Below are 70526 nucleotides of genomic sequence, written 5' to 3'. Positions count from 1 at the left end.
ACGGCGCTGCTGTGCTACATACCGAGCTTAAGAAATGCAGTAATTAATGTTCATTTGTGACTTTTAAGTGCCAAAAACCAGCGTAAGATGGAAACAAAAAGACAGGGAGAGACGCGGCTAACACATTTCACACACAGAGGTTTTGCTGGATACCTGCTAGATGACAGTCACAGCGCTGCTGGGTCGGTTATCAAGACTAGCAGTGACCATACGTCAGTTTTATTGTATATTTACTGGATGTGTTTTTCTGAGTTTTTCCATTGATTGCATGATTTTTGGACCTTGTGCGTGCACGTTCCCCTTCATTTCGTAAATCTCACCAATTCACACCCCCCCCCCTTCCCCAATTGCTATAAAACTAGCTGTAATTCTGAAAATATACAACAGAAATAAAAGTACTTTATAGCAAAGACATTTCATCATGAATTAAATTTAGTCAGGTTCCTGAAAATTGAACGGGATTACATGGTTAAAGTTGGAAAAGCTGATGAAGATGTGACCTCTTTTGAATAAAGGGCTAACAACAATTAAAAGGCAGAGCTCATTTTCCTGACCGGCGACTCACAGATTAAAGGTTTCAGTCGATTTGTACCTGAAGAGGAAGATGTAGAGGACGGACAGGTTGAGCGGCAGCCCCACCACGAACTGACAAATCATCAGCCCAGAAAGCGTCTTGTATGTGACCTCGTTGGGCGTGTTGCAGTTGTCGATTGATGAATTCACTTGAGACATGGTTTTTTGACTGCTGGTATCCGTGCTGGAAGTTCTAAACCTTCTGGCAGTCAGAGTTCCTTTAATTCCTTAAAGTCTGAGCTGGTTGCAGTTTCCTGTTGTTCAGTCTCTTTTCTCAGACACGATGGGATCTGTCAAATTCCACAGTTCTGGTCTGGCAGGTTCCCAGCGATCCTGCAGCTCAGTGAAAACCGCGGCAGTAAAGACACACTGCAGAGTAACCCGCGGAACAAAACGCTTCACAGCCTGCAGACTGAACACGTCCTGCCTTGTTTGGGTTCTCAGTCCTCGTGGTGTGAAAGTGGGACTGATCTTTGAGAGAGGAATCACTTATCGAGCAGCCGGAGGTGGAGTTTAAACAGAAGGATGTATCTCACGGGGCAGGATGCCACTTCACTTTTTCTGAGAGTGTTTCTGTGCGGCCGCGAGATGAATCAATTAAGCAGAAGATGCTGTGATGGGAAGTGCTGACACATCCTGTGCAGTCAGAAAACTGCTACATGGAAAATCAGGGTGTTTACCAGGTGACGAAATTCCTCAGGTTCCTGCCTGTGGGACGACACTGTTGTGTCTGAACTTGTCCAGGATCACGAGTGGTTGGTTGGTAATGATGGCAGGGCGCTGCCGAGATCAACAACACGACTGTACGTTTGTGATTATCACTGGATCCTGATCACGTCTTAAATGTCCATCACAAAGCCTGAAACAATGGACAACACAACGAGAGGTCACACTGTCTCTATCGCCACCTAGTGGGTGTTTTCTGTAAAAAAAAAAAAAAAAAAATTCTCTGGAATCTTCATGGCAGCTGATAAGGCAGAAAAAAATGAGATAAAAGCAAATAATAAAGCCTTGTTCTCACTTTCATAAGGAAGGTGACGGTTTGAAACCTTGCCAATGCCTCAGTCAGAGTCATTGTACCGTAGTTTTGTTTCAACCATGATGGGATTTTCAAGATATTCAAACGTTGACATACTTTGGTAATCTCTTGCATTTCCGTGGAGACTGTAGCGCCATCATCTATACTGAGGCATCGCTGGCAGGTTTTCTGGAAGCATCAAGGTTGTGCTAAGGTTTTACCCCAAGTGTGGTCAGGATGTTTTATTTTTCATGTCTTCTAGATCAAATTAACAGGCACCATTGTAAACCAGGACCATTCGGGATGCATATCCATGAAAGCAAGAATGGGATTAATGCTAATGCTACTAGCTTCTGTTACTAACGGTTTACAACAGAGCTTGGAATTTACTAAAAACCCTTTGAGTTGCTCTGAAAATTTTGTTTGTTCTGGTATTTTGTATGAACTAGCACATTGTTGTGGAATTCCTTGATCTGGAGGTGGTCCCTGGTTTCAGTGGCTACATTCTGAGCTATTAGCACCACATTTACACATCACATGATGTGCCTGGAGTGTTGTGCAAAACCATGTGGTTCATATGACACACTGTGATAGCAGTGAGTGAACCATTTGTCTCATTTATTTGCAGTTTTCTTTACCCACTGCAACAAATGCAAAAAGATGGATCTCTGTAGCTTTTGCGTGGGGCTAGAGACAGGCTGCCCGAGTCTCTTCGCTTTCTTATTTGTAGAGTAGAAGTTGGAGTTGCTGATACGGCTAACCTGTTGGAGGATATCGCCCCCTCTGGATCGAGTATACCATAGTCATAATCTTCATCAAATCAAATTGGGGTAATGTTGGGTGATTTCTCCTCCATTTCAAATTGTAACGCAGCATCTTAACAGAAACATAAAGTTGAATTATAAAAGAGCAGCAGCCTTATTTTTCTCGACTTAAGCATTTTGGAACATGTAACATATTTTCCGACGTATAATTTCCACCAAAGTATAAATCGCACCTTTTTTCTTTGTATTATCAGATCCTTAATTTGGGATTATTGTTGTGTGGGCCGCTGAAGAGGAGGTACTGCTGGCCCACTACCACCAGATGGCGCCCTGCTTGGAGTGTGGGCTTCAAGCACGAGAGGGCGTCGGAGCCGCTGGGAGTGACAGCTGTCACTTATCAGCACCAGCTGTCACTTGTTCAACTCATCACCATATAAGCCGGACTGCAACTCCACCTCCTCGCTGAGAAATCAGCTACCGTTCCAGGTAATCTTTCTCTGCTGTGATTTTCTGAGTGTTTGAACATTGTTCTGTGTGCAGCCGTGTATCCTGTGGACTCAGTCTGTAACTGGATTGGCGGATATTGTGACTTGCGACGTCTTCGCCTCACACTCCTTCCAGGGAGAGTGACTGACAGGAGCTGCACGGATGATTCTGTGTCTGGAGGTGGAGGTTCTCCCTCCCGGAGGAACTAAGCTTTACACGATTGCTGGGTGTGTATTCACACACCCACCGTTAACTGTTTCTGTTTTCTGCCAGCAGTACCGGGTCTGACTGCTGAAGACAGTGGCCACCTGGGGCGCAGGGCTTGGCGGCTCCGGTGTTCTTCAGATCCGTTGGTAGTGGAAGCTGTGTGGGATCCGGCTCTTCTCTCGCCAGACGTCTTCTATCTTCAAGCCTGCCCACACGTCACCTTGTGTATAATTGACAATCCACATTATTGTTATTGTCTGTATGTCGTTGTGCGATTCACAACATTAAATTGTTACTTTTGGCTTATCCATTGTCCGTTCATTAACGCCCCCTGTTGTGGGTCCGTGTCACGACACCTTCCCAACAATTATTGAGCATTGGGGTAGTTTACTTTTATTATTGGGGCTTATTTTGTTGAGTGTTATAGTTACTATTAATGTTAATTCTAATAACAAAAGCAAGATTTCCAGTCTTTCACAGAGGAGAAGCTCATTGTTTCCTTATATCATAAAATTAGTAAGTTTATTGATATGTAAATTCTGCCTTCCGTTCCATTTCAAGAACATGGTCTGTGACCCTATCGTACCAAGTAGGCTGCTTAGATGGTCGTGGCCCATTGTGTTGCGGGTGTAAGACTTAAGACTTTTTAAACAGAAGAAGCTCATTTCTACACCCGCAGATGTAGCTCCAATAATTGGAGTAAATTGTTGCCACTAACAATAGCGGTGTGTACAGCTAAGGCATTGCACTGTCCAACATCTTGTCTTTTAGGAAAACACAGCTTTCTCCTGTTAGTCCTGATTTCAATACAGGACTTGATGTTCAAACCTCAGTCAGCCTGAATCACAGTATTGGCCATAAGTTTTCAGAACACTCTGGAATGCCTCCTGTGGAAACACTTCTCTCATGTCATCAATCTTCCCTGGATTGGCTGATTGTAAGAAGTTCAAACTTTCCAAATGTGAAAACGCTGAGGAATCTGCTCCATGAGATTATCAAGGATAGAATAGAATAGAAAAGAATAGAATAGAGCCCTTATTGTCATTGTACATATACATACATACATACAACGAAATATGTCCTCTGCATTTAACCTATCCTAATTACAGTTAGACACAATCCAACCACAAAGAACAGTGGGCAGCCACAGTCTGATGCCTGGGAAAACAGCTTATATCAATCAATTTCAATCAATTTTATTTATATAGCGCCAAATCACAACAAACAGTTGCCCCAAGGCGCTTTATATTGTAAGACAAGGCCATACAATAATTACGTAAAAACCCCAACGGTCAAAACAACCCCCTGTGAGCAAGCACTTGGCGACAGTGGGAAGGAAAAACTCCCTTTTAACAGGAAGAAACCTCCAGCAGAACCAGGCTCAGGGAGGGGCAGTCTTCTGCTGGGACTGGTTGGGGCTGAGGGAGAGAACCAGGAAAAAGACATGCTGTGGAGGGGAGCAGAGATCAATCACTAATGATTAAATGCAGAGTGGTGCATACAGAGCAAAAGGAGAAAGAAACACTCAGTGCATCATGGGAACCCCCCAGCAGTCTAAGTATAGCAGCATAACTAAGGGATGGTTCAGGGTCACCTGATCCAGCCCTAACTATAAGCTTTAGCAAAAAGCAAAGTTTTAAGCCTAATCTTAAAAGTAGAGAGGGTGTCTGTCTCCCTGATCTGAATTGGGAGCTGGTTCCACAGGAGAGGAGCCTGAAAGCTGAAGGCTCTGCCTCCCATTCTACTCTTACAAACCCTAGGAACTACAAGTAAGCCTGCAGTCTGAGAGCGAAGCGCTCTATTGTCTGCCATGACTCCTCTGCACTGTAGCATTGGCACTGTGTCATAAGAGATCTGTAGGCCTTCCCCCGTAGGGAGCCGGGCTGAGTCGGGGCCGCCCCTGTGGAGGAGGATGGGTAAGCTGCTTGGGTCTGGATGGCCATGCACAGATTTCTGTAGCACTCACGGGGATCCTGGTATTGGGCTCATCTCGTGGGTTGGATGTCAATCCTGCTGCTTTGGCATAAACAGCCTGGAAAGCCTCCTCTGACCACCTCTCTTTGATAAAAGCAAGAAGAGCCTCAATTCTTTTTTGCAGTAGAGAACATCCATGGCCCTCTGCTGGACGATATCAAAGACCCCATCAGTCTCTGAGAGGATTTGTTCATATGTGTACAACATGAACACAAACTCGAAATGCTCCAGTTTCATTACAAAACCTTTGGGACAGCCCAGTGCCATCATAGTCGTTTCACCACTCAGATGATGACGTAAAAACAACCTTTCCTGATTTTCCTGCGTGCCGCTGAGTTCGGCTCCTTCCCACATCCTATTAACATCAACGTGTTGACTTTCAGACATCAACAAACGCACCTACGTGTTGATCTGAATCGTTGACCGGAATGAAGTGAAACGACCTGAACTCAGGAAATGTTAACGTCACGTTTCCGCTAAGCATTGGCAAGTAGATGGGAACGACATAACGTTTGTGCTAATTGAATATTTTAGAATAAAAGCCGTTAAAAAACATGAACATGTTTAGACATCAGATTAACATTTTTTAAACCATCTCCTTCGGTTCAAAATGACAAACCCGCCTGCTCATTTAAAACTTTCTGCGCGTCAGTGCTTCGCTGCAGCTCCGCATTCCACTGGTGATGGTGTTCAGACATGCTCTCTGTTGCACCCACGACCACAACTGTGCAACACGCGGACAAATTTTAACTTGCCCGTTGCAACACTGTTTTCCTGCTGCAGTTTGAAGGAACAAAATGCAGCAATAAGTCACCAAAGTGGTCACTGGTAATGCGTTAGTGTCACATTGACATAGTTCATCCATTTCCTTCATACAAATCTGCATCAACAACTTTGAAGGCTTCACTTATTATTAATTCTGCTTTGTGTTGCAAAAGGAATCATGCTATCAAATATCTCCATCATCCATGCTTTATAAAATTTTACTTAGTAGAATGAAAGGCATCAGAGGGCTGATGTACATTCTACTACACACCACAATATAAATGTACAACTAAATATACATCTGTCTGTAAAGGTGTTTTTGACTGTGTGTGACTTCATCCATACCAATCGATCATCATTATTTTGCTTCTCAATATATGCTTTAGATCTTCAATTTTGATTTCCTGGTTGTTGAGATATTCCAAAAAACAAGTTTACAGACTATGTTTTTCTTCTCCTTGACCAAACTACTCAAAACATGTAATCACCACTACAAAATCTATCCAAGTAATATTTACACGGAGTTTGAAGGAAATCTGTCCAGCTGTTTTTGAGTTATCTTACACACACACACACACACGTAACTGAAAACAATAGCTTGTTCACTGCTTTGCTGTGTTGCACAGTGTAATTATCAATCAATCAATCAATTTTTTTATATAGCGCCAAATCACAACAAACAGTTGCCCCAAGGCGCTTTATATTGTAAGGCAAAGCCATACAATAATTATGTAAAACCCCAACGGTCAAAACGACCCCCTGTGAGCAAGCACTTGGCTACAGTGGGAAGGAAAATTATGACAATAAATGATGAAAATGAAAACTTTAAAATTTATGATTATTTAATACATTAGTGAATCTAATTATATCTAATAATTTAATTATATTCAATTATTCTTAAAGCTTGATTTAAATATATAAATAGTGTTAATATAACATTGATGGATGCCATATTTGTGTGTCAAATGTTTGTACACACAGTTTGAGCACAGATGTATGAATCGGTGTGTGTGTGTCTAAGCGGTGTGTTTGTGCGTTGTGAACTCACTAATGTAAGGTCTGTCCGAGTGTTGCCTCTGTTAAATACACAACAAACTGCGTTGGACTTCAGAGCAGCTTTTTAGTGTTCTGTAGCAAAAACGCTTTAGGAATCTGCCTGCGCTGTGCCTCATTATAGCCCAAGAGAGCAGAGACATCTGCTGTTGTCTTCTGTATGTAGAAGATGAGGTGTACTGGACAGCTTAGGATGTCTACAATATAAATTAATATCGTAATGCCCCATGCCTGGAAATCCTTCACGTTCTAGAAAACCTTCAGCACTGTGGAGACCCAACCAACCAACCTGAGAGTAAAACCCTCAAACTCGTCCACAGGATCACAAAAAAAAAAAAAAAACCACTTGTGCAGATCTCAGATCATCTGGCTTATCAAAGATGACAGACGACCAGATCTGCAGCTTCAGTGGCTGTGATTGGATGACCATCAAATGAATGGTCGAAAGAACACAAGCAAAATCTAAGCCGCTGATTTTCTTGAGTCTTCTTCTGGTTCTTTTTGACCTTTTTGGCTTTTAAAAGGTGTGGCAATACCGTAATGCCGCCTGACTAGATGAGCACTGATTAAAACCCACAGTACCCACAATGCATCATGGCAGTGAGGTTTTATTGCAACATTGACATCTCTTCTGGCTTCTGTCTACAGTGATGAAGATGATCACAAACAGGTGCCCATCTGTTCATTTTTAATGTCTATGTGCGAAAGTGTGAGTTAGCGGTTTCTGAGTAGCGGGCTGGATGCTGCTTGTGTTTGTGTGATTTCACAATCTGATCTGCTTCTCCCTCGCACATCTCGCCCTCACTCTGGTTTGATTCTGTCTCTGCACTGTTTCTGCACACACACTGTGGAAACAGTAATCTGATCACACAGGCACACACAGGCACACATTCAAACATTCTGGATGATTTGGTTTGAGATGTGATTCTTGGCAATCTGTGCTGACCTGAGAAAACGGGATGTTTTTCCAGCAGAAACTATTCACAGCGCTTCACTTTGTCTACATTTTATGTTACACCTTTATTTGAAAATGGAGTCAATTCAGTTTTCTTTCAAAATTCAACTCACAACACCCCATAATGACAAAATGAAAGGTGTTTTGGATTTTTTTTTTGCAAATTTATTAAAACTAAAAACTAAGTAATCACATGTTCATAAGTATCCACAACTTTTGTTCAATACTTACCTTTGGCAGCAATTCCATCCTCAAGTCTTCTTGAATATGATGCCACAACCTTGGTGCACCTATCTTTGGGCAGTTTGGTCCATTCCTCTTTGCAGCACCTCTCAAGCTCCATCAGGTTGGATGGGGAGCGTCAGTGCACAGACATTTTCAGATCTCTTTGGAGATGTTCAGTCAGATTCAGGTCTGGGCTCTGGCTGGACCACTCAAGGACCTTCAGAGAGTTGTCCTGAAGCCACTCCTTTGATATCTTGGCTGTGTGCTTAGGGTCATTGTCCTGCTGAAAGATGAACTGTCACCCCAGTCTGAAGTCAAGAGCGCTCTGGAGCAGGTTTTCATCCAGGATGTCTCTGTACATTGCCGCATTCATCTTTCCCTCAATCCTGACTAGTCTCCCAGTTCCTGCTGCTGAAAAACATCCCCACAGCATGATGCTGCCACCACCATGCTTCACTGTAGGGATTGTGCCTGGTTTTCTCCAAACATGATGCCAAAGAATTCAATCTTTGTCTCATCAGACCAGAGAATTTTGTTTCTCCTGGTTTGAGAGTCCTTCAGGTGCCTTTTGTCAAACTCCAGGTGGGCTGCCATGTGCCTTTTACTAAGGAGTGGCTTCCGCCTGGACACTCTACCATACAGGCCTGATTGGTGGATTGCTGCAGAGATGGTTGCCCTTCTGGAAGGTTCTCCTCTCTCCACAGAGGAATACTGGATCTCAATCCTGTCTCAGAGGTCTACAGACAGTTCCTTTGACGTCATGCTTGGTTTGTGCTCTGACTGTCAACTGTGGGACCTTATATGTGTGTCTTTCCAAATCTTGTCCAGTCAACTGAATTTACCCCAGGTGGACTCCAGTTAAGCTGTAGAAACATCTCAAGGATGATCAGTGGAAGCAAGAGACACCACATGAAGCTCAATTTTGAGCTTCATGGCAAAGGCTGTGAATACTTATTTACATGTGATTTCTTTTAGTTTTAATAAATTTGCAAAAATCTAAAAAAAAAAAAAAAACTTTTTTCACATTGTCATTATGGGATATTGTGTGTGTATAATTTTAAATGGTAAATGGGCTGCATTTATATAGCACTTTTCCATCTGCATCAGAGGCTCAAAGTGCTTTACAATAATGCCTCACATTCACCCCAGTGTGAGAGTGTGCCCATACAAGGCGCTCACTACACACCGGGAGCAATAGGGGATTAAAGACCTTGCTAAGGGCTCTTAGTGATTTTCCGGTCAGGCTGGGATTTGAACTGAGGATCCTCTGGTCTCAAGCCCAACACTTAACCACTGGACCATCACCTCCTCAAATTTTGAGCAAAAAATCAATTTCATCCCTTTTGGAATAAGGATGCAACATAACAAAATGTGGAAAAAGTAAAGGATGTAACATAACAAAATGTGGAAAAAGTGAAGTGCTGTGAAAACTTTCTGGATGTTCTGTAAAATGTAAACGTGACAAGCAAATGTTTGGGATCAGTTACAGTAGTTATTGTAGTTATTAATCCTAAACTTCAGGGGTCAGCGTGTGTCTCCATAAAGTACAAGAGCAAAACATATACAGAAAATCCCCCCAAAACTAGTTACATCAATAAAACTTCCCCACACTAAAATCAACAGGTCATATCTTTTTTCTTTTTTTTTTTTTGAATGCCTGACGTACGTATTTACTAACTTCTCAGATAACGTGTCCTGCAGGCATCAACATGAGAATAGTTTTCTGGTTATCATCCAAATCAGAAAAGTTCAGTGTCAGTGTTTATAAAATAACCAAACAGAACTTTCGTTTCCCCGTCAGACTCTTTGCACGCGGGAATAAAATGAACTTCATCTTCAACCACGTGACAAAACGTTCACACACGATCCCAGACGTCGGGTTTTGGGCGACTACCTCCTCATCTCAACACAGTGCATGACTGCTAGTTAATTTAGTAAGTGCTCATCTACGAGCGCTATTATGGACATCGTTTAAATATGGTTCATAAGTTGCACGATGTTTTAGTTGTGAACACCGCATGAGATCACTAATTTTAACAAACCAATAAATGCTGAAAAGGTCCTTGTATATTTCATGTGGGGTACTTATATTCTGTAACTGAGCTGGCAACCGCTCTGAGACACGCCCACCACTGGATCACAGCTGGCGTTGACAAGCGCTGTCATTTAACACCATAAAGCAAATTATTTTCATGACAGTTTGTCAAATGATTTTGATATTTAAAGACCAGTTTCATTGACGGAGTCCATAAGGGGTAAAGCCCCGGTTCCCCACGTGTGGCTACCAGAGGGGACTATCTACAGCTGTGGTTGGAGGTTTACACACATTCATCATGTCCATGAATGTCAGGGTAATAATTTGTGCTTTTAATGTTCTTTTGTCAGGGTGGAATGACATCATTAATGACTAAAAACAAGAATGAGGTGCAGACGATTGAATTTATTTAGGATCTTCTCTAAACCACACAGGGACAAAATAACACAAGCTCAAATATATACATACACCCCCAACTAATATTTGGTTAAATGTCCCTTACCAAGCTACACCACGACCAGACGCTTTTGGTCCAGGTGCAGCCGTCCCAGATTATGAATCTCTTTCCTGTTGTCGTGGCAAAAGCCTGCCTGCCTCCTCTGTCTTCTCTAATAACTACCATCAGACATCACTCGCTCATCTCTGGCTTTATTCCTTCATCCTTCACATCAGCTGCAATTACTGTAATACTTAAGAAACCTGGTACACGTCCCAACAGTTTCAAATACATATTTCCTATCGCTAACCTAACTTTTCTATTTAAAATCCTCAAAACAACAACAACAAAAAAACAACCAAAAACAGTTACATCTCAGGTTCATGTTCACCTGTCTGACAAAAACCTGTTTGAACACTTCTACTCCGGTTACCACCCTGTGCGTAGGACAGAAACAGCTTTGGTAAGAAATCACTCATGACGTCCTTATGGCAGCTGACGTTGGACTTGTTGTGTGGGCCGCCAGAAGAGGAGGTACTGCTGGCCCACCACCAGAGGGCGCCCTGCCTGAAGTGCGGGCTTCAGGCACGAGAGGGCGCTGCCGCCATGGACACAGCCGGGGTTGACAGCTGTCACTCATCAACTCATGACAGCTGTCACCCATCTCCACTTCATCAATCCACTCCATAAAAGCCGGACGTCATCTCCACCTTGCTGCCGAGATATCATCTACCTGTGAAGGTAATTTCTCTTCTGACTTAAACTTAAATAATAGTCTGAACTCTTTTGCAGCCGTTTTCCTGTGGTGTGCCTTATCTGCTGGATTGGCGTTTGGTGTGAACAGCGACGGCTACGCTTCACACCCAAACCAGATAAGTGGTTTAACAGGAGCTGCACGAGTGTGTGATTAGAGGTGGAGGTGACTTTCCACCTTCTGACTGTTTTTGTTACTGGGTGTGCACACACCCACATCTCACTGTTTGTGCTCCTCGCCAGCAGTACCAGATCCGACAGTCGGGGACGGTGATCACCTGGGAATTCAGGACTTGGCGGCTCCAGTATTCACCAGGTTCTGTGGCGGTGGAAATCGTGTGGTTCCGGCTCTTCTCAGGACAGACTTCTTCTATCCTCGAGCCTGCCCACACGTCACCTTTGTGTATTGACTGCTATCAGATTCTGGGATTGTCTGTATAATCGTTGTGCACATTCACAACATTAAATTGTTACCTTTTGGCTCATCTATTGACCGTTCATTTGCACCCCCTGTTGTGGGTCCGTGTCACTACACTTTCCCCAACAGGACTGTTATGAAGAACATCACTTTTGACACTGAGTTTCTATTTGAATCACTGACACACCCTTGCATTGCTTTAAGTCCTGTCTTTTCAACCGCACTCAGTTCATCCAACTTAAACTTTAAAATCTCAGCCATTTCCACTCACAACACGGTGTTCCCCAGGGTTCTGTCCTAAGCCCCCTTTGGTTTATCACTTATCTACTTCTTCTTAACAATATCTTATGTAAATTTAACATCCTTTTCCATTGCTTTGCGGATGACACTCTGCTCTACCTGTCCACCATAAGTAACTCCACCTTACTGTCCACCTCCCTCTCTGATTGCCTTCAGTAAATCAAATCCCAGTTCTTCGGCAACTTTCTCAAACTAAACTATGATAAACTGAGATTCTCCATATTTGCACCAAATCCACCTTGACAAACATGACAGTGAAACACATCGATAAGTCTTCAGTTTCTGCCTCCCCTTAGGTCAACAGTCTGGGTGTCATCCTCGATACCACATCTTTGTTCCAAGCTCACATCAATTCATTTTATTTATATAGTGCCAAATCACAACAAAGCTGCCTCAAGGCACTTACAGAGCAGCTCAGATCAATAATGTCATCCAGTCTGCTCCTCATCTTTTAAGGTCATGCATAACCTCACTCTTTCATACCTTTCTGAACTCTGGCACCAAAAACACACCCTCTTGTGCTCTCAGGTCTTCCAGAAACCTCAGTCACCTCCGTCCACCTGACCACCATGATGTTGAGATCCTTCAGCCACTCTGTGTCCCCTCCCACCTGTCATTCGTAACATCGACTGTCTCTCCATCGTCAAACCACGTCTCAGAACACGTCTCCTTAAACAAGCATATTCAGTTTGTTTTCCATCTCTGTTCATACTGATTTTATACACTGTAAACTTATGTCAGTTTTATTGATCTGGTTTTGTTAATTTTATTGATCTGTTGTTGTGACTTTGTGTGCTTCTGCACCTATAAATAAAATGTATTGTTATTGATTATTAGCTGCTGTAGTCGCCATGTAGTTGTTTTAGTCCCTGTAGTCTGTAGTTAATGTTGTAGCAGTACTTTCTGTAGTTGCTGTAGTTAGCGTGGTTACAATATTAATTATATTTATTTGCCATGGTTGCGTAATTTCAGGGTGACTCTGTCGGTCTGAGTGCGTTCAGACCGGTTCAGCTGCAGAGAATTCACCGTGAAGGGATTTGCTGTGAAAGCTTTTCTGCTCTTCTGAAATCTTGTTTGCTTTCTTTCGGTTTGTTTAAAGTTTAATCCAAACTGTGAGCAAAGATTCACACCTCCGTGATTCTTATTGCTCGAAGGCATCTGATTGTGCCAGATTGTGTCTTTCCCAATAGGACGAAGGCCAACTGGGGAAGACATCAGCATCTTATCTAATGACAAAGATAGAATTTTTCTGGTAGTACAACACAAGGAAACTACAGCAGGCCACAGAGCAGGTGATTAGAGAGCCTTTGAGGCTGACCTTTCACCCACCGGGGCACTTGTTATTCATCTGTAGGTCATAATCACAAAAACCTAGTGACCATTAACTCTTTGCATAGCGATGTCAGTGGTCAAAGTGCATATGCAATGCTTGAAGTATATATATATAAAAAAATCTTAACAGTTTCTCTTCTGGTACATGCACCTTGGCACTCACAATTATTGCCTGTGGTTCATAAATAATATATTTTTGGAGCATGGTTTAGATGCATTCAACTTATGTGAAAAATGGCTAAAGCCAAAGTACATCTGCCTTTAAATGAAGCTTGTCCACCTGCATGCTCATGTTACCTGTTATATTAAACACGGTGGAGGTGCTTCTTTAATATTTAAATCTGTTATGAATTTAGTAGCCCATGGAGCTACCAATTATAGATTTTTTAACATTTATTTCTCTGCCTCTCACAGGCTGTTAAGAGTAGTTATAATCAAACTGATAGACATCCATCTAGCTTCCTCATTGTATTATATAGGCCCTTTTGCCCATATTCAAAATTTTTAGATGAATTTAGAAATTTCATTTCTGATTTGGTGATCTGTGCTAATGGGACTTTACCATCCCATGGTAATAAGGTCTCATAGCTCCTCAGTAAATCATTTTTGGATGTTTAGAAATGTTTGAATTTACTCATTTTTCACAGGGACCAACTCACTGCAGTGGTACTACCGTATTTTCCAGAGTATAGTCATGTTTTGTTTTGTTTTTTTTACTAATTTGGAAGGTCCTGCGACTCCCACTCCAGTGTGACTTATATACAGAAAAATCACACTTTCCTCATTAACATGAGCAAAGCGACGGTGCTGAACGCGCCAGCGCAAGCTAGCTCATGGTACAGAGAGGCCCAACAGGAAATGCCAAATTTTGAGTCCACAGTGAAACAGGAAATGTCAAATATTGAACACATCCTGGAAAAAAACAGTACCGGAGATTAACCTGTTTTTCATTACATTGTTTTTGCTGGGATATGTTCATCCTCTCTAAGGTTTTTGTGTAACTTTTTGTTGTCTTAATAAAACAATAAATAAAATCAAAGACAAAGAGGAGATCTTGCATGAATAGAGGAGATCTTGAAGATCATGAAGGGTTTGAGCCATGCTAATGCTCCCCAGAAGCATTTACTTTATTATTATAATTATTTGGAAAAAAAAGTCTGAAGGACCTAAATGATATGGTGAGTTACTGAAGAGCTTCACTCGTTCATGTCAGTGACATATACATATTACTCAAGAAAATATGGTATTTCAAGCACTGGCACATTTCCTAATGTTTCAAAATACCCATTTGCATGGTTTTAAGGCACACGTCTGCTTGCAAATTGACACCAGGGGGAGCCCTAGCATCATTTTAAAACTGCTCAGCTTTAGATCAGGTTTTATTTGTTTATGGTGCAGTTGTGTTCGAGATGAGGGGCCGACGGCGCCCCGTGCCCTTTAGGAGATATGGCCCCTCGATACATCTTGAAGATGGACACCAATTCACCCCAGACAGATTAAATCCAGCACAGATCGCTGTGTGTAGATGATAAACAACATCAACTTGTTACTGATGAAGTCAAAGTGAATCACTGTCTTTATATCCAGTTTAAGTCATGTTTTCATGTTTTTTTCAAAGGTATGCCTCATAAATTATGTCTGATTATTTTGTTCCTGATGATGATGATTCAAGTGGAATTTTTCAGATTCATGATCAGCTGTTTATAGCAGAATGATGAACTTTTTAAATTCTCTTTCATCATCCTTGTCTGAAAAAGACATGTTCTAGCTTTCATACAATATAATATTTGAACTTATGCACATTTGAAAGAGCCTTTATATAAATTTATGCAGAGTAGTCTTTACTGCCAAAATATGCTGCACTTTTGGTGTAAAATTTCACAGAAAATTTAACAACACAAAAACTGGAGCATGTTTCTAAAAAAAATAAACCTTTGTGATATCAGTTTTCATTTGGGGTATTACATTCATTTTATACGACAGAGTTTTAGGGCCACATTGAATTTCTTTTTTTTTTTTTTGGACTTCGAGAAAGAAGTCGTAATATTAGGAGAATAAAGTAATATTACGAGAAAAATGTCATAATTTTACGAGAATAAAGTTGTAATATTACGAGAAAAAAGTCGAAATATTATATTATGACTTTATTCTTGTAATATTACGACTTTATTCTCGTAAAATTACGACTTTATGCTCGAAGTCGTAAAATAACTTTATTCGCATAATATTCCGACTTTATTCTCGTAATATTCTGACTTTATTCTCGTATTATTACGACTTTTTTCTCGTAAAATTACAACTTTATTCTCGGTCTTAAAATTACAACTTTATTCTCATAATATTACGACTTTATTCCCGTAATATTACTTTATTCTCGAAGTCTAAAAAAAAAAAATTCTATGTGCCCCTAAAACGCCGTCGTAATTTTATGATGATTTTGATGCTCCATGATTTTTTTAATCAAGTGATAAATTGGTCACAGACTATTGTGGGATTAATTTAAGGCATATTTGTTCACATGTGTATTTTCAGAGTTTGAACACGCTTCATAATTGTCCTCTTATGCGTTTAAATACCAACCTGGTCTCATTCCATAGGAAATTCATTTTTGGAAACTCTCGCTCCACCATAATACCATAAACAAAACTTGCAAGTGCACAAATAAAGTCAGATGACCTGAAATCCAGAAATACTCTGAACTTGAAACCACTCCAGATGTTTAAGACTTGAACATACAGTTGCAATAATTATGACAGATGATCCTTTTTTAAAATCAAAATGTTCATGGTAGTAAATTTATTTGAACAATAACAAAAACAGGTACAAAATTTGCGAATAGTTGTAGCACGTGTGACAGAAATCATCACATTGCGTGTTATCCTCATCACTGTGATCCATTTTTCATTGTTGTTTCACATCAATCTATGGAACACATCATAATATTAATAATAAAGTTCAATAAGGTACTGATGTCACTGCACGCTGAACCAATCAGCATTCTCTTTTTGGAACCAGACCTCTGCAATTTGAACATACTTCCCAATGAAGTATGGCGCCACCTTCAGACAAATAGAAGGAAAATTAATTTACTGCTGTCTCTGATCCATAAGGATCAGTCCTATTTACATGAGAACGTCCTTTATAAATAAGTCCTTATAAAAAACAGAAATGTCCACTGTTGCTGTCCAACAGTTATGTTTAGCAATAATAAAAATTTAATTAGCGATGTCCTTTGTCATATAAAACCTTTTAAAGCCCCCTTTTTAAAAACATGTGCAACATATTTTTAGAACATTCATCATCTCAGATGGCAGAGAACCAACAACCTGCAGACGCATGTTCTTATTTTCAGATGACCTGATTTTTGCGTTTGGGATTTGATGAATGTGCCGTTGAGCTGTCCATTGGGATTGCTTCTGCTTTCCCCAAGAACGGCAGATAGGTGGCGCAATAGAGCCCTTTAAACTTGGTGCTACAGAAGGAGTAGACCAGTGGATCCAGCAGACAGTCCATGTAGGAGAGGACCATAAGACCATCAAAGACCACTGCCACGCTGTCCTCTTTGGTGTCCTTCCAGTCATTGGCCCTGGCAATCAGCAGAACCATCCGGGCTATGGCGCAGGGCAGGAAGCAGAAGGAGAAGACCACCATGACAGAGATGACCAGCAACACAGCTCACCTCAGCTTCGTCTTGTCCCCGACAGTTTTCTTCCTGAGCCGGTTGACGATGTGCACCGTGCAGTAGAGCAGGATGATGAAGGGGATGACGATCTGGGAAAAAAAGACCACTTCTCGAAGACTGTCCACCACGTCCTGGAACCACAGTGAGACACCATGTCAACATAAAGGCAGCAGTGACACTAAAAATGAACTGAATTTTTGGCTTTGAGACCTGACCTCCTCCCACGCACACAGATCATTTACCTGCCCCCCCCCCCCCCCCCCCGCCACTCCTCACCTTCACCCTGCCGCACTACCACAGTCGTACCAGATCTTTCAATATTGTGCAAAACAACTGTTGTAACGCTGTAAGTTTAGTGAATTTACCCATGTGCTCTTCAGTTCCCCTCGGAATTAAGGAGGAGTTTCCCTTTCCTTTCCCTTTGTCCTTTTACTCTTCTTCTTTATTTTCCTTTGTGTTTTTTCTTTCTGCACCCCGACCCCCACCCTCAGCTACAACACTGTAAAGATTCAAAACAACAATAATAATAATGTTTTATACATTAACAGTTATACTTTAATTTGTGGTTAAATATCATAAAGCCCGACTGATGTGTCAGTTGGCCAGTAATCTCAGCTAATATGAGCCTTTCACAAACATATCAGTACCGGCATCATTTTTTACAGATATCAAAACTTTTCTTTCACCAAATAAATGTCCAGAAAAAACACTTTGGCTGCTAGAAATTGTGTAAACACACAGTTTGTCCAGCAGAGGGTGTGCCGAGGCCATTGTATACAATGCTGCCAAGCATGGCTAGGACCCCATCACCCCTTGGTCACATTGGCTATAAGAGACAGAGGCAAAGAGACCAGCTGCCATTCATTTTCAATCAGAGTGGGCATTTTATAGTGACAGGAAACAAGTAGTCGTTATGCCTCCAGTAAGGCGGGGCCAAAATAAACAAGATGTCTATTTTATGCAAATGGTCAGTGATGTGACTCTGTGACAGCAGCGTGGCATACATCAGTTGGTTGTTAGGTATAGTTTATTATAATAAATTTCATGTTTAAACTGTAAAAAGATAAATAATAATAATAATAACAGATTAAGCTTGTATAGTGCTTCTCATTTGCTGAGACAAATCTCAAAGCGCTTAACATGTAAAAGACTGATAAAAGCTAAATAAATAAAATAATACAAATGATAAAATCAATAAAATAAAATAAATTAAAAACAGGATTATAATATTATGGACCACTATAAAGGCCTATTGAAAGGCCTGCAGGTAAAAGAGGGTCTTAAGGCACTTTTAAAGATCTCAGTGGAAGTTCTAGAGGCGAGGGGCAAATGAGCAGAAGGCTCAATCTCTCAGTGGGGTGATGTGAAGTAGAGGAGCATGTAGGGAACCTAAATTACATTTCTTTCTCATGAGGGTGGCAGTATCTCTCCCCCAAATACACCATATCGATTGACTGCTGATGTAGCACCTCCCACTTTCTATAGCACCTGTATCCGTTCACACCACACAGTTACAGTCAGGTCTGTAGGTAGGAGATAAACGTCTCAGAATGTATCCTATAAAATACAGCGAAATGAGTCCACTCCCTCACTTCAGTTCATTTATTTGTACAGTACCAAATCACAACATAAATTGCCCCCAGATTCTACACACCTTACTTATTGGTAACAATGTGAAGAAAAAGCTCTTAACGTGATTAAAATAACATAAGGAGGGCAAACTGATTACAACCCCAATTCCAATGAAGTTGGGACGTTGTGTAAAATGTAAATAAAAACAGAATACAATGATTTGCAAATCCTCTTCAACCTATATTCGTTTGAATACACCACAAAGACAAGATATTTAATGTTCAAACTGATAAACTTTATTGTTTTTGTGCATATATTTGCTCATTTTGAAATGGATGCCTGCAACAGGTTTCTAAAAAGCTGGGACAGTAGTATGTTTACCACTGTGTTACATCACCTTTCCTTCTAACAACACTCAATAAGCGTTTGGGAACTGAGGACACTAATTGTTGAAGCTTTGTAGGTGGAATTCTTTCCCATTCTTGCTTGATGTACAACTTCGGTTGTCCATAGTCCGGGGTCTCCGTTGTCGTATTTTGTGCTTCATAATGCGCCACACATTGTCAATGGGCGACAGGTCTGGACTGCAGGCAGGCCAGTCTAGTACCCGCACTCTTTTACTATGAAGCCACACTGTTGTAACACATGCAGAATGTGGCTTGGCATTGTCTTGCTGAAATAAGCAGGGACGTCCCTGAAAAAGACGTTGCTTGGATGGCAGCATGGTGCCATCACAGATGTGTAAGTTGTCCATGCCATGGGCACTAACACACCCCCATACCATCACAGATGCTGGCTTTTTAACTTTGTTCTGGTAACAATCTGGTCTTTTTCCTTTTTTGTCCTGAGGACATGACGTCCATGATTTCCAAAAACAATTTGAAACATGGACTCATCAGACCACAGCACACTTTTCCACTTTGTGTCTGTCCATTTCAAGTGAGCTCCGGTCCAGAGAAGGTGGTGGCGTTTCTGGATGTTGTTGATGTATAGCTTTCACTTTGCATGGTAGAGTTTTAACTTGCACTTGTAGATGTAGCGATGAACTATGTTAACTGACAATGGTTTTCTGAAGTGTTCCTGAGCCCACACGGTAAGATCCTTTACACAATGATGTCGGTTTTTAATGCAGTGCCGCCTGAGGGATCAAAGGTCACGGGCATTCAATGTTGGTTTTCGGCCTTGCCGCTTACGTGTAGAAAGTTCTCCAGATTCTCTGAATCTTCTGATTATATTATGGACTGTAGATGATGGAATCCCTAAATTCCTTGCAATTGAATGTTAAAAAACATTGTTCTTAAAATGTTGGACTATTTTTTCATGCAGTTGTTCACAAAGTGGTGATCCATCTTTGCTTGTGAACGCCTGAGCCTTTTGGGGATGCTCCTTTTATACCCAATCATGACACCTGTTTCCAATTAGGTGTTCTTTGAGCATTCATCAACTTTCCCAGTCTTTTGTTGCCACTGTCCCAACTTTTTTGAAACGTGTTGCAGGCATCCATTTCAAAATGAGCAAATATTTGCACAAAAACAATAAAGTTTATCAGTTTGAACATTAAATATCTTGTCTTTTTGGTGTATTCAATTGAATATAGGTTGAAAAGGGTTTGCAAATCATTGTATTCTGTTTTTATTTACATTTTACACAACATCCCAACTTCATTGGAATTGGGGTTGTAAATGTTGGTGACCTTTGATGCACCACATCAATAGAAAAAGGAGGTTTGTGTATTTTACATATATGTAAAATAACACATGTGCTTCCTGCTGCACGTCCTGGTTTTGTTCTTGGGAATAATTTTATTGTGTGCTGGATGGAAAGTAGGAGCAGGTGTGGTTGAATTAACATGTATCTTGTAATGAGCTCATTTGTCAGTTTTTTTGACTGTGTGTGTGTGTGTGTGTGTGTGAATAATGTAGTAATCACCTGAAATTTACTTCATAATGCATATTTTCTGGGAGCACGTGCTGTTGTTGGACTTTGCTGCATCCACAAAACTGCAGAACTGGCTTGGATCCTGGATGGCAACCACCCAGGGGGACAGCTAGTCCATCCTTACCTCTGTCTGCCACAGCCAGGTGAACTGTGGGCGTGTCCTTTGCCTTGTAGGATCCTTGGGTACGGCTGCAGTGACTTTATGTCAAAGGAGCTGTTACTTAAGGAGACTAAGATGAGGAACTACAAGCTGCGCTGTGAGTGTCAGCTGGGACGTTTTGGCCATGTGGCGCGTTTCACATCTGGAATTGTCACTGAGCTGTTTTTGAATTAAATCAATTATTTAAATGTAAAGAATTTGACAGAGATCAATAACCAGCTGTAGCTGCAGGAGATAAAGTCATAATGAAAGGCTTCAGAGGGCTGACACAAAAACCTGCCGCCCTCTGAACAAACATGACACCAGTAAAACCATTCATTCACTCATTCATTCTCTGGCACATATCTGGGTCCGTGTCACGGTGACGGTCAAGTAGCTCCTCCCACACTTCATGGCTGGACCACTCAAGGACCTTCAGAGAGTTGTCCTGAAGCCACTCCTTTGATATCTTGGCTGTGTGCTTAGGGTCATTGTCCTGCTGAAAGATGAACTGTCACCCCAGTCTGAAGTCAAGAGCGCTCTGGAGCAGGTTTTCATCCAGGATGTCTCTGTACATTGCCGCATTCATCTTTCCCTCAATCCTGACTAGTCTCCCAGTTCCTGCTGCTGAAAAACATCCCCACAGCATGATGCTGCCACCACCATGCTTCACTGTAGGGATTGTGCCTGGTTTTCTCCAAACATGATGCCAAAGAATTCAATCTTTGTCTCATCAGACCAGAGAATTTTGTTTCTCCTGGTTTGAGAGTCCTTCAGGTGCCTTTTGTCAAACTCCAGGTGGGCTGCCATGTGCCTTTTACTAAGGAGTGGCTTCCGCCTGGACACTCTACCATACAGGCCTGATTGGTGGATTGCTGCAGAGATGGTTGCCCTTCTGGAAGGTTCTCCTCTCTCCACAGAGGAATACTGGATCTCAATCCTGTCTCAGAGGTCTACAGACAGTTCCTTTGACGTCATGCTTGGTTTGTGCTCTGACTGTCAACTGTGGGACCTTATATGTGTGTCTTTCCAAATCTTGTCCAGTCAACTGAATTTACCCCAGGTGGACTCCAGTTAAGCTGTAGAAACATCTCAAGGATGATCAGTGGAAGCAAGAGACACCACATGAAGCTCAATTTTGAGCTTCATGGCAAAGGCTGTGAATACTTATTTACATGTGATTTCTTTTAGTTTTAATAAATTTGCAAAAATCTAAAAAAAAAAAAAAAAACTTTTTTCACATTGTCATTATGGGATATTGTGTGTGTATAATTTTAAATGGTAAATGGGCTGCATTTATATAGCACTTTTCCATCTGCATCAGAGGCTCAAAGTGCTTTACAATAATGCCTCACATTCACCCCAGTGTGAGAGTGTGCCCATACAAGGCGCTCACTACACACCGGGAGCAATAGGGGATTAAAGACCTTGCTAAGGGCTCTTAGTGATTTTCCGGTCAGGCTGGGATTTGAACTGAGGATCCTCTGGTCTCAAGCCCAACACTTAACCACTGGACCATCACCTCCTCAAATTTTGAGCAAAAAATCAATTTCATCCCTTTTGGAATAAGGATGCAACATAACAAAATGTGGAAAAAGTAAAGGATGTAACATAACAAAATGTGGAAAAAGTGAAGTGCTGTGAAAACTTTCTGGATGTTCTGTAAAATGTAAACGTGACAAGCAAATGTTTGGGATCAGTTACAGTAGTTATTGTAGTTATTAATCCTAAACTTCAGGGGTCAGCGTGTGTCTCCATAAAGTACAAGAGCAAAACATATACAGAAAATCCCCCCAAAACTAGTTACATCAATAAAACTTCCCCACACTAAAATCAACAGGTCATATCTTTTTTCTTTTTTTTTTTTTGAATGCCTGACGTACGTATTTACTAACTTCTCAGATAACGTGTCCTGCAGGCATCAACATGAGAATAGTTTTCTGGTTATCATCCAAATCAGAAAAGTTCAGTGTCAGTGTTTATAAAATAACCAAACAGAACTTTCGTTTCCCCGTCAGACTCTTTGCACGCGGGAATAAAATGAACTTCATCTTCAACCACGTGACAAAACGTTCACACACGATCCCAGACGTCGGGTTTTGGGCGACTACCTCCTCATCTCAACACAGTGCATGACTGCTAGTTAATTTAGTAAGTGCTCATCTACGAGCGCTATTATGGACATCGTTTAAATATGGTTCATAAGTTGCACGATGTTTTAGTTGTGAACACCGCATGAGATCACTAATTTTAACAAACCAATAAATGCTGAAAAGGTCCTTGTATATTTCATGTGGGGTACTTATATTCTGTAACTGAGCTGGCAACCGCTCTGAGACACGCCCACCACTGGATCACAGCTGGCGTTGACAAGCGCTGTCATTTAACACCATAAAGCAAATTATTTTCATGACAGTTTGTCAAATGATTTTGATATTTAAAGACCAGTTTCATTGACGGAGTCCATAAGGGGTAAAGCCCCGGTTCCCCACGTGTGGCTACCAGAGGGGACTATCTACAGCTGTGGTTGGAGGTTTACACACATTCATCATGTCCATGAATGTCAGGGTAATAATTTGTGCTTTTAATGTTCTTTTGTCAGGGTGGAATGACATCATTAATGACTAAAAACAAGAATGAGGTGCAGACGATTGAATTTATTTAGGATCTTCTCTAAACCACACAGGGACAAAATAACACAAGCTCAAATATATACATACACCCCCAACTAATATTTGGTTAAATGTCCCTTACCAAGCTACACCACGACCAGACGCTTTTGGTCCAGGTGCAGCCGTCCCAGATTATGAATCTCTTTCCTGTTGTCGTGGCAAAAGCCTGCCTGCCTCCTCTGTCTTCTCTAATAACTACCATCAGACATCACTCGCTCATCTCTGGCTTTATTCCTTCATCCTTCACATCAGCTGCAATTACTGTAATACTTAAGAAACCTGGTACACGTCCCAACAGTTTCAAATACATATTTCCTATCGCTAACCTAACTTTTCTATTTAAAATCCTCAAAACAACAACAACAAAAAAACAACCAAAAACAGTTACATCTCAGGTTCATGTTCACCTGTCTGACAAAAACCTGTTTGAACACTTCTACTCCGGTTACCACCCTGTGCGTAGGACAGAAACAGCTTTGGTAAGAAATCACTCATGACGTCCTTATGGCAGCTGACGTTGGACTTGTTGTGTGGGCCGCCAGAAGAGGAGGTACTGCTGGCCCACCACCAGAGGGCGCCCTGCCTGAAGTGCGGGCTTCAGGCACGAGAGGGCGCTGCCGCCATGGACACAGCCGGGGTTGACAGCTGTCACTCATCAACTCATGACAGCTGTCACCCATCTCCACTTCATCAATCCACTCCATAAAAGCCGGACGTCATCTCCACCTTGCTGCCGAGATATCATCTACCTGTGAAGGTAATTTCTCTTCTGACTTAAACTTAAATAATAGTCTGAACTCTTTTGCAGCCGTTTTCCTGTGGTGTGCCTTATCTGCTGGATTGGCGTTTGGTGTGAACAGCGACGGCTACGCTTCACACCCAAACCAGATAAGTGGTTTAACAGGAGCTGCACGAGTGTGTGATTAGAGGTGGAGGTGACTTTCCACCTTCTGACTGTTTTTGTTACTGGGTGTGCACACACCCACATCTCACTGTTTGTGCTCCTCGCCAGCAGTACCAGATCCGACAGTCGGGGACGGTGATCACCTGGGAATTCAGGACTTGGCGGCTCCAGTATTCACCAGGTTCTGTGGCGGTGGAAATCGTGTGGTTCCGGCTCTTCTCAGGACAGACTTCTTCTATCCTCGAGCCTGCCCACACGTCACCTTTGTGTATTGACTGCTATCAGATTCTGGGATTGTCTGTATAATCGTTGTGCACATTCACAACATTAAATTGTTACCTTTTGGCTCATCTATTGACCGTTCATTTGCACCCCCTGTTGTGGGTCCGTGTCACTACACTTTCCCCAACAGGACTGTTATGAAGAACATCACTTTTGACACTGAGTTTCTATTTGAATCACTGACACACCCTTGCATTGCTTTAAGTCCTGTCTTTTCAACCGCACTCAGTTCATCCAACTTAAACTTTAAAATCTCAGCCATTTCCACTCACAACACGGTGTTCCCCAGGGTTCTGTCCTAAGCCCCCTTTGGTTTATCACTTATCTACTTCTTCTTAACAATATCTTATGTAAATTTAACATCCTTTTCCATTGCTTTGCGGATGACACTCTGCTCTACCTGTCCACCATAAGTAACTCCACCTTACTGTCCACCTCCCTCTCTGATTGCCTTCAGTAAATCAAATCCCAGTTCTTCGGCAACTTTCTCAAACTAAACTATGATAAACTGAGATTCTCCATATTTGCACCAAATCCACCTTGACAAACATGACAGTGAAACACATCGATAAGTCTTCAGTTTCTGCCTCCCCTTAGGTCAACAGTCTGGGTGTCATCCTCGATACCACATCTTTGTTCCAAGCTCACATCAATTCATTTTATTTATATAGTGCCAAATCACAACAAAGCTGCCTCAAGGCACTTACAGAGCAGCTCAGATCAATAATGTCATCCAGTCTGCTCCTCATCTTTTAAGGTCATGCATAACCTCACTCTTTCATACCTTTCTGAACTCTGGCACCAAAAACACACCCTCTTGTGCTCTCAGGTCTTCCAGAAACCTCAGTCACCTCCGTCCACCTGACCACCATGATGTTGAGATCCTTCAGCCACTCTGTGTCCCCTCCCACCTGTCATTCGTAACATCGACTGTCTCTCCATCGTCAAACCACGTCTCAGAACACGTCTCCTTAAACAAGCATATTCAGTTTGTTTTCCATCTCTGTTCATACTGATTTTATACACTGTAAACTTATGTCAGTTTTATTGATCTGGTTTTGTTAATTTTATTGATCTGTTGTTGTGACTTTGTGTGCTTCTGCACCTATAAATAAAATGTATTGTTATTGATTATTAGCTGCTGTAGTCGCCATGTAGTTGTTTTAGTCCCTGTAGTCTGTAGTTAATGTTGTAGCAGTACTTTCTGTAGTTGCTGTAGTTAGCGTGGTTACAATATTAATTATATTTATTTGCCATGGTTGCGTAATTTCAGGGTGACTCTGTCGGTCTGAGTGCGTTCAGACCGGTTCAGCTGCAGAGAATTCACCGTGAAGGGATTTGCTGTGAAAGCTTTTCTGCTCTTCTGAAATCTTGTTTGCTTTCTTTCGGTTTGTTTAAAGTTTAATCCAAACTGTGAGCAAAGATTCACACCTCCGTGATTCTTATTGCTCGAAGGCATCTGATTGTGCCAGATTGTGTCTTTCCCAATAGGACGAAGGCCAACTGGGGAAGACATCAGCATCTTATCTAATGACAAAGATAGAATTTTTCTGGTAGTACAACACAAGGAAACTACAGCAGGCCACAGAGCAGGTGATTAGAGAGCCTTTGAGGCTGACCTTTCACCCACCGGGGCACTTGTTATTCATCTGTAGGTCATAATCACAAAAACCTAGTGACCATTAACTCTTTGCATAGCGATGTCAGTGGTCAAAGTGCATATGCAATGCTTGAAGTATATATATATAAAAAATCTTAACAGTTTCTCTTCTGGTACATGCACCTTGGCACTCACAATTATTGCCTGTGGTTCATAAATAATATATTTTTGGAGCATGGTTTAGATGCATTCAACTTATGTGAAAAATGGCTAAAGCCAAAGTACATCTGCCTTTAAATGAAGCTTGTCCACCTGCATGCTCATGTTACCTGTTATATTAAACACGGTGGAGGTGCTTCTTTAATATTTAAATCTGTTATGAATTTAGTAGCCCATGGAGCTACCAATTATAGATTTTTTAACATTTATTTCTCTGCCTCTCACAGGCTGTTAAGAGTAGTTATAATCAAACTGATAGACATCCATCTAGCTTCCTCATTGTATTATATAGGCCCTTTTGCCCATATTCAAAATTTTTAGATGAATTTAGAAATTTCATTTCTGATTTGGTGATCTGTGCTAATGGGACTTTACCATCCCATGGTAATAAGGTCTCATAGCTCCTCAGTAAATCATTTTTGGATGTTTAGAAATGTTTGAATTTACTCATTTTTCACAGGGACCAACTCACTGCAGTGGTACTACCGTATTTTCCAGAGTATAGTCATGTTTTGTTTTGTTTTTTTTACTAATTTGGAAGGTCCTGCGACTCCCACTCCAGTGTGACTTATATACAGAAAAATCACACTTTCCTCATTAACATGAGCAAAGCGACGGTGCTGAACGCGCCAGCGCAAGCTAGCTCATGGTACAGAGAGGCCCAACAGGAAATGCCAAATTTTGAGTCCACAGTGAAACAGGAAATGTCAAATATTGAACACATCCTGGAAAAAAACAGTACCGGAGATTAACCTGTTTTTCATTACATTGTTTTTGCTGGGATATGTTCATCCTCTCTAAGGTTTTTGTGTAACTTTTTGTTGTCTTAATAAAACAATAAATAAAATCAAAGACAAAGAGGAGATCTTGCATGAATAGAGGAGATCTTGAAGATCATGAAGGGTTTGAGCCATGCTAATGCTCCCCAGAAGCATTTACTTTATTATTATAATTATTTGGAAAAAAAAGTCTGAAGGACCTAAATGATATGGTGAGTTACTGAAGAGCTTCACTCGTTCATGTCAGTGACATATACATATTACTCAAGAAAATATGGTATTTCAAGCACTGGCACATTTCCTAATGTTTCAAAATACCCATTTGCATGGTTTTAAGGCACACGTCTGCTTGCAAATTGACACCAGGGGGAGCCCTAGCATCATTTTAAAACTGCTCAGCTTTAGATCAGGTTTATTTGTTTATGGTGCAGTTGTGTTCGAGATGAGGGGCCGACGGCGCCCCGTGCCCTTTAGGAGATATGGCCCCTCGATACATCTTGAAGATGGACACCAATTCACCCCAGACAGATTAAATCCAGCACAGATCGCTGTGTGTAGATGATAAACAACATCAACTTGTTACTGATGAAGTCAAAGTGAATCACTGTCTTTATATCCAGTTTAAGTCATGTTTTCATGTTTTTTTCAAAGGTATGCCTCATAAATTATGTCTGATTATTTTGTTCCTGATGATGATGATTCAAGTGGAATTTTTCAGATTCATGATCAGCTGTTTATAGCAGAATGATGAACTTTTTAAATTCTCTTTCATCATCCTTGTCTGAAAAAGACATGTTCTAGCTTTCATACAATATAATATTTGAACTTATGCACATTTGAAAGAGCCTTTATATAAATTTATGCAGAGTAGTCTTTACTGCCAAAATATGCTGCACTTTTGGTGTAAAATTTCACAGAAAATTTAACAACACAAAAACTGGAGCATGTTTCTAAAAAAAATAAACCTTTGTGATATCAGTTTTCATTTGGGGTATTACATTCATTTTATACGACAGAGTTTTAGGGCCACATTGAATTTCTTTTTTTTTTTTTTGGACTTCGAGAAAGAAGTCGTAATATTAGGAGAATAAAGTAATATTACGAGAAAAATGTCATAATTTTACGAGAATAAAGTTGTAATATTACGAGAAAAAAGTCGAAATATTATATTATGACTTTATTCTTGTAATATTACGACTTTATTCTCGTAAAATTACGACTTTATGCTCGAAGTCGTAAAATAACTTTATTCGCATAATATTCCGACTTTATTCTCGTAATATTCTGACTTTATTCTCGTATTATTACGACTTTTTTCTCGTAAAATTACAACTTTATTCTCGGTCTTAAAATTACAACTTTATTCTCATAATATTACGACTTTATTCCCGTAATATTACTTTATTCTCGAAGTCTAAAAAAAAAAATTCTATGTGCCCCTAAAACGCCGTCGTAATTTTATGATGATTTTGATGCTCCATGATTTTTTTAATCAAGTGATAAATTGGTCACAGACTATTGTGGGATTAATTTAAGGCATATTTGTTCACATGTGTATTTTCAGAGTTTGAACACGCTTCATAATTGTCCTCTTATGCGTTTAAATACCAACCTGGTCTCATTCCATAGGAAATTCATTTTGGAAACTCTCGCTCCACCATAATACCATAAACAAAACTTGCAAGTGCACAAATAAAGTCAGATGACCTGAAATCCAGAAATACTCTGAACTTGAAACCACTCCAGATGTTTAAGACTTGAACATACAGTTGCAATAATTATGACAGATGATCCTTTTTTAAAATCAAAATGTTCATGGTAGTAAATTTATTTGAACAATAACAAAAACAGGTACAAAATTTGCGAATAGTTGTAGCACGTGTGACAGAAATCATCACATTGCGTGTTATCCTCATCACTGTGATCCATTTTTCATTGTTGTTTCACATCAATCTATGGAACACATCATAATATTAATAATAAAGTTCAATAAGGTACTGATGTCACTGCACGCTGAACCAATCAGCATTCTCTTTTTGGAACCAGACCTCTGCAATTTGAACATACTTCCCAATGAAGTATGGCGCCACCTTCAGACAAATAGAAGGAAAATTAATTTACTGCTGTCTCTGATCCATAAGGATCAGTCCTATTTACATGAGAACGTCCTTTATAAATAAGTCCTTATAAAAAACAGAAATGTCCACTGTTGCTGTCCAACAGTTATGTTTAGCAATAATAAAAATTTAATTAGCGATGTCCTTTGTCATATAAAACCTTTTAAAGCCCCCTTTTTAAAAACATGTGCAACATATTTTTAGAACATTCATCATCTCAGATGGCAGAGAACCAACAACCTGCAGACGCATGTTCTTATTTTCAGATGACCTGATTTTTGCGTTTGGGATTTGATGAATGTGCCGTTGAGCTGTCCATTGGGATTGCTTCTGCTTTCCCCAAGAACGGCAGATAGGTGGCGCAATAGAGCCCTTTAAACTTGGTGCTACAGAAGGAGTAGACCAGTGGATCCAGCAGACAGTCCATGTAGGAGAGGACCATAAGACCATCAAAGACCACTGCCACGCTGTCCTCTTTGGTGTCCTTCCAGTCATTGGCCCTGGCAATCAGCAGAACCATCCGGGCTATGGCGCAGGGCAGGAAGCAGAAGGAGAAGACCACCATGACAGAGATGACCAGCAACACAGCTCACCTCAGCTTCGTCTTGTCCCCGACAGTTTTCTTCCTGAGCCGGTTGACGATGTGCACCGTGCAGTAGAGCAGGATGATGAAGGGGATGACGATCTGGGAAAAAAAGACCACTTCTCGAAGACTGTCCACCACGTCCTGGAACCACAGTGAGACACCATGTCAACATAAAGGCAGCAGTGACACTAAAAATGAACTGAATTTTTGGCTTTGAGACCTGACCTCCTCCCACGCACACAGATCATTTACCTGCCCCCCCCCCCCCCCCCGCCACTCCTCACCTTCACCCTGCCGCACTACCACAGTCGTACCAGATCTTTCAATATTGTGCAAAACAACTGTTGTAACGCTGTAAGTTTAGTGAATTTACCCATGTGCTCTTCAGTTCCCCTCGGAATTAAGGAGGAGTTTCCCTTTCCTTTCCCTTTGTCCTTTTACTCTTCTTCTTTATTTTCCTTTGTGTTTTTTCTTTCTGCACCCCGACCCCCACCCTCAGCTACAACACTGTAAAGATTCAAAACAACAATATAATAATGTTTTATACATTAACAGTTATACTTTAATTTGTGGTTAAATATCATAAAGCCCGACTGATGTGTCAGTTGGCCAGTAATCTCAGCTAATATGAGCCTTTCACAAACATATCAGTACCGGCATCATTTTTTACAGATATCAAAACTTTTCTTTCACCAAATAAATGTCCAGAAAAAACACTTTGGCTGCTAGAAATTGTGTAAACACACAGTTTGTCCAGCAGAGGGTGTGCCGAGGCCATTGTATACAATGCTGCCAAGCATGGCTAGGACCCCATCACCCCTTGGTCACATTGGCTATAAGAGACAGAGGCAAAGAGACCAGCTGCCATTCATTTTCAATCAGAGTGGGCATTTTATAGTGACAGGAAACAAGTAGTCGTTATGCCTCCAGTAAGGCGGGGCCAAAATAAACAAGATGTCTATTTTATGCAAATGGTCAGTGATGTGACTCTGTGACAGCAGCGTGGCATACATCAGTTGGTTGTTAGGTATAGTTTATTATAATAAATTTCATGTTTAAACTGTAAAAAGATAAATAATAATAATAATAACAGATTAAGCTTGTATAGTGCTTCTCATTTGCTGAGACAAATCTCAAAGCGCTTAACATGTAAAAGACTGATAAAAGCTAAATAAATAAAATAATACAAATGATAAAATCAATAAAATAAAATAAATTAAAAACAGGATTATAATATTATGGACCACTATAAAGGCCTATTGAAAGGCCTGCAGGTAAAAGAGGGTCTTAAGGCACTTTTAAAGATCTCAGTGGAAGTTCTAGAGGCGAGGGGCAAATGAGCAGAAGGCTCAATCTCTCAGTGGGTGATGTGAAGTAGAGGAGCATGTAGGGAACCTAAATTACATTTCTTTCTCATGAGGGTGGCAGTATCTCTCCCCCAAATACACCATATCGATTGACTGCTGATGTAGCACCTCCCACTTTCTATAGCACCTGTATCCGTTCACACCACACAGTTACAGTCAGGTCTGTAGGTAGGAGATAAACGTCTCAGAATGTATCCTATAAAATACAGCGAAATGAGTCCACTCCCTCACTTCAGTTCATTTATTTGTACAGTACCAATCACAACATAAATTGCCCCCAGATTCTACACACCTTACTTATTGGTAACAATGTGAAGAAAAAGCTCTTAACGTGATTAAAATAACATAAGGAGGGCAAACTGATTACAACCCCAATTCCAATGAAGTTGGGACGTTGTGTAAAATGTAAATAAAAACAGAATACAATGATTGCAAATCCTCTTCAACCTATATTCGTTTGAATACACCACAAAGACAAGATATTTAATGTTCAAACTGATAAACTTTATTGTTTTTGTGCATATATTTGCTCATTTTGAAATGGATGCCTGCAACAGGTTTCTAAAAAGCTGGGACAGTAGTATGTTTACCACTGTGTTACATCACCTTTCCTTCTAACAACACTCAATAAGCGTTTGGGAACTGAGGACACTAATTGTTGAAGCTTTGTAGGTGGAATTCTTTCCCATTCTTGCTTGATGTACAACTTCGGTTGTCCATAGTCCGGGGTCTCCGTTGTCGTATTTTGTGCTTCATAATGCGCCACACATTGTCAATGGGCGACAGGTCTGGACTGCAGGCAGGCCAGTCTAGTACCCGCACTCTTTTACTATGAAGCCACACTGTTGTAACACATGCAGAATGTGGCTTGGCATTGTCTTGCTGAAATAAGCAGGGACGTCCCTGAAAAAGACGTTGCTTGGATGGCAGCATGGTGCCATCACAGATGTGTAAGTTGTCCATGCCATGGGCACTAACACACCCCCATACCATCACAGATGCTGGCTTTTTAACTTTGTTCTGGTAACAATCTGGTCTTTTTCCTTTTTTGTCCTGAGGACATGACGTCCATGATTTCCAAAAACAATTTGAAACATGGACTCATCAGACCACAGCACACTTTTCCACTTTGTGTCTGTCCATTTCAAGTGAGCTCCGGTCCAGAGAAGGTGGTGGCGTTTCTGGATGTTGTTGATGTATAGCTTTCACTTTGCATGGTAGAGTTTTAACTTGCACTTGTAGATGTAGCGATGAACTATGTTAACTGACAATGGTTTTCTGAAGTGTTCCTGAGCCCACGCGGTAAGATCCTTTACACAATGATGTCGGTTTTTAATGCAGTGCCGCCTGAGGGATCAAAGGTCACGGGCATTCAATGTTGGTTTTCGGCCTTGCCGCTTACGTGTAGAAAGTTCTCCAGATTCTCTGAATCTTCTGATTATATTATGGACTGTAGATGATGGAATCCCTAAATCCTTGCAATTGAATGTTAAAAAACATTGTTCTTAAAATGTTGGACTATTTTTCATGCAGTTGTTCACAAAGTGGTGATCCATCTTTGCTTGTGAACGCCTGAGCCTTTGGGGATGCTCCTTTTATACCCAATCATGACACCTGTTTCCATTAGGTGTTCTTTGAGCATTCATCAACTTTCCCAGTCTTTTGTTGCCACTGTCCCAACTTTTTTGAAACGTGTTGCAGGCATCCATTTCAAAATGAGCAAATATTTGCACAAAAACAATAAAGTTTATCAGTTTGAACATTAAATATCTTGTCTTTTTGGTGTATTCAATTGAATATAGTTGAAAAGGGTTGCAAATCATTGTATTCTGTTTTTATTTACATTTTACACAACATCCCAACTTCATTGGAATTGGGGTTGTAAATGTTGGTGACCTTTGATGCACCCACATCAATAGAAAAAGGAGGTTTGTGTATTTTACATATATGTAAAATAACACATGTGCTTCCTGCTGCACGTCCTGGTTTTGTTCTTGGGAATAATGTTATTGTGTGCTGGATGGAAAGTAGGAGCAGGTGTGGTTGAATTAACATGTATCCTTGTAATGAGCTCATTTGTCAGTTTTTTTGACTGTGTGTGTGTGTGTGTGTGTGTGAATAATGTAGTAATCACCTGAAATTTACTTCATAATGCATATTTTCTGGGAGCACGTGCTGTTGTTGGACTTTGCTGCATCCACAAAACTGCAGAACTGGCTTGGATCCTGGATGGCAACCACCCAGGGGGACAGCTAGTCCATCCTTACCTCTGTCTGCCACAGCCAGGTGAACTGTGGGCGTGTCCTTTGCCTTGTAGGATCCTTGGGTACGGCTGCAGTGACTTTATGTCAAAGGAGCTGTTACTTAAGGAGACTAAGATGAGGAACTACAAGCTGCGCTGTGAGTGTCAGCTGGGACGTTTTGGCCATGTGGGCGCGTTTCACATCTGGAATTGTCACTGAGCTGTTTTTGAATTAAATCAATTATTTAAATGTAAGAATTTGACAGAGATCAATAACAGCTGTAGCTGCAGGAGATAAAGTCATAATGAAAGGCTCAGAGGGCTGACACAAAAACCTGCCGCCCTCTGAACAAACATGACACCAGTAAAACCATTCATTCACTCATTCATTCTCTGGCACATATCTGGGTCCGTGTCACGGTGACGGTCAAGTAGCTCCTCCCACACTTCATTATCGTCGGCCAAGTCCTCTAACACTTCCCGGGGCGCCCTGAGGTGTTCCAAAGCCAGCTGGGAGATATAATCCTCGTCCAGCATGACCCGGGTCTGCCCCAGGGCCTCCTCACAGTTGGACATCTCTAGAGAGACCACCAGGGGGCATCCTCATCAGAAGCCCCAAGCACCTCAGCTGGCTCCTTTCAATGTGAAGAAGCAGCAGCAGCTCTACTCTGAGTTCCTCCTGGATAGTCGAGCTTCTCAGTCTGTCCAGGAGTGTAAGTCCAGATACTGGCTGGAGGAGTTTAATGTCCTCCGCTCATATCCACCACCCGAAGTTCATGACCATAGGTGAAGATCGGAGCGTAAATCGGCTGTTAAATTGAGAGTCTCACCTTCTGGCTCAGCTCCTTCTTCAACACAACTGTTTGGTACAGTGTCCATAAAACATCAGTTACAGCCCCAATCTGTCTATTGATCTCACGGTCCCATATACTATATCAATCACTTATACCAATCGATCACAAATATTTTGCTTTTTAATGTAAACTTTCAATCATCTCTTGAGCCCCGTTGGTTATGAAGATATGTATTAGAAAATATGTTTTTTGCACCATGTTTTGTTGACCTTGACCTTTGGCCGAGTCCTCTCACCTTGACATATCTGCCTGAGTAATATTCACACCATGTTTGGTAAAAATCCATCCAAAAATCCATTGAATCCATGAAACATTGATTTAATTTGTGCAGTTCAGCGTCTGTTCCTCCCAAACAAGGACTCACAATGACTGAAACTGGACTTATTGCTCATTAAAATCAGTAGATGTTGTGGTTTGTGGAAGTGTCACACTAAAGGTAAGTGATGCATAAAACCTGTGAATGCAGAGAAGTTAAACTGTGCATAAAGTTGACTCTTTTGTTGATTCATAAATCAGCTTGTGCACATATTAAAATCAGCGTGGAACTGTGCAAACACACAGATCTGATCCCTGCAGCTCCAACAGTGGCGTCAACAAGCTGTTTGTTCAGACTGTGTCAGTGAAAAGAAAGGCGGAGAGGTGGAATTTAACTGAATCACGCCGCACATTAATACAAACTCAGCAAAATCATTCCTGCACTGATTTTTGACATGTTCTGTCTGACAGACAGACAGACGGAGACAATCGTACAGCCTCCTCTGCCCATCTGCTGAGATCATGATCACAAAAGTACCTGCAAACTAAAAACCCTGCATCAGAGCGCTGATCTGTAATATCGTATCTGACAGGCGATGATATATGTCGCCTCAATCATCACACCAATCAGCAGGAAGCTCTTAGCAGTGTTTAAACATCCTTGACAGGACTCATTACATGTGCAGGCTGTAACAAATCGTGCACAGTTAAACTGTCAGACAGGCTATAACCGGTTTGCATGTAAGATATCCTATACTCTGTTTGGAAACCAGGTGCGCGCGCGGTCGGCCTCACGTATGCACCAGCGGCACATTCTTTCCACGTGTTCCTCTTTTGCAAACATTGTGTTTGGAGAAAATTTGCGTGCATGCTGAGGAAGCATGCAAAAACCCTCGTAAATTCCCTAACCCTAACCCTTGTAAATTCCACCACTAAGTATTTTTCTGGTAGATGTTGCATAACATGTCCAAATAACTGACTCACTGATGTTTCTGTGTTGCTTCTGGCCGATGCCTTTACAGCGGGCATGTAGATAAGTGGCTGAGTCAGTCCGTCCCAGGCAGATCCCAGATAAATAAAATATGAATAAACAGTACATGAAGCCGACTCTCAGCTTCTGTGAGCCTTTGAAAAGTTGACATACAGTTCTGGTCTGTTCTCATTAATGTGCTGTTCTTAATCCACTTAAACCCAAAACAGTTCAGTAGTGGCATAGCAGTGGAGTGCAACTTTGGAATAAACTTGGAATTATGCTTCATATATTTCTGGTTATTACAGAGCAACACCTATTAGCTATGCCTATTATCTTCACTGCACCTGTTTCACTGTTGCTCTGTGTGTGTGTGTGTGTGTGGGGGGGGGGAGCACCCTGAGCCCTGCCCACAGTGAAAAAAAAAAAACAATTCATGTTGTCATTATGGGGTGTGAGTAGAATTTTGAGGGGGAAAAAATGAATTCCCTCCATTATGGAATGTAACATTATTTCTTCAGGAAATGTAAAATTGCCTGAAGATATGATGTAAGATATTTCAAAGAAAACATAAAACTCAAAGTATGCTTTTAAAGTACATTTATTAGTTCTCTTGCTCACAATGGAGGCGCTCAATCAGCTCATGCTAGCATTCGCCTGTTAGCTAGTGTTTGCCTGTTGGCTAATGCTGCTAATGTTAGCATCATTAGCTAGAAAAAGAAGAAGGGCATTTATTGTCATTGTACATACATACAATTAAAATTTGTCCTCAACATTTAACCCATCCTAATTACAGTTAGACTATTATTAGTATTCAGTTATTAGCTAATGGGCTAATATTAGCATCAATAGCCAATTAGCATCAATAGCCCATTAGCTAGTGATACATTAGCATGAAATTACGTGAGTTTCGCATGTTTGCACACTGTTTGCCCATTAGTGAATTTCTAAGCTAATTATAAAACATATACTAGAACTCTTGGTGAAACTCTATTGTACCTGCTTTGATACTCTAATTATCATCATCCTTTGACCACAGGGTTGGACAAGATAAATACTAACTGTCCACCAGGTGGAGATATTACTCCATTTTAAGTATAGGCTGCTGTAGGACACCGCCAACAACAACCTGTTGCTTAAAATTGTAGGTAAAGACAATAACTCTCAGCTAAAATAAGGAAACAGTCCTGCAATACAATGACAACATTTATTTACCAATTATGTTCTGCAACTGGATTAATTATATGTAATTTAGAAAGACCTCGGAATATGGTTCTTTGAATTTTCACAATAAATGCTCGAAGGAAAGACTGTATATACACAGTGTTTGGGAAGGACTAATGACTCAGTCAGTAGATTATTATGTATTTATTTATTTATGTATTTATCAACTAATATTTCAAAAACACTGTGATGAAAGAAACCTACTAAAATAGTAACCTGTTGTTATTTGGAAGATTGTATATACTTTGTTCATTTAATTTATAAAATTTACTAAAACACACACACACACACATACGTATATATGTGTGTGTGTGTGTATATATATATATATATATATATATATATAAAATTATTATTATTATTTAGGGAACTGCAGATGTGAGTAGATGATTTATCCACGTTGGTGACACCTGTGTTGTGTTATATTGCTAAACAGTTTCAACACACTGTTCCAAGTCGTTTGTAAAATTCTTTAGGAAGTTGTGACACTTCATCAGCTGCCTTCCTCCTAAAAAACAAACATCAACACACCAGCAGGTCCAGAACATGAAAAATAAGATGTGGCTTTCTGACAAACTGTGCCAAGTTGTTGTAAATACAGTGAGACAAATAAATATTAGGTCCACTGTGGATTTTGTAAGTTTTCCCACCTACAAAGAATGGAGAGGTCTGTAATTTATATCGTAGGTTCACTTCAACTGTGAGAGACGGAATCTAAAAAAAAAGAAAAAGAAATTAGAAAATCGCGTTGTATCATTTTTAAATAATTTGCATTGTGCATGAAATAAGCATTTAATACAATAGAAAAACAGACCTTAATATTTGGTACAGAAACCTTTGTCCAGATGTTTCATGTAGTTTTTCACCAGGTTTGCACACACTGCAGCAGGGATTTTGGTCCACTCCTCCATACAGATCTCTAGATCTTTCAGGTTTGGAGTTTCAGCTCCCTCCAAAGATTTTCTATTGAGTTCAGGTCTGGAGACTGGCCAGGCCACTCCAGGACCTTGAAATGCTTCTTACGGAGCTCCTCCTTAGTTGCCCTGGCTGTGTGTTTGGGGTCATTGTCATACTGGAAGACCCAGCCATGACCCATCAGTACATGACCCCATCCATCCTCCCTTCAATACGGTGCAGTCTTCTTGTCCCCTTTGCAGAAGAGCACCCCCAGAGTATGATGTTTCCACCCTCACACTTCACGGTTGGGATGGTTTTCTTGGAGTTGTTCTCATCCTCTAAACATGGTAAGTGGAGCTGATTCCAAAAAGCTCTATTCTGGTCTCATCTGACCACATGACCTTCTCCCATGCCTCCTCTGGATCATCCAGTTGGTCACTGGTGAACTGCAAATGGTCCTGGACATGTGCTGGCTTGAGCAGGGGGACCTTGCTGCCCTGCAGGATTTTAAACCATGACAGCATCATGTGTTACTAATGTAATCTTTGTGACTGTGGTCCCAGCTCTCTTCAGGTCATTGACCAGGTCCTCCTGTGTAGTTCTGAGCTTTCTCAGCATCATCCTTACCCCACAAAGTGAGATCTTGCATGGAATCCCAGACCGAGGGAGATTGACAGTCATCTTGTGTTTCTTCCACTTTCTAATAAATAATCATAACAGTTGTCTTCTACCAAGCTGCTTGCCTGTTGTCCTGTAGTCCATCCCAGCCTTGTGCAGGTCTACAGTTTGTCCTGGTGTCCTTAGACAGATCTTGGTCTTGGCTATGGTGCACAGGTTGGAGTGTGATTGATTGAGTGTGTGAACAGGTGTCTTTTTATACAGGTAACAAGTTCAAACAGGTGCAGTTAATACAGGTAAAGAGTGCAGAATAAGAGGGCTTCTTAAAGAAAAATTAACAGTCTGTGAGAGACAGAATTCTTGCTGGTTGGTAGGGGGTCATTATTTCATGCAGTAAAATGCAAATTAATTAAAGTTAATCATACTCATTAATCATAATTACTCATTAATCATAATCAATCAATTAATTAAAGTTAATTAATTAAAATTAATCATACAATGTGATTTTCTTAATTTTTTTTTTTAGCTTCTGTCTCTCACCGTTGAAGTGAACCTACGATAAAAATTCCAGACCTCTACATTCTTTGTAGGCGGGAAAACGTGCAAATTCCACAGTGGATCAAATGCTCACTTGCCTCACTGTATTTCAGTATATCCATGAAGATTCCGTCTCCGTGTGGGGTTGGACAGTTTCTCTGGAGGATTCTGATCCTCGGACAGGAAGTGGTATGAAAACTGATACGAATTCTGCAGCTTCAGTTTGTGACCTGTGACCTGTTTTGGAGGCTGAAATAGTGTTTGGAATTTGGACTAAAAATATGCATTTTTCCATTTTTAATGGTCCAGTTTAAAATCCATTTGAATTGATTTGATTTGCTTTTAATAACTGGATTTTGAAGTCTGACTGTAGTACTGAAGTTATTATTGAAGTGATGACAGTAGGCGGTGTTAGTTTTGTCTTATTTTTTTCCTGACAGTGTGAATATTTTGTGTGCTGTGATGTGGAACAGTTTGACACGCTGACAGTGAGACATGACTCAACTGGCAGACTCTCTCTCTCTCTCTGTCTCTTTTTCTTCTTGTCTGAATGGGCTTCTCCTCCCAAGATCCTCTTTGCTGGTTGAGTAACTGAGTGTCCTGAAAATGTCTGAACATGTGGCAACACTCCGAGTGTAACTAAAGGGGCACTCAGAGAGCAGAACCTGCATCACTCCTCTGATTATTTGGGCTCTGTTGATTTGTTCCTTTCTTTGATCCTCATTGCTGGCTCTTGATCTTAATGTTAGATCCTTTATGGTTGGGCTTTGATGTTAATCTTTCCTCCTGATTGCCTTTGGTCATAATGTTAAATCCTAATTTTAGATCCCGGTCACTGAACTCTCATGTTGTTGGGATGTGAATATGTCAGGATGGTCTGAACTCAACTGTCTTTTGCGCTGATTGCTGACTTTTGATCCAAATCTTAGACCACAATCTCAGATCCTTATTGCTGAAATTTGATGTTAGTCTTTGACTCCAATTGTTGTCCTTTGAAACTGATTTCTGACTTAGATCCTGATAGCTGAACTTTGATGTTAATCTTTGATTCTGATTGCTGATTTTTGATCATGATTGCTGACTTTTGGTCCCAGTCTTAAACCTCAATCTCAGATCCCAATTACTGAACTTTGATGTTAATCTTTGACATTGATTGTTGTCCTTTGATGCTGATTGCTGACTTTTGATTATCTTAGATCCCAATCTCAGATTCCAGATGCTGAAATTAATCTTTGATGCTAATTGCTGATTTTTCATCCTGATGGCTGACTGTGATCCTAATATTAGATACTGATTGCTGAACTTTGATGTTAATCTTTGATCCTGATTCTTAAGGGCCTTTCACACTGAACGCATCAGAAGCGTCAAAAATCGGTCTAAAAAGCATTATTTTCAGTGAGACGCGTTGCTTTTTAGACGCGTCAGAAGCGTCACGTCAAAAGCCGAGCTAAAATGATGCTTCTGACGGGAGCGCGCATTGCCGCTTGTCGGCAGGCTGACGGAGTCAAAGTTTAATCCAATCCAACTTTCAACACTGTGAGCTGTGACGTACCTTCGCGTTGTCCAATAGGAATGACGCGTCAGGCCAAAACATGGAAGACAAGTGGCAGAAACCACTGATTTCTACAAAATGGATTGGACCAATTCGATTGGTGCAGAAACCACTGATCTGTACAAAACATTAACGTGTGACAGGACTGCTCATTTATAGAGCAGTTTTCTGAAGAAAAATCATTGGAAATGTTTTTTTGTTGTTGTTTGTTACCTCAAAATTTCTGATTACTGTTAAAAAAAGTTTAGAACACTTGTAATTAAAATAGGTAAATCAATCAATAAATGGTTCTTTAGAAACCTTTCATCTATAAATTAAAACCACCTGTTATGTTGTGTGGGCCGCTGAAGAGGAGGTACTGCTGGCCCACCACCACCAGTCGGCGCCCTGCTTGGAGTGCGGGCTTCAAGCATGAGAGGGCGCCGAGACAACAGAGAGTGACAGCTGTCACTCATTTACACCAGCTGTCACCAATCACCACCGTCCCTACAAAAGCCGGATTATTACTCCACCTCCTCGCCGAGAAATCAGCTACCGTCTAAGGTAACCTTCTCTGCTGTGATTATTGTTGTATCTAACATTGTTCTGTGTGCACCCGTGTTCCTGCGGGCTCTGTCTGAAGCTGGATTGGCGGATAGTGGGAGGGCGACGTTCTTCGCCTCTCACTCCATCCAGGGACGAGACTAACAGGAGCTGCACGGGTGAAATTGTTTCTGGAGGTGGAGGTTTTCCCTCCTTGAAGATCTGTAGGTGAAGGAGTACTGGGTGTGTGGATACACACTCACCATCAACTGTTTTTCATCTTCTGCCAGCAGTACCAGGGTCTGCAACAGAAGACGGTGACCACCTGGGGACTCAGGACTTGGCGGCTCCGGTGTTCTTCAGGCCGTTGGTGGTGGAAGCTGTGTGGGTCCCGGCTCTTCGATCGCCAGAGGTCTCCTATCTTCGAGCCTGCCCGCACGTCACCTTGTGTTTAATTGGCATTATATCTTTGTCTGTATCCAGTTGTGCGTTTCACAACATTAAATTGTTACTCTTTGTCTTATCCATTGTCCGTTCATTTGCGCCCCCTGTTGCGGGTCCGTGTTACGACACCTTCCCAACAGGATTTCTCGGCCATTCGTCATGGATCCCGAGGGGCGTCAACCACAGCTTGAACAGCCAATGGGAGAACAAGGAGCGCAGGCGTCAGCAGGAGGCGTGGTAAGTGATCTGCAGCAAATCCTTACCGCTTTCACCGCTCAGTTAAATCTGGTAGCCGAGCAGAATGCAGTCCTCAATTGGAGGGTGGAGGCTCTCACCGCCAGAGTGGAAGCGCGCGACTCGAGCGCTGCTGCAGTGACTCCTCCTGCTGGCTCTGGGCCACAGACAGACGTTCCACTAGCCATTCAACAAACCCCCCCACCGTCCCCTGAAGCTTACATAAGCCCTCCAGAACCGTACGGAGGCTGTGTCGAAACGTGCGCAGACTTCTTAATGCAGTGTTTGCTCGTTTTTGCACAGCGTCCAGTTATGTACGCATCAGATGCCAGCCGGGTGGCTTATGTGATTAATTTGCTTCGAGGTAAGGCACGCGCCTGGGCTACGGCGCTTTGGGAACAGAATTCGTGGCTCCTGACGTCATACGCTGAGTTTGTAAGGGAATTCAAACAGGTGTTTGATCATCCCAACAGAGGCGAGACCGCCTCGAGCGTGCTGCTGTCAATGAGACAGGGGCACCGGAGCGCAGCTGATTATGCAGTCGACTTCCGCATCGCGGCTGCGAGGTCCGGCCGGAATAATGTTGCGCTCCGCGCCGCCTTCGTAAACGGACTGTCTCCGGTCCTGAAGGAGCATCTGCTGGCTAAGGAGGAACCGCAAGATTTCGACTGGCTTATCAATTTGGTTATACGCTTAGACAACCGGTTGAATGAACACCGTCGGGAGCAGGCCGGGGGGCGTGGTCGGGCTCAAGCCGTCCCTCTTTCCTCTGGGTCCGAAAGGGTGTCGTCGTCCCCACATTCCACTGCCAGAGGGCTCCGTGTGGCAACAGCTCCCCCTGCTGACGAAGCTATGGACACGAGCTGTTGTGTGGGCCGCTGAAGAGGAGGTACTGCTGGCCCACCACCACCAGAGGGCGCCCTGTCTGGAGTGCAGGCTCCAGGCACCAGAGGGCGCTGCCGCCTCACAGGAGCAGCCAGGGTGACAGCTGTCACCCATCACCTGAGACGAGACAGCTGATATCAATCAACAGGGAGGTATATCAGCAGGACGGCATCTCCACCTCATGGCCGAGATATCGCTCTACCAAGGAGATAACGTATCCAGCCAAACGGATCATCTTTTGACCATTAAATACTTTTTGCCTTTACACAGAAAGAGAAAAGACAGCAGGAGACTATATTTTGGATAAGTACTCACATTCCTGCACTCACCTGTATTTTCCTGACAAGAGGTGGAGGTGGTGTTTCCACCCTGTGTGTTGCTGGGTGCAACCGCACCCACACCTGACTGTATCTGTTCCTTGCCAGCAGTACCGGATCCGACGAGCGGAGGCGGTGGCCACCTAGGGTTCGGGACTTGGCGGCTCCAGTATCCCCGGGGTTCGGTGGCAGAGGAAATCGGGTGGTTCCGGTTCGACTCGGACAGACATCTCCTATCGTCGAGCCTGCCCACACGACACCTTTGGAATTCGGTTACTGCTGTATTTGTAAATCTGTTGTGTTTGTTGTGTGAGTTCACAACAGTAAAACTTTGTGATTTGACTTTCTCCATTGTCCGTTCATTTGCGCCCCCTGTTGTGGGTCCGTGTTCCTACACTTTCCCAACACGAGCAGGGCCAAATTAAAATCAAATATCAGACAAAGGAGGCTGGCCCGCGGGGAGTGTTTTTTCTGTGGCTCTTGTGAGCACAGGTTAAAAGACTGCCCCAAACGATCAAACTCCAATGCCCATCCTTAGGAACTGGGTTAAGGGTGGGCCATAATATGTACACAGGGAAAACCCATAAATCAGCACAAATCCCAGTAACAATCCTGAGTGGGGATTTAACCCTTCACGCCCCAGCACTGGTAGACACGGGGTCAGAAGGGAATCTGCTGGATAGCAGATGGGCCAGGGAAGTAGGGCTTCCTCTGGTGGCTCTGCCTTCACCATTGAAGGTGCGAGCACTAGATGGCACTCTACTCCCGTTAATTACACATCAGACACAGCCCGTGACCTTGGTTGTGTCTGGGAATCACAGGGAGGAGATCGTGTTTTTTGTGACACCTTCTACCTCCCGAGTGATTCTGGGGTTTCCATGGATGGTGAAGCACAATCCCCGGATTGATTGGCCGTCTGTGGTGGTGACGCAGTGGAGCGAAACCTGCCACTGGGAGTGTCTTGGATCCTCGGTCCCACCCGGAATCACAGCTAAAGAGGAGGTCAAAGTCCCCCCCAATCTGACGGCGGTGCCCGAGGTGTACCACGATCTTGCTGACGTCTTCAGCAAAGATCTGGCACTCACTCTTCCCCCGCACCGACCGTACGATTGTGCCATCAATTTGATCCCGGGCGCTGAGTACCCGTCCAGTAGATTGTACAACCTCTCACGTCCGGAACGCGCATCGATGGAGACCTACATCCGGGACTCCTTAGCCGCCGGGTTGATTCGGAACTCCACCTCCCCGATGGGTGCGGGTTTCTTTTTTGTGGGTAAAAAAGACGGCGGACTCTGTCCATGCATTGACTACAGAGGGCTGAACGAGATCACGGTTCGCAATCGATACCCGTTGCCCCTGTTGGATTCGGTGTTCACGCCCCTGCAAGGAGCCAAAATGTTCACCAAACTAGATCTTAGGAATGCGTACCACCTGGTTCGGATCTGGAAGGGAGACGAATGGAAGACGGCATTTAACACCCCGTTAGGTCATTTTGAGTACCTGGTCATGTCGTTCGGCCTCACTAATGCCCCCGCGACGTTCCAAGCATTGGTTAATGACGTCTTGCGGGACTTCCTGCACCGGTTTGTCTTCGTATATCTGGATGATATACTCATCTTTTCTCCGGACCCTGAGACTCATGTCCAGCATGTACGTCAGGTCCTGCAGCGGTTACTAGAAAACTGGTTGTTTGTGAAGGGCGAGAAGTGTGAGTTCCACCGCACTTCTTTGTCCTTCCTGGGGTTCATCATCTCCTCCAACTCCGTCGCCCCGGATCTGGCCAAGGTTGCGGCGGTGAGAGATTGGCCCCAACCAACAAGCCGTAGGAAGCTGCAACAGTTCCTCAGCTTTGCAAATTTCTATCGGAGGTTCATTAAAGGTTACAGTCAGGTTGTTAGCCCCCTGACTGCCCTGACCTCCACTAAAGTCCCTTTCACCTGGTCGGATCGGTGCGAAGCCGCGTTTAGGGAGTTGAAACGCCGGTTTTCGTCTGCACCAGTTCTGGTGCAGCCTTATCCTACTCGCCAGTTCATAGTGGAGGTGGACGCCTCTGACTCAGGGATAGGAGCCGTTCTGTCCCAGAGCGGGGAGTCCAACAAGGTTCTCCATCCATGTGCCTACTTTTCCCGCAGGTTGACCCCCGCTGAACGCAACTATGACGTGGGCAATCGGGAACTCCTCGCGGTGAAGGAGGCTCTTGAAGAGTGGAGACACCTGTTGGAGGGAGCTACGGTGCCTTTCACGGTTTTCACGGACCATCGGAACCTGGAGTACATCCGGACCGCCAAGCGGCTGAACCCCAGGCAAGCCCGCTGGTCCCTGTTCTTCGGACGCTTTGACTTCCGGATCACCTACCGTCCCGGGACTAGGAACCAACGATCCGACGCACTGTCCCGGGTGCACGAAGAGGAAGCCAAGGCCGAGTTGTCAGACCCCATCTAGACCATCGTTCCCGAGTCCACTGTCGTGGCCACCCTCACATGGGACGTGGAGAAGACCATCCGGGAGGCCCTGGCAAGGAACCCGGACCCGGGGAACGGTCCTAAGAACAGACTCTACGACCCACCAGAAGCCAGGGCTGCTGTCTTGGACTTCTGCCACGGATCCAAGCTCTCCTGTCATCCCGGAGTGCGTAGGACCGTGGCAGTGGTTCAGCAGCGCTTCTGGTGGGCGTCACTGGAAGCCGACGTCCGGGACTATGTCCAGGCCTGTACCACCTGTGCTAGGGGCAAGGCTGATCATCATAAGATCAGGGGCCTCCTCCAGCCCCTGCCTGTGCCTCATCGCCCCTGGTCTCACATCGGCCTGGACTTCGTCACGGGCTTCCCGCCGTCCCAGGGCAACACCGTCATCCTCACGATAGTGGACCGGTTCTCCAAGGCGGCCCACTTCGTGGCCCTCCCGAAGCTCCCGACGGCCCAGGAGACAGCAGACCTCCTGGTCCACCACGTCGTGCGTCTGCATGGGATACCATCGGACATCATTTCGGATCATGGTCCCCAGTTCTCCTTGCAGGTCTGGAGGAGTTTTTGTAAGGAACTGGGGGCCACCGTGAGTCTCTCGTCCGGGTATCACCCACAGACGAATGGCCAGGCAGAGCGGGCGAACCAGGAGTTGGAACAGGCCCTCCGCTGCGTAACCTCCGCGCATCCGGCGGCTTGGAGTGACCATCTGGCCTGGATCGAGTACGCCCACAATAGCCAAGTCTCATCTGCTACCGGCCTCTCCCCTTTTGAGGCGTGTTTGGGGTATCAGCCCCCATTGTTCCCACTTGTGGAGGGAGAGGTCGGGGTCCCCTCGGTGCAGGCCCACCTGCGGAGGTGCCGCCGGGTGTGGCGGACCGCCCGTTCTGCCCTGTTGCAGGCCCGGACGAGGGCTAAGGCCCATGCAGATCGCCGGCGTTCCCCGGCCCCTACATACCAGCCTGGGCAGGAGGTGTGGTTGTCAACTAAGGACATCCCACTGCAGGTTGAATCACAGAAACTCAAAGACCGGTTTATCGGACCTTTTTCTATAGTCAAGATCCTCAGCCCGGCCGCAGTGAAGCTGAAACTCCCAGCTTCACTGCGGATTCACCCAGTGTTTCATGTCTCCAGATTAAAACCATACCACACCTCACCACTCTGCACCCCTGGACCCGTACCACCTCCTGCCCGTATCATCGACGGGGAGCCGGCATGGACTGTTCGTCAGCTCCTGGACGTCCGTCGGAAGGGCCGGGGTTTTCAATATCTGGTGGACTGGGAGGGGTACGGACCCGAAGAACGCTCCTGGGTGAAGAGGAGCTTCATCCTGGACCCGGCCCTCCTGGCCGATTTCTACCGCCGACACCCGGACAAGCCTGGTCGGGCGCCAGGAGGCGCCCGTTGAGGGGGGGGGTCCTGTTGTGTGGGCCGCTGAAGAGGGGGTACTGCTGGCCCACCACCACCAGTCGGCGCCCTGCTTGGAGTGCGGGCTTCAAGCATGAGAGGGCGCCGAGACAACAGAGAGTGACAGCTGTCACTCATTTACACCAGCTGTCACCAATCACCACCGTCCCTACAAAAGCCAGATTATTACTCCACCTCCTCGCCGAGAAATCAGCTACCGTCTAAGGTAACTTTCTCTGCTGTGATTATTGTTGTATCTAACATTGTTCTGTGTGCAACTGTGTTCCTGCGGGCTCTGTCTGAAGCTGGATTGGTGGATAGTGGGAGGGCGACGTTCTTCGCCTCTCACTCCATCCAGGGACGAGACTAACAGGAGCTGCACGGGTGAAATTGTTTCTGGAGGTGGAGGTTTTCCCTCCTTGAAGATCTGTAGGTGAAGGAGTACTGGGTGTGTGGATACACACTCACCATCAACTGTTTTTCATCTTCTGCCAGCAGTACCAGGGTCTGCAACAGAAGACGGTGACCACCTGGGGACTCAGGACTTGGCGGCTCCGGTGTTCTTCAGGCCGTTGGTGGTGGAAGCTGTGTGGGTCCCGGCTCTTCGATCGCCAGAGGTCTCCTATCTTCGAGCCTGCCCGCACGTCACCTTGTGTTTAATTGGCATTAAATCTTTGTCTGTATCCAGTTGTGCGTTTCACAACATTAAATTGTTACTCTTTGTCTTATCCATTGTCCGTTCATTTGCGCCCCCGCAAATGAAGGTGTCCGTGTTACGACACCTTCCCAACATGTTATTTCAGATTAGATAATTTCTTGTTTAACATAAGGGACCTTGGACATTTATTTTTAGACAAATAAAATAACATGGAAACTTGTACATTTTTTAAAGTCTGGTAGATTATTTATCTCATTTCAACCAGAAAAAGACACTGAATAAATCCAAATGTGTATTATAAATGCAACAGGAAATAATTTAACAATGACTGCAGTGTGATTGTAAAGTAGGATTTCTGTGACATAAACCTCATGATGAATTTTTTTTATATAGTCATTTAAACTTGTAATTTCGTCAAAATATGTAATTGCCTTTAATGTTATCAGGACAGTCATTTCTAAAATATGAATTTGAGCACAATAAGTGGAGAGCTTCTACCTGTGCAAATGTCTTTTGACTTTGATTTGTGGACTTGTGGATTTTTAAAGATCTGTTCATTTATTGTTAAAATTAAAATGAACAGCTTTTTAAAAAATAATAAAATAGTTGCTGTTGAAAGAGCCTTTTCTTTAGAAGCAGGTGATTTTCTGCTGGATTCTCGGGACCAAATGAAGGTCTCTTCTGCAGCTTTGAACTCTGGTGGTGTTGTTGAAGACTCTTTTGTCCTATTTTGAAGAGCAGAGATGTTTTCTTTCGACTGGACTTCGTGGTGTTCTAGTCCAGCAGTTAAGGGATAGAATCGTGCACTTTTTCACAAAAGCGCCAAACTTTGTCCAGGGACTCTTTAGGTTATATTAAGTCATGTCAAAGCGGGAGACATTTGATTTTAGCCCTGTATCCTGCTTTTTTTTAAAAAAAGGGTGTTTGCATGGTTATAATATAGTGTATATTTTGCTATTCATATGACAATACGATCATATGGTTATTATGTAGGAGGCCAGTGATCAAGATTGGACATTGTTAAGCTGTAGAGAATGGCTACTGCAACTAGTGCAAAGCTATACTGAGCTTATGTGATCGTGTATCGTCTGTCGTGTGGCGTCATACGTCGTCTTACATCCTTATACATTAGCAGGGTGGTATGTTTCAAAATGGAAAGAGGTACAGGACTCATTTCAGGCCTGCAGGAATCTTTAACAGGCCTCTACCTCTGAGACATAAAATTAGGTCACTGTGATCTTCCTAGCATGAAAGCTGTAGAGAGTAGTTCATTAAAAATATTCATGACACATTTGTGCATATCTAGGAAGTTTGCCAACCAGGTATTTACAGTGTTTTCAGTTAGAAAATATGGTGATAATCTTCTTAATACTAATAAAATAAAATAATAATGATAACAACAACAACAACAGCAACAATAATAATAATAATGGTTATGGCCATAAAAACAAAATTGATTTCTTGTAATTAATAAAAAAGCATTTATTTCCATTCAAACACTGTTGTTATTTTAGAGTGTAAATATGTTAGAGTGCATGAGTATCATCTTTCCTTTGCCCTATGCTTGCAAACAGCTATAATGCATAGGTATATTGATATTCACAATGAGTTAGACAATATTTAGTCACTTTCCCTAGATTAACGCTTTTTCTAAGAGTGTAAGCACACTGAAGTACATTCGAAGCATCCCTACTTAGCCTTAATACATTTTTCATAAACTTCAAGTTTATATTATAAACTTAAATAGACATTTGGATAAGAGTTTGTCATGAATTATATGCTGTAGAAGGCTGAAAATGGTTATTCTCTTAAACCCAGGTTTTTAGAGTGTAGACGTCTGATCTTATATACTTCAGGATCTTATATACTTCCTCTGATAAAGTTTTGGCGCTTTAAAAGTATAAAAGTACATGATTCCCCTAAAATTTGTCCCTTCGCCGCCGGACTATTCAGCTCATCAATGGAAGTTTGGCTGTCTGCACAGCAAATGTTCCTGATTGGGACAAATAAAAATATTTTTTTAAATATAAAGAAACACTAAACAGTTTATATATAAAAAAGGAAAAAAATGGCAAAAAAAAAAAAAAGATGGAAGAAAACGCCCGAAAAAATAAGTTATTTAAAGTTGAGCTTTTGTGGTGTCTGAAAAAAGCTGTAGCTTTATTTGGTAAAAAATAAGAAAGACTGAACATCTACAAATTAAAGCGTTCACTCAGATCAACTGTGCTAAAAAGCTAAGCTAATGTTAGCCGATCATCACGTTTTACTTTTATTTTATCCTCACCTCGATAAAGCTGCAGAACTAACCTCCGTTGGGAAAACTGGGACTTCGCATATATCCAAAAAGTGGGAGATTTCGGACTGAGTGGGTTTGCTCCATCCCCCCGGCTGCCTGCCTTGGTCTGCCCAGGAATGATGCCTGAAGGCCGACTTCTCCGTGCAGGTCGGCCCGCTGTCGCGGTTCAATCGATATCCCACCAAGTCGTCAGTCCTCCCTCGGTCGGCGTCACTCCAAAAAGTAGCTGGAAAAAAGCTTCTCCCAGCAGGGTGATGGGAGAATTGTTCTACTGCTGTTTTTTAAAGCTTTTTTGTGGTTCAGGCGACACAAATTCAAGATGGCGATTGCTGAACTTTTTTCAGATTGTGGAAACAGCCAGAGTGTGACGTAGCTGCACTCTCCGCCCCCTTGCCGCTTCCGAAGCGACGCGTCTGACGTCACGACGCGTTGGAACACATCGGCCTTGCGCGCTAGGGGGCATTAAAGAGTCGCGCTAAAGCTTGTAGTGTGAAAGGCCCTTAAATCTGTAATGCTGATTGCTGACTTCTGAACTGAATGTTAGATCCCGATTGTTAAACTTTCATGTTAATCTTTGATCCTTATTGATGCTGATTGCTGACTTTTGATCCCAATCTGGCATCCAACGTTAGATCCTGATTGCTGAATGTTGATGTTAATCTTTGATCCTGATGGATGATTTTTGATCATCATTGCTGACCTTTGATCCAAAATCTTAAATCCCAATCAGATTCTGACAGTTGAATTTGATGCCGATCTTTAATCCTGATCACTCATCTTTGATCCTGAACATTAATACTTGAACCCCTCAAAAGTAATTTGCTTGTGTCTATTATTTTCTTTTTTGTGTGTGCTTTTTGTTTGTCACCAGGATATCTCTGATCCTTATTCCTTTGATCTTATAATCAAGATCATGATCAAATATCAAAGTGAGGAATGGGTTCAAAGGAATCGGGATGAAACCATTTGAGATAAAAGCTTGAAGATAAATGGTGAAAGATCTAAGATTCACACCTTTTGTTGTGAAGGTGTCGTAGCACGGACCCACAACAGGGGGCGCAAATGAACGGACAATGACTAAACCAAAAGGTAACAATTTAATGTTGTGACGCTACACAACGAAAAGACACAGAAAATATGCACAGTCAATTAGCACCAGGTAGGCTCGAAGATAGGAGACCCCCCCGACGAGAGAGAAGCCGTACTTCACACGGCTTCCACCACCAACGGTCTGAAGAACACCGGAGCCGCCAAGTCCCGAGTCCCCAGGTGGCCTCTGTTCCCGGCTGTCGACCCTGGTACTGCTGGCAGAAAGCAAAAACAGGATGTGTGAGTGTGAGTCCGCACACTCAGTAATACACAGTCCAACACTGATGGGAGGGAGCACCTCCACCTCCAATCATACACTCAAGCAGCTCCTGTCAGTCACTTATCTGGAGGAAGTGGGAGGCGAAGACGTCGCGGTTCCCACAACACGCCACTCCAACAAAACTGTCCCACAGGAATAAACGGCTGCAAACAGAGATCAAAACGTGGATTAATCCAAATACTGCAGAGACGGATTACCTCAGGAATGGTAGTCAATTTCTCGGCGAGGAGGTGGAGTTGCAGTCCGGCTTTTATGGTGGTGATGATGATGAACGAGTGACAGCTGGAGCAGGGGATGAATGACAGCTGTCACATCTTCTAGGTCTGGCGCCCTCTCGTGCTTGGAGCCCGCACTCCAAGCAGGACGCCCTCTGGTGGTGGTGGTGGGCCAGCAGTACCTCCTCTTCAGCGGCCCACACAACACCTTTATCCTGATCCACACGAGAATTTAATAAACTGTTCTTTCACACTCGGCCTACGTACCCCGTCACCAAATTAACGAGCTGCCGTTGTTCCTTTATGACAGTTTCAGCCATATAAAGTACCTACGATTCTTCTGGATAATATCTTGACATGCTGAAGACACAGTTCACATGTGAAAGACCTTTAAGTAACACACACAGCAACAAAAGAGATAACCAACAGATGCACATCTATACCAGAATTCTCTATGGCGCAAATCTGTGTGTATATTATGTGTTAATTAGTCTGTTTGTCCTACGAAAAACTCAGAACTCAAACGTAGTTCAGCTGTCATTTTTTTCAGTCAGCATGTCAAATTACATGAAGATGTTCACTAAGACTTTTCTAAGAAAAATTATATGATTTTAAATAGCGTTACTCACAACGGATGCACTTGAGCTCATGCTAACGATCTTAGAATGTTTTTATGCTAACGTTATCCCATTAGCATTGCACTTTGTGGCGCTAGTGAGTTTTAATGCAGCATATTATGTGATGCTAGTGACTTTTCTTGCTAATGTTAGCATGCTAACATCATGTTATGTCATGCTAGCTACTTTTCAAGACACATGAAGGATTAAATCCGTTGTGAATCACTACTTTAAGGCGCTCCCCTTGCTCAGGTGCTTGTCCACCACAAGAATGTTTTTTAAGCACATTATAAATCCTGTTGCTCCCAATGGAGACACTAAGCTCATGCTAACATTAGCCTCTGAGCATTTCATTGTGATGCCAGTGAGTTTTTATGCTAACGTTATCCTGGTAGTATTGGACTGTGTGATGCTCGTGAGTTTTCATGCTAACGTTATACTAACGGTTCAACAGACTGTAAACAGACATATTAGCTGTGATCATAATAAAGTATATTTTATCCATCAGTTAATTTTTTCTAAATACTAATTCTAAAGAAACCTACTAAAATCATTAGCTATTGTTATTTGGGAGATTTTATACACTTCATTACTTTAATATATTTTATTAAAATATGTCTTTTAAGTGATTTTATTTTGGGAATTTCAGATAGAGTGGATTTATCCACAGGATTGCACAAGGTGGTGCATATATTTATTAATCAACTTATATTTCACAACCTATGAAATTACTTAGCTAATATTATTTGGAAGATTTTAGATACTTTGTTAATTTAATTTAAAAAATGTACAAGCATTTTCATTTGGGGGAATTTCCACTCGATTAGACTGAATTTAACCACAGGAATTCCACTAGTTTGGGACGTGATACCTTGATGATGGCATCTTCTTTGCGGTCGGAGTCGGAGTTCTTTTGGCTGTTGCAGCACTCGAAGGTCTTGAGCATGGTGGGCATGGTGAGAGGCAGCAGCAAGATCCAGATGACGATGGAGATCTGCAGAGATTTCTTGAGAGCTTTCAGAAAGTTCTTTCTTCCAGGATGGACAACATTAAAATATTGATCGATGGAGGTCACAGTCAGGAAGGCGATGCTCGCGCCTCGGTTTAGGAACAGCATGAAGAGCATGGCTTTGCATACTGCATCGTTGTCGCTCCGCCGCTGCCCTTCGATGAAGTTGTACGCCTTTATGGGCAAACAGAAGAGCAGGAGAATGTGAGCTAGCACCAGGTTGAACAGGAAGATGTTGTTGGTGTTGGATTTCCAGAACTTCAGCTTGGTGATAAAGAGATGGAGGACAGACGCATCGAGGGGCAGAGCCAGGATGAAGATGATGATCATGACAGCCGCATAGAATTTATACAACGCCTTGTTCATGGCTTCACAGTCTTCGATTTGTTGGTTGAGGGACATGTTCTCCATTTTAACGGTTGTGCAAAAACACCCCAAACAGGGTGAACAGACAAATTAGCACAGAGAGAAGTTTTAGTGTCCTGTGACGAGGAAATAAACTCTCACCCTCGCATGTTACAACAGGAGCTCGTGGAAGAACAAAGAAAATAAAAATGCTGTCAGACAAGTTTCTCCCGCATCTTCAGCTTGAATCCTTTTACTTCTGGAATTCTGCTTTCGCTCCTTGTGTATTTTCCCCAAACTCTTCAGTCAGGCGTGTCTTTGAGAAGTGCTGTGTCTGAAGCAGATCTGGAGCTGACTGACGGAGCGTTTGCTGAGCGGCTCCTTGGGGTTGGCCATGCTGCTGCTGTCTGATTTAGCTCCTCCTTGTAGCCTGAGGAGGTGAGTCACCAGCTGTTTTCCCACTGTGGGACCCGCACGGCTCTGGGGCCGGTGCAACTGGTCTCAGAGTCGTCAGGAAAGTGATTGGTAAATCACTCTGTGAGACATCGTGGGGACAAACGCAACTGTGTGAAAACAAATGCAAATCTGATCACATTGGCACAGATTTGACATCCAGCCAACAGGGAAAAAAAATTTCCACAGTTTTTTTTTCCCTGCAATGCATGCTGCAGCTTTTTGTGGCCCAGACTGTGAGAATTACCCTCGTAGGTCTTGTGAGGGTTCAGTAAATCCCTGTGCAGCTCCTTTGCGAGGCTCAAAATGTTGCAGAGGGAGCTGGAGAGGAATTCACTATAGAAAACACAGATGTGGACTTATTGTAATTGATAACAGATTTAGGTGGACACATAAAGAGACAGATCCACTGTTTTCTACTATGTAAGGAAAGTTTGAGGAGGTTGCATGGAATGTGGTGTCCTAAGGGAGGTGGAAAGCGGTTAGCCCAGGGCCTGGCCCTCGGATCTGCGAGCTTTCACTGCTGCAACATGTCGAGACGTCTTTTCAGGCCAAATTCCACACAGGCTTGATTGAGAAACAAGAAGAGGACACGACCTCTTCCACAGATCTGTTTTATGATTCTGAAATCCCCTTTTCAATATGTTTGTCATGAGAACACTCGCCGGCTCTTTCCTGACACCCGTGTGTGTTTTGTGCATTTTGGTATCTTGGTGATTTCAACATTTTGTAGAATACTGATCTCGCAGAATAAAACAGTGACGCCTGATTTACTGAGGTCCCACATAACGTCTGATAAATGGGCAATTTTGGGGCAAAAACTTTTGCATGTTGGGTGGGCAGAGTTTTGCAGTTGATTTAATAAGACTAATTTCGCAGTTGATAGGGGATGGTAGTGTGCTGCAGACAGTACCAGATAAATGAGGATTGTGAATTTGTTAATAACCATAAGTGCAAAATAAAATTCAATCAGTCACTTGCAGGTACGCACCTTGTGCTTCCTTACACAAGAACTCTGCTACATAACTGAGCGTGCTCACGCACAGGCAGTTAACCCTCTGGAGTCGTCTGGAGCATCTCCGCGTCTCCGCGTCAAAGTCACAAAACCAAATTTAGCTGATGTAACATCCAGCAGTCTGAGTCTCTGTCTGAATGCGTGTTGAAAGTGCAGACTTCAAACTATATAATAATTTTTAAATTCTGTTGACAGGCCTAGAATAACTTAAATCATGAGTAAAAACTTACATAATGGTTTTTCCCAAACATTCGCCATTTTTAGTGTGCATCTTGGCAGAAACGGGATTCTCACTTCCTTGTTGTGCCAGCTGCGTTTGGCTGCAGGAGAGGCAGGGGAAAAAATACAACTTCCTCTGTATCATTGGTGTAAAAACTCATGACCTAAACCAATCAAAATCACCAACCCACATGTGTTCATCAACTCCTGTGGGGTTGGTTGCTGAGGACATTCAAAACGCCACAAAAGTCAAGCTAAAGTAAGAACACTGCCTCCAGGTGGACAACATGAGGAGTGACATTCCTGTAGGTGAGGCCTATGTCCACTCTGTCTTGTTTTGGACAGGAATTGCTTTTTGAGTGGCACAAATAATTTGTGTGGCATCTCATTGTTTTGTAATTAGTTGTACAAAAAAATGTTTGAAGCATTTACTGCATTTTAATGTAAATAATTGTATGTAACTTTGTTTGCTACATTTGTACATATGTTTTTGAAATGTACAATTTATATTTGCATTATAAGTTATAAAAAATGGTTTATTAAACATGTTTGTGGTTTTCACAATTTTTTAAAATGTAATTATTTAATTTATCTATTCGGATTTTGTGTTTTTGTATGAATTTAGCTTCATTCTGTTAATACAGTATGTCAGAATGAAAGACAAACTGTAAAGTCACACAGGTGAGGTTGTGCTGAATAAAATTACACCAAACAAGTTAAAGTAAAGAGTTTAAGGTAAATTCTGAAGGTAAAACTAAAAGTAGTCAAAAACGGCCAATTATACCCTGGATCCCAGAGGGTTAAGAAACAGCAACAAAAACTAACAGTCTCCTAATTTAATTATTATTCCGTTCACACTGCGCCAGCAAACTAGTGAATAATGATGCTGCATTCTGTCGGCCGTGTATCGTCCCGCACAGACTCCTCCTATCTGTGTGTCTCAGCACAGAACTGTGGTCCACCTGTGACGCATGGAGACATTCATTATTAAAGAAACGAGCATGTTGTGTGGGCCGCTGAAGAGGAGGTACTGCTGGCCCACCACCACCAGATGGCGCCCTGCTTGGAGTGCGGGCTTCAAGCACGAGAGGGTGCCGGAGCCACTGGGAGTGACAGCGGTCACTCATCCTCAGCACCAGCTGTCACTCATTCATCTCATCACCATCACCATAAAGGCCGGACTGCAACTCCACCTCCTCGCCGAGAAATCAACTACCAATCAGGTAATTTTCTCTGCTGACTCAAAACATTGAGTAATAATCTGAACTTCTTTGCAGCCATTTTCCTGTGGTGTGTCCTTATCTGTGGGATTGGCGTTTGGTGTGATCAGCGACGGCTTCGCTTCACACCCCAACCAGATAAGTGGTTAGACAGGAGCTGCACGAGTGTGTGATTGGAGGTGGAGGTGCTCCCTCCTTACTGAATACAGACTGTGGGATTACTGAGTGTGCGACCTCACACTCATCAGGACTGTCTCTGTTCTGTCAGCAGTACCGGGTCTGACTGCTGAAGACAGCGGCCACCTGGGGCGCAGGGCTTGGTGGCTCCGGTGTTCTTCAGCTCCGTTGGCAGTGGAAGCTGTGTGGATGCGGCTCTTCTCTCGCCAGGCGTCTTCTATCGTCGAGCCTGCCCACACGTCACCTGGTGTATGATTGACAGTCACCATATTGTTATTGTCTGTACGTCGTTGTGTGATTCACAACATTAAATTGTTACTTTTGGCTTATCCATTGTCCGTTCATTTACGCCCCCTGTTGTGGGTCCGTGTCACGACACTTTCACAACAGAGCACCAAGTAAATACACTGTTCTTACAATGAATTATATATTTTTGTGTTTTATTCTGTGTACGAGGAGGCAGCACCATCTCTGCTGCTTGAACATCAGTCTGTTAATCACAATAATTAAATGTCACGGTAACACGGGCACAGTAGACGCCATCAGAACTCACTAAATTACCTTTTAACCTTGATAAATCACATAAACCATATTTGAAAAATGTTGTCCTTAGTGCACCATGTTAGTAAAGCAGCATGCAGGTTTTTTTTGAACGTGCTGTGGTGTTTGTGCACATTTTTGCACGTGCACACCATTCGTAAACCAGGCCCTCAAAACTTAATATCATCTGTAAACATGTGACAATTACAGAATTACAGTCAAAGATTGTTTAAAAAAAGTGTTTCAATGAAATGTTCTATCGCCTGTTTAAATCCAGACTAAAGATCCAGGTGTTTCTTGATGTCCTGGACTTCCTGGAAGTGTGTCTGTAGGCTGTGAAATTGCTGAACTTGTAGAGACGTTCACTGATCTCAGCACTGACTGAGCCGTGGAGGAACTCATGGAGTCATGAGGTGTTTGGTGATGTTGATATCTTTGCAGGAGAATGAAGGTCCAGGTCTTCAGGGTCCTGGTGTTTTCCGTCTTACTGTCAGGTTGTCAGTCCTGGACTCTAACCAGTGACTTAAGGTGCTGGCTGGATGTCTTTGGCACCAGGTCTCTTTGGAGGATCCATGCGACACGCGGAACTCCTCCGCACGTCTGTCTTAATGTGCTGAAAAAGTGCTGATGTCCACGTCTTTTCACAATTCCTGTGCTAGTCAGACGACATACCGGATCAAGACAGCGTCCAGTTTAGAAATGAATGGCACATTCCACTGTTACAGGAGGTTTTGTCATGGAAAGAGGAGCGCGGTGGAGCCGCATGGTGCAAAGCAACGCCGTGACGAAGCCTTCCAGGACATGTTGGGGCATGCACAATCACAATCGGAGTTTGTGAGTTTCTCTGAATTTTCGGACCTTTTGTCTGACTTAGTGCTTAACTCAGATAAGATAATTATAGTGGGCGATTTTAACATCCACACAGATGCTGAGAATGACAGCCTCAGCACTGCATTTAATCTATTGTTAGACTTGATTGGTTTTGCTCAAAATGTAAATGAGTCCACCCACCACTTTAATCATACCTTAGATCTTGTTTTGACTTATGGTATGGAAATTGAAGACTTAACAGTATTCCCTGAAAACCCCCTTCTGTCTGATCATTTCTTAATAACATTTACATTTACTCTGATGGACTACCCAGCAGTGGGGAATAAGTTTCATTACAGTAGAAGTCTTTCAGAAAGCGCTGTAACTAGGTTTAAGGATATGATTCCTTCTTTATGTTCTCCAATGCCATATACCAACACAGGGCAGAGTAGCTACCTAAACTCTGTGAGTGAGATAGATTATCTCGTCAATAGTTTTATATCCTCATTGAGGACAACTTTGGATGCTGTAGCTCCTCTGAAAAAGAGAGCTTTAAATCAGAAGTGCCTGACTCCGTGGTATAACTCACAAACTCACAGCTTAAAGCAGATAACCCGTAAGTTGGAGAGGAAATGGCGTCTCACTAATTTAGAAGATCTTCACTTAGCCTGGAAAAAGAGTCTGTTGCTCTATAAAAAAGCCCTCCGTAAAGCTAGGACATCTTACTACTCATCACTAATTGAAGAAAATAAGAACAACCCCAGTGTTGGGAAAGTGTAGTGACACGGACCCACAACAGGGGGCGTAAATGAACGGACAATGGAAGGAGTCAAATTGTAACACTTTACTGTTGTGAATGACACAACCAAACACAGCAGATTACAGAATGTGCACAAGTCAATCAATACAGGTGTCGTGTGGGCAGGGTCGACGATAGGAGACGCCCGTCTGGAAACGAACCAGAACCACATGATTTCCACTGCCAACGAACCCGAGGAATACTGGAGCCGCCAAGTCCCGAAGTCCCCAGGTGGCCACCGTCACGGCGTGTCGGATCTGGTACTGCTGGCAGAAAGCAAAGACAGTCAAGGGTGGGTGTGTGAAGACCCAGTAACAATCCTGGTGGGAATTCCACCTCCACCTCTCACTCAAACACTGCTGAGTACTGTAGATTCCTCAGGGGAAAAGAGTGCCTTCCGCGCTCTCACAGCTTTCACCGACGGAGGAACTGGTACTCCTGCAAACACTCACAATATACAAATATTGCAATTACAGAATGGCTGAGGATATTACCTCTTGTAGAAGATGATATCTCGGCAATGTGGTGGAGGTGTCTTCCTGCTTTTATTCCAGATGTGGATGAGATGATCAGTGACAGCTGTCATGGATGATGGGTGACAGCTGTCACCACGGCTTGTTCCTGAGGCGGCAGCGCCCTCTCGTGCCTGAAGCCCGCACTTCAGGCAGGGCGCCCGCTGGTGGTGGGCCAGCAGTACCTCCTCTTCTGGCGGCCCACACAACACCCAGGTTTGTTTTCAGCACTGTAGCCAGGCTGACAAAGAGTCAGAGCTCTATTGAGCCGAGTATTCCTTTAACTTTAACTAGTAATGACTTCATGACTTTCTTTGCTAATAAAATTTTAACTATTAGAGAAAAAATTACTCATAACCATCCCAAAGACATATCGTTCTCTTTGGCTGCTTTCAGTGATGCCGGTATTTGTTTAGACTCTTTCTCTCCGATTGTTCTGTCTGTTATTTTCATTAGTTACTTCATCCAAACCATCAACATGTCTATTAGACACCATTCCGACCAGGCTGCTCAAGGAAGCCCTACCATTAATTAATGCTTCAATCTTAAATATGATCAATCTGTCTTTATTAGTTGGCTGTGTACCACCGGCTTTTAAGGTGGCAGTAATTAAACCATTACTTAAAAAGCCATCAGTTGACCCAGCTATCTTAGCTAATTATAGGCCAATCTCCAACCTTCCTTTTCTCTCAAAAATTCTTGAAAGGGTAGTTGTAAAACAGCTAACTGATCATCTGCAGAGGAATGGTCTATTTGAAGAGTTTCAGTCAGGGTTTAGAATTCATCATAGTACAGAAACAGCATTAGTGAAGGTTACAAATGATCTTCTTATGGCCTCAGACAGTGGACTCATCTCTGTGCTTGTTCTGTTAGACCTCAGTGCTGCTTTTGATACTGTTGACCATAAAATTTTATTACAGAGATTAGAGCATGCCATAGGTATTAAAGGCACTGCGCTGCGGTGGTTTGAATCATATTTGTCTAATAGATTACAATTTGTTCATGTAAATGGGGAATCTTCTTCACAGACTAAACTTAATTATGGAGTTCCACAAGGTTCTGTGCTAGGACCAATTTTATTCACTTTATACATGCTTCCCTTAGGTACTATTATTAGACGGTATTGCTTAAATTTTCATTGTTACGCAGATGATACCCAGCTTTATCTATCCATGAAGCCAGAGGACACACACCAATTAGCTAAACTGCAGGATTGTCTTACAGACATAAAGACATGGATGACCTCTAATTTCCTGCTTTTAAACTCAGATAAAACTGAAGTTATTGTACTTGGCCCCACAAATCTTAGAAACATGGTGTCTAACCAGATCCTTACTCTGGATGGCATTACCCTGACCTCTAGTAATACTGTGAGAAATCTTGGAGTCATTTTTGATCAGGATATGTCATTCAAAGCGCATATTAAACAAATATGTAGGACTGCTTTTTTGCATTTACGCAATATCTCTAAAATCAGAAAGGTCTTGTCTCAGAGTGATGCTGAAAAACTAATTCATGCATTTATTTCCTCTAGGCTGGACTATTGTAATTCATTATTATCAGGTTGTCCTAAAAGTTCCCTAAAAAGCCTTCAGTTAATTCAAAATGCTGCAGCTAGAATACTGACGGGGACTAGAAGGAGAGAGCATATCTCACCCATATTGGCTTCTCTTCATTGGCTTCCTGTTAATTCTAGAATAGAATTTAAATTCTTCTTGTTACTTATAAGGTTTTGAATAATCAGGTCCCATCTTATCTTAGGGACCTCGTAGTACCATATCACCCCAATAGAGCGCTTCGCTCTCAGACTGCAGGCTTACTTGTAGTTCCTAGGGTTTGTAAGAGTAGAATGGGAGGCAGAGCCTTCAGCTTTCAGGCTCCTCTCCTCTGGAACCAGCTCCCAATTCAGATCAGGGAGACAGACACCCTCTCTACTTTTAAGATTAGGCTTAAAACTTTCCTTTTTGCTAAAGCTTATAGTTAGGGCTGGATCAGGTGACCCTGAACCATCCCTTAGTTATGCTGGTATAGACTTAGACTGCTGGGGGGTTCCCATGATGCACTGAGTGTTTCTTTCTCTTTTTGCTCTGTATGCACCACTCTGCATTTAATCATTAGTGATTGATCTCTGCTCCCCTCCACAGCATGTCTTTTTCCTGGTTCTCTCCCTCAGCCCCAACCAGTCCCAGCAGAAGACTGCCCCTCCCTGAGCCTGGTTCTGCTGGAGGTTTCTTCCTGTTAAAAGGGAGTTTTTCCTTCCCACTGTCGCCAAGTGCTTGCTCACAGGGGGTCGTTTTGACAGTTGGGGTTTTTCCGTAATTATTGTATGGCTTTTGCCTTACAATATAAAGCGCCTTGGGGCAACTGTTTGTTGTGATTTGGCGCTATATAAATGAAATTGATTTGATTTGATAATCACACAACTGAAAAGCAACCGGAATCCATCTGAAATCCACCAGAAAGCCGTCCTGTGAGATCAACACCGAGGTGGTTTTGTCCCGCGTAATGAACAGCTCCGTGGCACGTCCCTCCGCTTTTCTTTCCATGAAAAAAACTCCTGTAACAGTGGAATGTGCCGAAAAAATGTTGATGTCCACGTCTCCTGCCTTTTTGTGAAAGTCAGACGAGGTCCTGGATCAACAAAGCCTTCACGTTGGAAATGATCTGGTTGTTTCAGCGGGGTCTGAGCATGTCGATCGGCGCTGGGAGCGCACCGCGCTCTCAGCAGTTGTGGGTCGTCCTTAAAGCGGCAGTAACACTCCTTAATCTGTATAATCTCCATAAAATCGTCCCTGAAAGCCATATTAATTTTCCGAACGGTGTCCACCTGGAGGTCTCTCACAGTTTCTGGAAAAACAATTGATGCAGCGAAGCTCCAAATTGTTCAGACATTTATTCGCAATAAAAAAACGATGAGAAGGTGGACCACTGCTCACACAAAGCCTGCTCACAGGCGAATGACGCAACCGACAGGCGTGAAAAAACTCACGCATGTGCACGAAGGTTCAAGCTTGTCTGATGCAATCACACGTGATTCAAATCCATATGGTTTTTGAAAAAAATCAAAAGGTCCGATACTTTTCTAACAGACCTCATATATATATATATATATATATATATATATATATATATATACACACATATATATTTGTGACCAAATATTGGCACAGATAATTGGTTGACCCCTGATAATGTTATATTATTTCCAATTATTGTATGTTTATTTCCTTTATTAAAAACAATCTATACAGTGCATCCAGAAAGTATTCACAGTGCTGCACCTTTTCCACAATTTTTTGTGTTACAGGCTTATTCCAATTGGATTAAATACATTTTTCCTCTAAATTCTGCACACAATACCCCATAATGACGATATGATAAAAATCTTTTGAGATTTTATTGAAAATAAAAAAATAAGAAATCACATGTACACAGCCTTTGACATGAAGCTCAAAATTGAGCTCAGGTGCCTCCTGTTTCCACTGATCATCCTTGAGATGTTTCTGCAGCTTAATTGGAGTCCACCTGGGGTCAATTCAGTTAATTGGACGTGATTTGGAAAGACACACACCTGTCTATATATAAGGTCCCACAGTTGACAGAGCACAAACCAAGCACTCACACACCCCCACATACACACAAAGGAAAAGAAAAGAAAAAGCAAAAAGTTTAGTCATGTTTTGAGGCCCTTTGGTTTTCAGATCAAGGATTTGTGTCTGTCAGATCTTTTGAACCTGTTTTTCATTGTGCTTGAGGAAAAGTTACAACTTTATAATGACTCACTGAGTACAATATCAAGGTGTGTTTGGACAGAATATTACTTCATTAGCTCCACACACTCATAGTATTTGGGAATTTTACACTTTCTGTAATTAATTCTAACCATCAGCTGGCAGCACTGATAGAATAAAGCAAGAACAGATTCATCCCACCTGGACTCCAGCACGCCTGCAGCTATTGGTCACAGGGGAAATTCCAGTCTGGATGAATTGCCAGTCATCACCAACTCACTTGTACTTTAACCTGAACCTCAGAGTTTCCCCAGGATCAGAAGAAGAAGAAAAAAGAACAATCAATCAATCAATCAACTTTTTTCTTGTATAGCGCCAAATCACAACAAACAGTTGCCCCAAGGCGCTCCACATTGCAAGGCAAGGCCATACAATAATTATGAAACACAGTCTACGTCTAAAGCAACATAACCAAGGGATGGTCCAGGGTCACCCGATCCAGCCCTAACTATAAGCCTTAGCGAAAAGGAAAGTTTTAAGCCTAATCTTAAAAGTAGAGAGGGTATCTGTCTCCCTGATCTGAATTGGGAGCTGGTTCCACAGGAGAGGAGCCTGAAAGCTGAAGGCTCTGCCTCCCATTCTACTCTTACAAACCCTAGGAACTACAAGTAAGCCCGCAGTCTGAGAGCGAAGCGCTCTAATGGGGTAATATGGTACTACGAGGTCCCTAAGATAAGATGGGACCTGATTATTCAAAACCTTATAAGTAAGAAGAAGAATTTTAAATTCTATTCTAGCATTAACAGGAAGCCAATGAAGGGAGGCCAACACGGGTGAGATATGCTCTCTCCTGCTAGTCCCCGTCAGTACTCTAGCTGCAGCATTCTGAACCAACTGAAGGCTTTTTAGGGAACTTTTAGGACAACCTGATAATAATGAATTACAATAGTCCAGCCTAGAGGAAATAAATGCATGAATTAGTTTTTCAGCATCACTCTGAGACAAGACCTTTCTGATTTTAGAGATATTGCGTAAATGCAAAAAGGCAGTCCTACATATTTGTTTAATATGCGCTTTGAATGACATATCCTGATCAAAAATAACTCCAAGATTTCTCACAGTATTACTAGAGATCAGGGAAATGCCATCCAGAGTAACGATCTGGTTAGACACCATGCTTCTAAGATTTGTGGGGCCAAGTACAATAACTTCAGTTTTATCTGAGTTTAAAAGCAGGAAATTAGAGGTCATCCATGTCTTTATGTCTGTAAGACAATCCTGCAGTTTAGCTAATTGGTGCGTATCCTCTGGCTTCATGGATAGATAAAGCTGGGTATCATCTGCGTAACAATGAAAATTTAAGCAATACCGTCTAATAATACTGCCCAAGGGAAGCATGTATAAAGTGAATAAAATTGGTCCTAGCACAGAACCTTGTGGAACTCCATAATTAACTTTAGTCTGTGAAGAAGATTCCCCATTTACATGAACAAACTGTAATCTATTAGACAAATATGATTCAAACCACTGCAGCGCAATGCCTTTAATACCTATGACATGCTCTAATCTCTGTAATAAAATTTTATGGTCAACAGTATCAAAAGCAGCACTGAGGTCCAACAGAACAAGCACAGAGATAAGTCCACTGTCCGAAGCCATAAGAAGATCATTTGTAACCTTCACTAATGCTGTTTCTGTACTATGATGAATTCTAAAACCTGACTGAAACTCTTCAAATAGACCATTCCTCTGCAGGTGATCAGTTAGCTGTTTTACAACTACCCTCTCAAGAATCTTTGAGAGAAAAGGAAGGTTGGAGATTGGCCTATAATTAGCTAAGATAGCTGGGTCAAGTGATGGCTTTTTAAGTAATGGTTTAATTACTGCCACCTTAAAGGCCTGTGGTACATAACCAACTAACAAAGATAGATTGATCATATTTAAGATTGAAGCATTAAATAATGGTAGGACTTCCTTGAGCAGCCTGGCAGGAATGGGGTCTAATAAGCATGTTGATGGTTTGGATGAAGTAACTAATGAAAATAACTCAGACAGAACAATCGGAGAGAAAGAGTCTAACCAAATACCGGCATCACTGAAAGCAGCCAAAGATAACAATACATCTTTGGGATGGTTATGAGTAATTTTTTCTCTAATAGTCAAAATTTTGTTAGCAAAGAAAGTCATGAAGTCATTACTAGTTAAAGTTAATGGAATACTCAGCTCAATAGAGCTCTGACTCTTTGTCAGCCTGGCTACAGTGCTGAAAAGAAACCTGGGGTTGTTCTTATTTTCTTCAATTAGTGATGAGTAGAAAGATGTCCTAGCTTCACGAAGGGCTTTCTTATAGAGCAACAAACTCTTTTTCCAGGCTAAGTGAAGATCTTCTAAATTAGTGAGACGCCATTTCCTCTCCAACTTACGGGTTATCTGCTTTAAGCTACGAGTTTGTGAGTTATACCACGGAGTCAGACACTTCTGATTTAAAGCTCTCTTTTTCAGAGGAGCTACAGCATCCAAAGTTGTCTTCAATGAGGATGTAAAACTATTGACAAGATACTCTAACTCCCTTACAGAGTTTAGGTAGCTACTCTGCTCTGTGTTGGTATATGACATTAGAGAACATAAAGAAGGAATCATATCCTTAAACCTAGTTACAGCGCTTTCTGAAAGACTTCTAGTGTAATGAAACTTATTCCCCACTGCAGGGTAGTCCATCAGGGTAAATGTAAATGTTATTAAAAAATGATCAGACAAAAGGGAGTTTTCAGGGAATACTGTTAAGTCTTCTATTTCCATACCATAAGTCAGAACAAGATCTAAAATATGATTAAAGTGGTGGGTGGACTCATTTACTTTTTGAGCAAAGCCGATAGAGTCTAATAATAGATTAAATGCAGTGTTGAGGCTGTCATTCTCAGCATCTGTGTGGATGTTAAAATCGCCCACTATAATTATTTTATCTGAGCTAAGCACTAAGTCAGACAAAAGGTCTGAAAATTCACAGAGAAACTCACAGTAACGACCAGGTGGACGATAGATAATAACAAATAAAACTGGTTTTTGGGACTTCCAATTTGGATGGACAAGACTAAGAGACAAGCTTTCAAATGAATTAAAGCTCTGTCTAGGTTTTTGATTAATTAATAAGCTGGAATGGAAGATTGCTGCTAATCCTCCGCCCCGGCCCGTGCTACGAGCATTCTGACAGTTAGTGTGACTCGGGGGTGTTGACTCATTTAAACTAACATATTCATCCTGCTGTAACCAAGTTTCTGTTAGGCAGAATAAATCAATATGTTGATCAATTATTATATCATTTACCAACAGGGACTTAGAAGAGAGAGACCTAATGTTTAATAGACCACATTTAACTGTTTTAGTCTGTGGTGCAATTGAAGGTGCTATATTATTTTTTCTTTTTGAATTTTTATGCTTAAATAGATTTTTGCTAGTTATTGGTGGTCTGGGAGCAGGCACCGTCTCTACGGGGATGGGGTAATAGGGGGATGGCAGGGGGAGAGAAGCTGCAGAGAGGTGTATAAGACCACAGCTCTGCCTCCTGGTCCCAACGCTAGACAGTCACAGTTTGGAGGATCCCAAAAAATTGGCCAGATTTCTAGAAATGAGAGCTGCTCCCTCTAAAGTGGGATGGATGCCGTCTCTCCTAACAAGACCAGGTTTTCCCCAGAAGCTTTGCCAATTATCAATGAAGCCCACCTCATTTTTTGGACACCACTCAGACAGCCAGCAATTCAAGGAGAACATGCGGCTAAACATGTCACTCCCGGTCTGATTGGGGAGGGGCCCAGAGAAAACAACAGAGTCCGACATTGTTTTTGCAAAGTTACACACCGATTCAATGTTAATTTTAGTGACCTCCGATTGACGTAACCGAGTGTCATTACTGCCGACGTGAATTACAATCTTACCAAATTTACGCTTAGCCTTAGCCAGCAATTTCAAATGTCCTTCGATGTCGCCTGCTCTTGCCCCCGGAAGACAATTGACAATGGTTGCTGGTGTCGCTAACTTCACATTTCTCAAAACAGAGTCGCCAATAACCAGAGTTTGATCCTCGGCGAGTGTATCGTCGAGTGGGGAAAAACGGTTAGAGATGTGAACGGGTTGACGGTGTACACGGGGCTTCTGTTTAGGGCTACGCTTCCTCCTCACAGTCACCCAGTCAGCCTGCCTTCCCGACTGCACGGGGTCTGCAAGGGGGGAACTAACGGCGGCTAAGCTACCTTGGTCCGCACCGACTACAGGGGCCTGGCTAGCTGTAGAATTTTCCACGGTGCGGAGCCGAGCCTCCAATTCGCCCAGCCTGGCCTCCAAAGTTACGAATAAGCTGCACTTATTACAAGTACCGTTACTGCTAAAAGAGGCCGAGGAATAACTAAACATTTCACACCCAGAGCAGAAAAGTACGGGAGAGACAGGAGAAGCCGCCATGCTAAAACGGCTAAGAGCTAGTAGCTACGCTAAGCTAGCGGATTCCCAAACAGGGAATCCGACACTAGACAGGCTGTGGAGCAGCACAGGTAACGCACGACAACAGTGCTAAAATAAAATAAAAATCCACTGAACAGGCTGTGGAGCAGCACAGGTAACGCACGACAACAGTGCTAAAATAAAATAAAAATCCACTGAACAGGCTGTGGAGCAGCACAGGTAACACACGACAACAGTGCTAAAAAAAAATAAAATAAAAATCAAAATCCACTGGACAGGCTGTGGAGCAGCACAGGTAACGCACGACAACAGTGGTAAAAAATAAAATAAAAATCCACTGGACAGGCTGTGGAGCAGCACAGGTAACGCACGACAACAGTGCTAAATCAAAATCCACTGGACAGGCTGTGGAGCAGCACAGGTAACGCACGACAACAGTGCTAAAACAAAATAAAAATCCACTAGACAGGCTGTGGAGCAGTACAGGTAACGCACAACAACAGTGCTAAAAAATAAAATAAAATAAAAATAAAAATCCACTGGACAGGCTGTGGAGCAGCACAGGCAACGCACGACAACAGTGCTAAAACAAAATAAAAATCCACTAGACAGGCTGTGGAGCAGCACAGGCAACGCACGACAACAGCGCTAAACAAAAATCCACTGGACAGGCTGTGGAGCAGCACAGGCAACGCACGACAACAGCGCCAAAAAAAAAATAAAATCAAAATCAAAATCCACTGGACAGGCTGTGGAGCAGCACAGGTAACGCACGACAACAGTGCTAAAAAATAAAATCAAAATCCACTGGACAGGCTGTGGAGCAGCACAGGTAACGCACGACAACAGTGCTAACAAAAAAAAAAAATAAAAAAAAAAATAAAAAAAAATAAAAATCCACTGGACAGGCTGCGGAGCAGCACAGGTAACACACGACAACAGTGGTAAAAAATAAAATAAAAATCCACTAGACAGGCTGTGGAGCAGCACAGGTAACACACGACAACAGTGCTAAAAAAAAATAAAATCAAAATCAAAATCCACTGGACAGGCTGTGGAGCAGCACAGGTAACGCACGACAACAGTGCCAAAAAATAAAATAAAAATCCACTAGACAGGCTGTGGAGCAGCACAGGTAACGCACGACAACAGTGCCAAAAAATAAAATAAAAATCCACTGGACAGGCTGTGGAGCAGCACAGGTAACGCACGACAACAGTGCCAAAAAACAAAACAAAAATCCACTGAACAGGCTGTGGAGCAGCGCAGGTAACACACGACAACAGTGCTAAAAAATAAAATAAAAATCCACTGGACAGGCTGTGGAGCAGCACAGGTAACACACGACAACAGTGCTAAAAAAAAATAAAATAAAAATAAAAATCCACTGGACAGGCTGCGGAGCAGCACAGGTAACACACGACAACAGTGCTAAAAAATAAAATAAAAATCCACTAGACAGGCTGTGGAGCAGCACAGGTAACACACGACAACAGTGCTAAAAAATAAAATAAAAATCCACTGGACAGGCTGTGGAGCAGCACAGGTAACGCACGACAACAGTGCCAAAAAACAAAACAAAAATCCACTGAACAGGCTGTGGAGCAGCACAGGTAACACACGACAACAGTGCTAAAAAACAAAACAAAAATCCACTGAACAGGCTGTGGAGCAGCGCAGGTAACACACGACAACAGTGCTAAAAAATAAAATAAAAATCCACTAGACAGGCTGTGGAGCAGCACAGGTAACACACGACAACAGTGGTAAAAAATAAAATAAAAATCCACTGGACAGGCTGTGGAGCAGCACAGGTAACGCACGACAACAGTGCCAAAAAACAAAACAAAAATCCACTGAACAGGCTGTGGAGCAGCGCAGGTAACACACGACAACAGTGCTAAAAAATAAAATAAAAATCCACTGGACAGGCTGTGGAGCAGCACAGGTAACACACGACAACAGTGCTAAAAAAAAATAAAATAAAAATAAAAATCCACTGGACAGGCTGCGGAGCAGCACAGGTAACACACGACAACAGTGGTAAAAAATAAAATAAAAATCCACTAGACAGGCTGTGGAGCAGCACAGGTAACGCACGACAACAGTGCTAAAAAATAAAATAAAAATCAAAATCCACTGGACAGGCTGTGGAGCAGCACAGGTAACGCACGACAACAGTGCTAAATCAAAATCCACTGGACAGGCTGTGGAGCAGCACAGGTAACGCACGACAACAGTGCTAAAACAAAATAAAAATCCACTAGACAGGCTGTGGAGCAGTACAGGTAACGCACAACAACAGTGCTAAAAAATAAAATAAAATAAAAATAAAAATCCACTGGACAGGCTGTGGAGCAGCACAGGCAACGCACGACAACAGTGCTAAAACAAAATAAAAATCCACTAGACAGGCTGTGGAGCAGCACAGGCAACGCACGACAACAGCGCTAAACAAAAATCCACTGGACAGGCTGTGGAGCAGCACAGGCAACGCACGACAACAGCGCCAAAAAAAAATAAAATCAAAATCAAAATCCACTGGACAGGCTGTGGAGCAGCACAGGTAACGCACGACAACAGTGCTAAAAAATAAAATCAAAATCCACTGGACAGGCTGTGGAGCAGCACAGGTAACGCACGACAACAGTGCTAACAAAAAAAAAAATAAAAAAAAAAAAATAAAAAAAAATAAAAATCCACTGGACAGGCTGCGGAGCAGCACAGGTAACACACGACAACAGTGGTAAAAAATAAAATAAAAATCCACTAGACAGGCTGTGGAGCAGCACAGGTAACACACGACAACAGTGCTAAAAAAAAATAAAATCAAAATCAAAATCCACTGGACAGGCTGTGGAGCAGCACAGGTAACGCACGACAACAGTGCCAAAAAATAAAATAAAAATCCACTAGACAGGCTGTGGAGCAGCACAGGTAACGCACGACAACAGTGCCAAAAAATAAAATAAAAATCCACTGGACAGGCTGTGGAGCAGCACAGGTAACGCACGACAACAGTGCCAAAAAACAAAACAAAAATCCACTGAACAGGCTGTGGAGCAGCGCAGGTAACACACGACAACAGTGCTAAAAAATAAAATAAAAATCCACTGGACAGGCTGTGGAGCAGCACAGGTAACACACGACAACAGTGCTAAAAAAAAATAAAATAAAAATAAAAATCCACTGGACAGGCTGCGGAGCAGCACAGGTAACACACGACAACAGTGCTAAAAAATAAAATAAAAATCCACTAGACAGGCTGTGGAGCAGCACAGGTAACACACGACAACAGTGCTAAAAAATAAAATAAAAATCCACTGGACAGGCTGTGGAGCAGCACAGGTAACGCACGACAACAGTGCTAAAAAACAAAACAAAAATCCACTGAACAGGCTGTGGAGCAGCACAGGTAACACACGACAACAGTGCTAAAAAACAAAACAAAAATCCACTGAACAGGCTGTGGAGCAGCGCAGGTAACACACGACAACAGTGCTAAAAAATAAAAT

The 70526-nt window shown here is 42.5% G+C and overlaps 2 protein-coding genes across 3 annotated transcripts in view; both read right to left on the bottom strand.

Moving 5' to 3' along the window:
* Positions 1-2101, bottom strand: part of LOC117503480 (12-(S)-hydroxy-5,8,10,14-eicosatetraenoic acid receptor-like) — an 8530-nt gene extending 6429 nt beyond the window's left edge. For both annotated transcript variants that reach the window (XM_034162723.1, XM_034162722.1), the window contains exon 1: positions 593-2101. In XM_034162723.1, the coding sequence (XP_034018614.1) occupies positions 593-732 (140 nt within the window). In that variant the 5' untranslated portion in view covers positions 733-2101. The remainder of the gene's footprint in view (positions 1-592) is intronic.
* A 26779-nt stretch (positions 2102-28880) lies between these two features.
* gpr31 (G protein-coupled receptor 31) lies at positions 28881-53959 on the bottom strand. The gene is given in 2 exon segments (XM_034162301.1): positions 28881-29925; positions 52598-53959. Coding segments are annotated over 2 exon segments (1014 nt in total). The 5' UTR covers positions 53147-53959; the 3' UTR covers positions 28881-29460.
* Positions 53960-70526: the final 16567 nt, after the last annotated feature.

The sequence above is a fragment of the Thalassophryne amazonica genome, chromosome 21, assembly GCF_902500255.1.
Source record: "Thalassophryne amazonica chromosome 21, fThaAma1.1, whole genome shotgun sequence".
Lineage (NCBI taxonomy): Eukaryota > Metazoa > Chordata > Actinopteri > Batrachoidiformes > Batrachoididae > Thalassophryne > Thalassophryne amazonica.
The sequence above is the reverse complement of the archived record's forward strand: the minus strand, read 5'-3'. Positions and strand labels throughout refer to the sequence as shown.